This window comes from Phoca vitulina, unplaced genomic scaffold (genome assembly GCF_004348235.1).
Source record: "Phoca vitulina isolate PV1807 unplaced genomic scaffold, GSC_HSeal_1.0 scaffold8, whole genome shotgun sequence".
NCBI classification, from domain to species: domain Eukaryota; kingdom Metazoa; phylum Chordata; class Mammalia; order Carnivora; family Phocidae; genus Phoca; species Phoca vitulina.
In genome coordinates this window covers 35,484,910-35,556,998 of record NW_022589711.1, presented here as the reverse complement: position 1 = coordinate 35,556,998, position 72,089 = coordinate 35,484,910, and the positions used below count along the sequence as shown (strand labels likewise).

At 37.7% G+C, this 72,089-nt stretch overlaps 1 protein-coding gene across 2 annotated transcripts; it reads left to right on the top strand.

The window, feature by feature from the left end:
- The first annotated feature begins 24,521 nt into the window (after window positions 1–24,521).
- Window positions 24,522–56,041, top strand: BTLA (B and T lymphocyte associated). 2 transcript variants are annotated; one of them, XM_032406533.1, is made up of 6 exons: window positions 24,522–24,834; window positions 40,531–40,854; window positions 48,324–48,359; window positions 49,532–49,672; window positions 51,194–51,237; window positions 53,810–56,041. In XM_032406533.1, the coding sequence occupies exons 1-6, from the start codon at window positions 24,747–24,749 to the stop codon at window positions 54,083–54,085; spliced, it is 909 nt and encodes a 302-aa protein (XP_032262424.1). In that variant the 5' UTR covers window positions 24,522–24,746; the 3' UTR covers window positions 54,086–56,041. The 2 variants fall into 2 exon arrangements, with proteins under 2 accessions (XP_032262424.1, XP_032262423.1); XM_032406532.1 differs by having other exon boundaries at window positions 51,191–51,237.
- Window positions 56,042–72,089: the final 16,048 nt, after the last annotated feature.

The window sequence follows — 72,089 nt, the reverse complement described above, 5'->3', positions numbered from 1 at the left end:
AAATATGGATTGCTTTTGGTAGTCTGGACATTTTAACAGTATTCTTTCAATCCATAAACATAGAATATCTTTCCATTTATTAGTGTCATCTCCAATTTCTTTCAACAATATTTTATAGTTTTTGTGGGTACAGATCTTTTATCCCCTTGGTTAAATTTATTCCTAAATACTTTATTGGTTTTGATGTTATTATAAGTGGGATTGTTTTATTAATTTCTGTTTTGGATAGTACACTGTTAGTGTATAGAAGCACAACTAGTTTTTGTATATTAATTTTGTATCCAGAAACTTTACTAAATTTCTTTATTAGTCTAATAGTTTTCTGGCAGAGTCTAGGGTTTTCTATATATAATATTATATCTTCAGACAGAGGAAATTTTACTTCTTCCTTTACTATTTCCATGCCTTTTTTCTTTTTCTTGCCTAATTACTTTGGCCAGGACTTCCACTACTATGTTGAATAGAAGTGGCGTGAGTGGGGATTCTTGACTTGTTCCTGCTCTTAAAGGAAAAACTTTCAGCTTTTCACCATTGAGTATGATGTTAGCTGTGGGTTTGTCATAGATGGCCTTTATTATGTTGAGATGCAGTCCATCTACACCCAATTTGTTGAGAGTTTTTATCATAAAAGGATGTTGAATTCGTCCAATACTTTTTCTTCATACATTGGGGTGTTCATATTATTTTTATCTTTCATTGTGTTAATGGGTTGTAACATATTTGTTGATTAGCATTTGTTGAACCATTCAGGAATAAATCTCACTTGATCATGGTGTATGATTCCTTTAATGTACTATTAAATTTGGCTTGTTAATATTTTATTGAGGATTTTTGGATTTATGGTCATCAGAGATATTGACCTGTAATTTTCTTCTAGTGTCCTTGTTTGGCTTTGATATCAGGATATTGTTGGTCTTGGTAAATGAGTTTGGAAGTGTTCCCTCTTTTTTTTTATTTTTTGGAAGAATGTGAGAAGGATTGGTATTAATTCTTCAAATGTTTAATGGAATTTACCAGTGAAACCAGATAGTTCCTGAACTTTTCTTTATTAGGAGATATTTGGTTACTGATTCAATTTCCTTATTCATTGTTGGTCTGTTCACATTTTCTATTTATTCATGATTCAGTCCTGGTAAATTATATGTTTCCAGTAGTTTATTCATTTTTTCTAGTTTATCTAATTTGTTGACACATAATTGTTCATAGTAGTCTCCTATGATCCTTAGTATTTCTGTGTTATGAGTTGTAACGTTTTCTTTCATTTGTGATTTTGAGTCTTCCCTGTTTTTTTCTTAGTGTAGCTAAAGATTTTTCTATTTTGTTTATCCTCTTGGTTTCATTGATCTTTATAATTGTCTTTCTAGTCTCTATTTCATTTTTTTTCCTTCTCTGACCTTCATTTTGCCTTCCTTCTGCCAACATTGAGCCTAGTTTATTCTTTTTCTAGTTCTTTGAGGTATAAAGTTATTATCTATTTGTGATATTCCTTCTTTTTTAATCCAGCCATTTATTACTATAAATGTCCTTCTTATTACTGCTTTTCCTGCATCCCATAGGTTTTGCTATGTTTTGTTTTCATTTTTGTCTGTATTGAGATGTTTTTAAATTTTCTTCTGATTTCCTTTTTGACTCAATAGTTCAAGAGTTGTTTAATTTTCATGTATTTGTGAATATTCCTGTTTTCTTGCTGTTACTGACCTAGTTTCATTCCATCATCTGATGCATACATGAGAGAAATCAGGGAAGGGCATTGTATTAGTCTGCTTGGGCTGCCATGACAAAACATCACAGACTGGATGGCTTAAGCAACAAAATTTAGTTTCTTGCAGTTCATGATCAAGATACTGACAAGTTCTGTTTCATGAGGAGTCTTTTATTGGTTTACAGATAGCTGTCTTCTCACTATATCTTCATATGGCCTTTCCTCTGTGGTGTGCAGGGAAAGTGAGAGAGAGAGATTGAGAAATGTCTTCCTCTTCTTTTAAGGGTGCCAGTCCTATCAAATTAAGGCCTCATTGTTATTACTTTTCTTACCCTTTAGTAAAAAAAACCCTATAGGTCCTATCTTCAAATACAGTCACATTGGGAGTTAGGGCTTTAACATACGAATTTGGAGAAGGAGGAGGGACACAGTTCAGTCCAAATAGGCATTTTTTAGAGATGTGAATCACAATTCCTTTAGCAAATGCAGGAAACAGGTAATTTCTTCACAGAATAAATGCTGGGGGACACTGAATAAAGAAAAAGTTAGTGTCAGCCTGGGGTGTGGAAGGCTTTTGAAGGATGTGAGGCATTCACATTCGTTCGTTTACTTGGGAAAGAGTTGTTGAGCGTCTACTGTATGCCTGGCACTATGTTTGGCATTAGCATATAAGATGAACAGGATATGGTAAACGCCACTGACCATCTCAAGTTGACTGGGGCATGTGGAAGTGCACACACTGTAGCCTGGAATCCTGAGCTGGTGAATCATGGATCCTGTTATGTAAACTGGGCCTGTGGTTCAGATGAAGGTTTTTGTTTTAGATTTCCTGTAGGTTTTGATGTGGCATGATTAGAAACAACTACAGATTAGCTCAGAATAGTTTTGCAGAAAATCTGGCTCCTTGAAGTCCTTCTTCCTGACCAGCCTTCCAGCCTCAAAACACAGTAATACACTTCAAAACATAAGGAGGGGGGGAGGCTCCCAGGAATAGAAAATAGTTCTTTCTCACTTAGGCATGAAAAGTGAGTATGGGCAGAATGATAATTTAGGCCATTTCAGTGTCAACTAACATTTAAACACATACAATCTAGACTTTGTGGGACAAATGTAATTGTCTTACTTTACAAACAAGGGAATATAAGCCCAGAGAAGTTAAGAGGCTTGCATATAGTCACAGTGCTAATAACAGAACTGGAAATAGCATCCTGTCTTGGTGGCAGTTCCTCTTCGCACTCCTTGGATACATTGGTATTTATACTTACCACAATCTAAGTACAGAAATTGAAAGTAAGCTTTCAGAAAATTTCACAGCAGGCTGACATTGGCAAAACATCCAAGCTCTTGATCATTTGTTTTTTTCGTGATTGACTCATACTGATTTTACAGAAGTATTGGTTCCAACAAATCGGAAAGAAAAAACTTGTCTTTCATCACAGGTTGTGAAGCACTGCTGTGCAGTGTGCCATCTCTCAAGTAGTGTCTGGTGGTCTGGTGGAAAGGGTAGGTTGATATAATCTATACTGTGGGACAGCCTAAGCCCTGGGAGATGCTGGCATATGACAGAGAGTTTGCACCAGGTCCCTGCCCTACTCTCCGTTGATTCCTCTTGCCCTCGCCAGATGTCAGCCTCTCCCAAGGGCCTGTCTTCGATTCCCTTCTTTTCTTCCTCTGCACACCCCTTGAACTCTCATTTATCCCCCCCACCCCCGAGTTGCATTATGAGCCTGTCTCGCAAAACTGTTTCCTGCCCAGCCCCTCACTGTTTCCAGTTTCTCATTTTGTCCTGCTCCTCCTAGTCAACATACTTCAAGTTTAGGAAGCACAAAATTCTCTCTTCTCCAATCATAGTTCTCTCCAATCACGTAGATTCAGTTATCCTTACCTGCTTCAAGTTTCTCAACTCCTTAGCTAATCATTTATCCAAAATCTATTTTGAGTTTTCATTCAAAATATTTCTGGCACCTCCTTCCTTTCCATTCCCACTGCCACCATGGCAGCTCAGTTCTTCAATGACTGCGATGGCCTCCTCACTGGTCTCTTTGCTTCTGCATGCTCTTTCTTGGAATATCTTTCATGTACCCTAAAATGCTCTTTAGTTGGTAGAACTTTATCCCACTTGAAAAACTTTCAGTGACTCTCTCTTAATAAGATAAATTCCAAAGCTTCACACTGATGATGAAGGCCTGTCCAGTTGCTTGGTTCCAATCCATCTGCCCAGGCTTGTCTCTCACTCCTCCATCACATACGTTCCTCTCCAGACAACTGGAATTTCCTATTGTGATTTAAGACAGTCCCTGTACTTTCCTATACTGCATTTCTGTTCCAGCTATTTCTCAGGCTAGCATGATCTCCCTCTCATCTCTGCCCACCACATGCCACTCATTCTTTAAAGACCAGCTCAGATCTTACTCTTCTCTCTCACCATTGTCAGACGTGATATTTCTGTCTACCGAACTATAGAATTTTGATTGTGTCTCCATTGTGGCACTTAATTTCTTACCATTTTACATTATAGTTATTTGTATACATGTAAAATCTTTCCTAGATTATCCACTCCATGGGAGCAGGGTTCAATTTTATGCATGTAACTGGTACGTTGAATAGACAAGTCACATGGATTATAATCAAAACTTCACTTTATTTTTATCCTTCATCATTCCTTCCATTCCTTCAAACTTTATTTAGTAGCAATAAGCCTGCCCTGACTGGGTAAAGGCTTCAGCAGGCTCATGGCTGTTCTGATCTTTCCTGAGTAATAGATTGTCCTAGAATCATGTTTGCAAACACAGTCATGATTCAGTATCGTTATGCTTGATCCACTGTAGAAAACTAAACCCTCAAATTGATATGAAGTTTTCTCTCTTTGTCTTGCTAGAATGGGCGCCCTGCTTTCTATTCTCTCCCTGCTCACTTCTTTCCTCACGCTTGAGAGATTTTAATAAATTGCAGTTATCTATTTAAATGCTCAATTGTCCCACTGTTGGCCATTAGGAGCCTCTTCAAGTTTGCTCCAGATCTTTCTGATATAACCTAGTAATCTTTCATAGCTTCCTTGCTCTCTTTCTGACAAGATGTTCTAGATTTATTTTGTACATTTCCTGTTTCAGACCCTGAATTAACTGTTTCTCCAACAGGCCCTGGTTTTGCGTTGTTGTTTTTGTTTGCTTTGTTTTGTTTTTAATTGGGAAATTGTATGTCAAGACCACAATTCCGGTAGTAGAGATGCTCATTGCTACAGGGTTGGTCACAGTTTTTAGGCTTATTGGGTGGATAGAGCTTGGAAAGATCTCCCTCCTTTGTTCTCTCCCTTCTGTCTTTTTTTCCTCTCCCCACCCTCCTTTCTTTCCTTTTTTTCTTTTCCTATCCAACTATCTCCTAGCTCTGTGCTTATATATATATATATATATATATATATATATATATACATACTTTAGGATAAAATATTTAATACCTCCATCCAAAATTTAGGAATGCTACAGAGTCTTTGACCTCCACATTACATCTGTATCTCCCTTCTTTCACGGAGACTCATGATTCCCAGAGACATAGGAATTGGTAGAATTAGATTATCCTATAAATACATATTTACTTTATCCTACATTACACACATAATAGTCTTAGATGACAATATTTTGTCCATTTCAGGTAAACTGTTTATGTTTTTAAGTATTTTTTCTCTTGCTTTGTTTTTTCTTCATGAAGGATTTATATTAATCCCATATTAGATCTTTTTTTTGTTGTTTTGGGTTTTTTTATTTTAATTTTTTTATTTTATTTTAATTCCAGTGTAGCTAACATACAGTGTTATATTAGTTTCAGATGTGCAGTATGATGATTCAACAATTCTATACATTACTCAGTGTTCATCATGGTAAGTGTGCTCTAAATGTCCTTCACCTATTTCACCCATCCCCCTACCCACCTTCTCTCTGGTAACCATCAGTTTGTTCTCTGTAATTAAGAATCTGGTTTTGGTTTGTTTCTTTTTTTCCTTTTGTTTCTTTTCTTTTTAAATTCCACATATGAGTGAAACCATATGGTATTTGTCTTTCTCTGACTGACTTATTTTGCTTAGCATTATACTCTCTAGATCCATCCAGGTTGTTGCAAATGGCAAGATTTCATTCATGGCTGAATAATATTCATATATATATATATATATATATATATGCCACATATTCATATATATATATACCACATCTTCTTTATGCATTCATTTGTTGGATACTTAGGCTGCTTCCATAATTTGGCTATTGTAAATAATGCTACAATAAACATAGAGGTGTGTATGTCCTTTCAAATTAGTGTTCTCATATTCTTTGGGTAAATACCCAATAGTGTGATTATTAGATCACATGGTAGTTCTATTTTTAAATTTTTAAGGAACCTCCATACTGTTTTCCACAGTTGCTGCACTGGTTTGCATTCCCACCAGCAGTGCACAAGGATTCCTTTTTCTCCACATCCTCGCCAATACTTATTGTTTCTTGTGGTTTTGACTTTAGCCATTCTGACAGGTGTGAGATGGTATCTCGTTGTGGTCTTGATTTGTATTTCCCTGATGGTGATTGATGTTGAACATCTTTTCATGTGTCTGTTGGCCATTTGTATGTCTTCTTTGGAGAAATGTCTGGGTTTTTTGGTGTTAACATTATATCAGTTCTTTATATGTTTTGTATACTAACCCTTTATCAATGTATCATTTACAAATATCTTCTCCCATTCAGTAGGTTGTCTTTTAGTTTTGTTGATTGTTTTCTTTGCTGTGCAGAAGCTTTTTATTTTGATGCAGTCCCGAAAGTTTATTTTTGCTTTTGTTTCCATTGCCTCTGGAGACATATCTAGAAAAAAGTTGTTATGGCCAATGTCAGGGAAATTACTGCCTGTGCTATCTTCTAGGATTTTTATCATTTTAGGTCTCATATTTAGGTCCTTAATCCATTTCGAGTTTATTTTTGTGTATGATGTAAGAAAGTCCAGTTTCATTCTTTTACATATTGCTGGCCAGTTTTCCCAACACCATTTGCTGAGGAGACTGTCTTTTTCCCATTGCATGTTCTTGTCTTCTTTGTCAAAGATTAATTGACCATATAATTGCAGGTTTATTCCTGGATTTTCTATTTTGTTCTATTGATTTATGTTTATTTTTGTGCCAGTACCATACTGTTTTGATTACTACAGCTTTATAATATAATGTGAAATGGAATCATGATACCTACATCTTTGTTTTTCTCTTTCAAGACTGCTTTGGCTATTCAGGGTCTTTTGTGGTTCCATACAAATTTTAGGATTGTTTGTTCTAAACCAAAAATGCTGTTGGTATTTTGATAGGGATTACATTAAATCTGTAGATTATTTTGGGTAGTATGGACACTTCTAACAATATTTGTTCTTCCAAGCCATGAACATGGAACATTGTAATTTCTTTCATCAATGTTTTATAGTTTTCAGAGTACAGATCTTTCACCTCCTTGGTTAAGTTTATTCCTAGGTATTTTATTATTTTTGGTGCAATTGGAAATGGGATTGCTTTCTTAATTTCTTTCTGCTGCTTCATTATTAGTATATAAAATGCAATGGATTTCTGTACATCGATTTTGTATCCTGAGACCTTACTGAATTCATTTATCAGTTCTAGTAGTTTTTTGGTGGAGTCTTTAGGGTTTCCTAAGTATAGTATCATGTCAAAGAGTGAAAGTTTTACTTCTTCCTCATCCAATTTGGATGAGTTTTATTTCTTTTTCTTGTCTGATTGCTGTGGGTAGGGCTTGCAGTACTATATTGAATAAAAGTGGTGAGAGTGGACATCCTTGTCTTGTTCCTGACTTTAGGGGAACAGCTCTCAGTTTTTCACCATTGAGTATGATGGTAGCTCTGGGTTTTTCACAGATGGCCTTTATTATGTTGAGGTATGTTCCCTCTAAACCTACTTTGTTGAGGGTTTTTATCATGAATGGATGTTGTACTTTGTCAAATGCTTTTCCTGCATCTATTGGAATGATCATATAGTGCTCATCCTTTCTCTTATTGATGTGATGTGTCACATTGATTTGCAAATATTGAACCACCCTTGCATCCCAGGAATAAATCCCAATTGATCATGGTGAATGATTTTTTTAAATGTATTGTTGGATTCCGTTTGCTAATATTTTGTCAAGGATTTTTGCATGTTTGTTCAGCAGAGATATTGGCCGGTAGTCCTCTTTTTTTGTAGTGTCTTTATCTGGTTTTGGTATCAGAGTAATGCTGGCCTCATAGAATGAATTTGGAAGCTTTCCTTCCTCTTCTACTTTTTGAAATATTTTAAGAAGAATAGGTATTAACTCTTCTTTAAATGTTTGGTTGAATTCACCTGTGGAGCTGTCTGGTCCTGGAGTTTTGTTTGTTGGGAGTTTTTTGATTGCTGGTTTAAATGTTTGGTTGAATTCACCTGTGGAGCTGTCTGGTCCTGGAGTTTGATTGTTGGGAGTTTTTTGATTTCATTGCTGGTGTTCAATTTTCTTTCTTTTTTTTAAAGATGATATATTGTGGTGGGGGGGCATGAGCGGGAGGGGAAGAGGGAGAAAGAATCTCAAGCACACTCTGCAACGAGCACAGAGCCTGACTCAGGACTTGATCTCGGGACCCTGAGATCATGACCTGAACTGAGACCAAGTCAGACGCTTAACCAGCTGTGCCACCCAGGTGCCCCAGTCTGTGCAAATTTTCTATTTCTTCCTGGTTGAGTTTTAGAAGTTATCTGTTTCTAAGAATTTATCCATTTCTTCTAGGTTGTCCACTTTGTTGGCATATAATTTTTTATAATATTCTCTTACAATCGTTTGTATTTCTGTAGTGTCAGTTATTTCTCCTCTTTTCATTTCTGATTTTGTTTATTTGAATGCTTTCTTCTCTCTCTTTCTCTTTCTCTCTCTTTATGGGTCTAGCTAAAGTTTTATCAATTCTGTGGATCTTTTCGGAGAACCAGTTCCTAGTTTCTTTGACCTGTTCTATTGTTCATTTAGTTTCTCTTTTGTTTATTTCTGCTCTAATCTTTATTATTTTCTTCCTTCTACTGGTTTGGACTTTTGTTTATTCTTTTTCTAGCTCCTTTAGGTGTAAGATTAGGTTGTTTGAGATTTTTCTTGCTTCTTGAGGTAGGCCATACTGCTATAAGCTTCCCTCTTAGAACCACTTTGGCTGCATCCCAAAGATTTTGGACCAATGTGTTTTCATTTTCATTTTCATTTGTCTCCATGTTTTTTTTTATTTCCTTTTTGATTTCTTGGTTGATCCATTCATTGTTTGGTAGCATGTTATTTAACCTCCATGTATTTGTGTTCTTTCTAGATTTTTTTCTTATGGTTGATTTCTAGTTTCATAGTGTGTGGTCAGAAAAGATGTGTGGTATGACTTCAATTTATTGAATTTGTTGAGACTTGTTTTATGGCCTAATATGTGGTCTATTCTGGAGAATGTTCCATGTGTACTTGAAAAGAATGTGCATTCTGCTGTTTCAGGATGGAATGTTCTGAATATATGTGTTAAATCCACCTGGTCCAATGTGTCATTCAAAGCCACTGTTTCCTTGTTGATTTTCTGCTTGGATCATCTGTCCGTCTTGTCCCCTACTATTACTGTATTACTATCAATTACTTCTTTTATGTTTGTTATTAACTGTTTTATGTATTTGGGTGCTCCCATTTGGGTGCATAAATATTTATGATTATTATATCTTCTTGTTAGATTGTCCCCTTTATGATTATATACTGTCCTTTGTCTCTTGCTGTAATCTTTGTCTTAGAGTCTATTTTGGGGGTGCCTGTGTGGCTCAGGTGGTTAAGCATCCACCTCTTGGTCTCAGCTCAGGTCTTGATCTCAGGGTTGTGAGTTCAAGCCCTGCATTGGAGCCCAACTTAAAATAAATAAGGGAATGAATGAATGAATAAAGTCTATTTTGTCTGATATAAGTATTGTTACCTCTGGCTTTCTTTTCACACTCATTTGCATGAGAAATGTTTCTTTATCCCTTCACTTTCAATCTGCAGGTCTTTAGATCTGAAATGAGTCTCTTGTAGGTAGCATATGGATGGGCCTTGTTTTTTTATATATTCTGTCACCTTATGTCTTTTGATTGGAGCATTTAGTCCATTTACATTGAAAGTAATTATTGATAGATGTGTATTTGTTGCCATTTTGTTACTTGTTTTATGGTTGTATTTGTAGTTCTTCCCTGTTACATATTGGATCTTCTTTGCCTACTTTCAATTGTGTTACTTTCTCACAAATCCTTTTTACCTATTAATTTCTTTTGAATTTAAAAACTTGTCTCAGATTCACCTTCTATTTCATTAAGGCATTCTGTTGTGCTAATTCCCTCTTGTGTTCTTTCTTGTTAGGTCTTTGTTTTTGAAATACATTTTGTTATTTTATTTCTAATTATTTTTTGAATTGTCACTTCATTTGAGTTTTTCTGATCTAAATTATGTTGTTCTTTCATGTCTTATGTTATATAATTTCTTTTAGCTCTTTTTGAATCTCTTCTGCAAACATATCTTTCGGTTATGCAATGCTTTCATTGTTTGTGGTGAAGTTATTCTGTTTTTTATTCTCTTATAATTTTGTATGGGATTTGACCTCAATACTTTTTTCTTGTTTTTAATTAGTTTTTCCAAATTTTTAAAAGGAAGAATGATTCAGTATAGCTTTTCTAACTTCAGAATGCTCTATTTTCTTTCTCTTTTTTATAAAAGTCAAAAATATTGTGGCTTGTTTTTTGAACTCTATTTCCCTTCCCCACCTTTACATGAACTTTTTTCTCTTCATCCTCATCATCTCTGTCCTCTTCTGCTCTGATGTCACTCCTAATAGCTACTACTCAGCAGAGGGCCCTGTTGTGGGAAGGAGCATGGGCCCTGTTTTGAAAGTTCATGGGGACTTGACTTCTCTAGCCCTCTAACAACTGGGCTCCTGTGGTTACCTGCTGATGGAGTGGACACAGCCATCCCAGTTTCAGCTGCTGTTTTCTATTTGGCCTGCTGCATGCTCCAATGATTTAGTTCTGTTAGCTATGTGGGGATTCTCTTATTCTCATATCTGAGAGATGCCTATTGCATCCCTCTTATTCTTCCAGTACAGAGTTGATACCATGTAGATTTATGCCTGTTGGTAGTTTGTCTTCCTCAGTGGCCTGTGGATCAGTTTGTTATCTAAGATTTTTGTTTATTTGGGGTGTGTGTGTGTGTGTGTTTGTGTATGCGTGTGCATGTGTGCATGTGTTTTGGTAACTATTATTTATGAGTTTTGGTTTTGCTGTATAATTGCTCTATTTGTTTGTTTTTTTTTTTTAAAGATTTTATTTATTTGACAGAGAGAGCACAAGCAGAGGGAGAGAGAGAGAGAAGCAGGCTCCCCGCTGAGAAAGGAGCCCGATGTGGGACTCGATCCCAGGACCCTGGGATCATGACCCGGGCCGAAGGCAGCCGCTTAACCGACTGAGCCACCCAGGTGTCCCTAATTGCTCTATTTGTTTTGGTGTGGGGATTTGGAAGGATTCAAAAACGCACTGCTGCCACCCTCAACTTCCCAAAATGAACTATGAACTCCTGAATCATGTTAAGAACATAACATTTTCCAAAATTTATTCTGTTTCTCTTAATAAATCTCATTCAAAAGGAGGAGGCTCCTTTGATTTTTCAGAATTATCTCCTTTTTTAAAATGATGTTAAAAAAATGGTGGCTTGCTTTTTGAATTCTGTGTCTTTCTTCCACCTTTATGTGAATATTTTCTTGTGTGTAAACATTATCTTTACATAGATATCCTATGGTTTTTATCCTCTCTTCCTCCATTTCTGCATTCTTTTCTTTCCCTCTTAAAACAAAAACTAATAAAAGGATTGTGCTTTCTAATTATTGACATATCCAAGAAGAATTGCAGCAGATGGTGTCTGAGCCCTACCTATATCCCTCACCCTCACTGCTTTGGTGAATACTGCCCAACTTCCAATTGCTGGCACCTATATTTCTTTGCTTACAGGCTTTCCCTGGCCATCAGAATCTGCTTGGTTTACCTGAGCAGCAGGCTAGAAATGCCAATGCCCCTCTTGGGAGCAGTCTTCAACTAATGACTTATGAGAGCACATGGATATAATAGAAAAATGGCCCACTCAAAGATGTCCATATCCTAATCCCCTAAATCTACAAATATGTTACCTTACCTGGCAAAAGTTATTCTGTAGGTGTGACTAAGTTCATGATCTTTAGAAGGAAGACTATCTTGGATTATCCATGCAGGCCCAGTCTTATGACATGAGTCCTTAAAACTGAAAGAAGGAAGTTACAGTCAGAGAGCAATTTGAAAATGCTATGCTGCCGAGTTTAACGATGGAGGAAGGGGACACCAGCCAAGGGATGCAGGTGGTATCTACAAGCTGAAGTGGTTCTCCTTTAGACCCTCCAGATCCAGCCCTGCTGTCACCCTGATTTTGGCCTAGTATGACCCATTTTGGACTTCTGACTTTCAGAACTGTAAAATAATAAATTTGTGTTATTTTAAGTCACCAGGTTTATTATAGGAGCAATAGAAAACTAATAAAATGGTTAAATGCCCCAGCTTCTTCAGTCCTTGAGTGGGATGACTCTGAGGCATTTTTCAATTTTGGCTCTCAGGTGTTCCCAGAGGAGAGGATTAAGGGCCTTATTCACAGCAATAACTTGCTAGAAAACAAACCACTGATTAGTTTCCTTCTCTTTCCTGTCTTCTTTACTCCCCTACTATGTTGGGAACAAATCCAAATAAACTGTGCTTGAGTCCTCAAATTGGGTTTTGCTTCAGGGGGAACCCAATCTAAAATGGAACTTGAGATGGCTTTGGTGAGAGACTGGTATAGGTACTTGTTCAAATTCTTCAAGTTTGAATCAAAGAAGAGAGTTTTATACTTATCATAAATTTTCATCATTTCTAAGATGCAGTAATGCAGGTTCCTTGGGAAGTGGGGTGGAAGCCTGAAACTCAGGTGGTCACAAAGCATAGTCCCTATCTTTGTTACAGAGCCCCCCCCCCCTTTTTTTAAGACATGATCATTGTGTGGTTCTTCAGTACTTAGTGTAAGACCCTGCATTCTGAGTCTCCAGAAAGGATTTCTAGGTCCTCCACTGTCCCCAGGGAATATGAATCTAAGGAGGAAGTTTGAGGCAGATACTGCAGATTGGTTCCTTTTGCACCAGAGTTTCTCAACCTTGGCAGTAATGACATTTTGGGCTGGATAATCCTTTGTTGTGAGTTCTGTCCTGTGCATTGTAGGATGTTGAGCAGCATCTCTGGCCTCTATCTACTAGATGCTACTATTATGCCTACCCCAGTTGTGACAACCAAAAATGTATCCAGACATTGTCAAATATCCCTAAGAGAAAAAATTACTCCTTGGTGAGAACCATTCCTCTATACAAATGCAACTGCTTTGTATCCTGCCTTCCAGTACTCTGGAGACAAGCAAGCTGAGGACCACATTCCCCAGACCCTCTTGTAGTTAGGATTCTGTGGGTCACACTTGGCACGTGGAAGTGAACATCATGAGGCAGCAGCCATGTGACTTTTCTGACAAACACCATCATGGAGGTATTTGTTTTGTTTTGTTTCTAGAACAGCAGTGGGGAAGGTCTAGTCTCTGGCTTCACAGATACTGAGTAGTGGCAGCAATGTGATTCTGTCATAACAACCCTATTGGATAACTACATATGGTTTTTGGTATTTCTTCTCACTCTGTAGCCCCTAAGTTGGTTTTCTGGTGCTTCAAGAAATTTGAAATGAGTCCTTTTTTGATTAAACTAGCTATAAACAATTCTGTTATCTAAAATACAGTCATTCCTCTCAGGACAGTGCACAGAAAGTATCACAACCCTAAACTGTAGCTTTGGCTATAAAAAGGAAGTAGGGAGAAGGATTCTAAGGATTTAGATTTTATAGACTGGAAAACTTGTGAACCAAGTTATATGTCAAACAATCCTTGAATGGCAGAACCCATGCTAGCTATGCCTGTAACATTAACCAAAATGTTAGGAAAAATTCAAAATATTAGTGTAAGTGTGCTGATTCCTGCCGCTTTTAGCAAAATTCTGCAAGATACAGATCAACTCAAGGTGGCGATGGAAGGAAATAGCATTTGGCTAAGAGAGGCCATGGGCTTGTGGCCTGCAATCTAAGTAGACTAAACCTTCAGTAATTTGGAATCTTGCAGAGTTAAAAAAAAATCCACCTGTGGCATTTACCCAAAGGAGTTAAAAACTTATGTTCACACAAAAATCTGCACAAAGATATTTATAGCAGCTTAATTCATAATTGTGAAAATTTGGAAGTAGCCAAGATGCCCCTCAGTAGGTGCTTGGATAAACAAATAGGTACATCCAGATAATGAAATATTATTTGGCAGTAAAAAAGAAATGAGCTATCATTTCCATTTTCATGGAAAAACATAGAGGAATCTTAAATGCATATTAAGTGAAAGAAGCCAATCTGAAAAGGCTACACACTGTATGATTCCAACTACATGACATTATGGAAAAAGCAAAGCTATGGCCATGGTAGTTACAAGGGGGTAGAGAGGAGAGAGGCCGGGATGAGTAGGCAGAGCACAGTGATTTTTTAAGGCAATGAAATTAGTCTCCATGATACTATGATGTCATTATACATGTGTCAAAACCCATAGAAAGTACAACACTGAGTGAATCCTAAAGTTAACTATGGGCTTTGGTGATAATGATGTGTATTGTAACAAAAGTGCTGCTCTGGTACAGGATGTTGATGGTAGGGGAGGCCGTACTTGTGTGGGGGAAGGGAGTATATGGGAACTCTCTGTACTTTCTACTCAAATGGAAAAAGGACCAATTGGTGGAGGCTATGATGCACTTCCAGATTCCCTTCAGAACCGAAGCACTAATTTCTCCAGCTGCTGAGAGTGTTCCTAGCTGAGAGTCCTCAGCTGTCAGTCTTGTCTTGGAATTTGCTAAAGAGAAGTACTTCACCAAAGGACCTTTCCTAGAGACAGCTTATATCCAATGATTGGTCAATGCAGGTACATAAAGTCCGTGTCTTCTTAACCAAACTACTCTTAAGGGGCTGAACCAGTGTCAGACCTCCCTTGGGTGGCTGAGGACTTTGCTGAGACTGCATCACAGTCTGGGGGCTCCCTCTTCTTAGTCCTACTCTCTTCTCAGGCCCTGCACTCACTGATCCCTGGAGCACTCTCCAATAAATTTCCTGTACCCTAAACTCTGCCTCAGAGTCTGCTTCCCAGGGAACTTAATCTTCAGGGACTAGGAAGAAACTGCAGAGGACAGAGGCTGGGGCACCAGATGCACTAAACAAGGAATTTGTCCACTGTTGTAGCAGGGGACACTCACTCTTGACCTTCCTTTTCTTTATAAATTTTTCTGTGTGTGTGTCTGTGTGTGTCTTTTTCCTAAAAACTGAAAAGAAATCATACTGATGCTTTTGCCCTTGGCTTCAAGTAGCCTCTACATAATATGGAGCACTGATGCACCATGGCCTAGAAAAAAGATGCAGAAACATGTTATTTTTATCAAACTGGACCAAATATTATTCAATTAGAATTGATGACTACCATAGAGTAATTTAAGCTTTGAATACTATATTCTTTCCTCATTTTGGCAGAGTAGTTTTAAAGTGGGACTCCCTTATGTCTTATTATTACAAGTAACACTTCACTCAACAATCAAAAAATTGCATATGAAAAATTTTAAAAACACCATCATGGGAATGTTGGGAACATATAACTTGCCTTTCGGGTCATAGATCATGGAACCATGAGAAGCTACATACAAATCTGATGGGGAGAATATGTGTCTTCCAAATATCTTGACTTGAACAAGGTAGCAAGGTGAGATATTGGTATTGTCCCTTTTGGAGAAGAAAATGTGTTCTTCATAGATATTTAGGTGGCCAAAGTGGTGGATATGGTAGCAACAGCTTCAGCCCATCTTTCTCAGTAATGGAACCTAGAAATTTAGTTGGGCATTTTTCCTGCCTGGATAGATTCTATTTACAAGTCTTCCTTGCAGGAAGATGGGATCATATGATTAAGTCAGGGTTAGTGTGTTGTAGGTGAAAGGTTGGTATTGGATTTCCAGAAAAGGTCTCACTCATCCCCATGGGCTGCTTCTTTTGACCTTCTGCCTCCCTCTTTGAGCCCGCAAGTCAGAAATGATGACTGGAGCTGAGACCATCCAACTTGGACCATGGACTTGACCTTCTGCCTCCCTCTTGGAGCCCGCAAGTCAGATATGATGACTGGAGCTGAGACCATCCAACTTGGACCATGGACCCAGAAGACAGATGTCAAAGTTAAGAAGTGAAGAAAAAGACAGGAGACACGGTCACTGAAGGAGAAACCAAGATGTTAGCCCCATCCTGCTTACCTCTAAACCTCTTTTGCTTGTGAACAACAATCTTGTATTTTATTTAAGCTATCACAATTTTGGATTTTCCTACTATATACGCTGAACTTAATTCAAACTGATACAGAATTCAAGTGAGGTGATCCTAAAACAGCCTCTTGAACTGTCATCACTCTTCCAAGGGAAGTTGAGGGATGGGCTGCCTGGTGTCCTCAATAGTTATTGGGTACACTGAGATTCATAGGAGATAATTAGGCCCTAAAACATCATAGCTTCTTATAGTTCAGCCACATCATACTGTTTCTAAAAGAAATTCCATGAAGGTTCTATAGTGATTCAAGTTTTCTCTTGTATTAGTGTAGAATATTTGCTAGACATTAAACATTTTTATATTTACTGGGAATTTGTGTGATGGAGAGCAAAATAATGTCGCTCATTACTTTTCTATTACCATTGTAATAACCACAGATTCAGTGGCTTAAAACAACACAGATTTATTCTCTTACAGTTCCAGAGGTCAGAAGTCCAAAATGAGTCTTACAAGGTTAAAGTCAAGATATCAGCAAAGCTGATTCTTTCTGATGGCTCGGGGGGAGAATCCCTTCCTTGTCTCTTGCAGCTTCTAGAGACTGCTGACGTTTCTTGGTTTGTGGCCACATCTCAATCTCTGCTTCTGTTGTCACATTGCCTTCTCCTCCATCTCTGACTCCCATATCCCTCTAAGGATTACATCGGGCTCATGGGGATAACCCAGGATAATCTCTCCATCTCGAGGTCCTTAATCAAATCTGCAAAGTTACTTTAGCCATATAAGATAGCAGAGGGTCCCGGGTTCCAGGTTTTAGGATGTGGACACATTTGGGAGGTTGTTTTTCAGCCTACCACACTCACTTAGACATCTTGATTTAGAAATCATCCAGGAAAGGTTTTTTCTAATTTAAAGGCAACAGAAATTATTAGATATGTTTACTTTTAAAAAGGTAACTTCTATAAATCAAAAGCTATTATTAAAATGTTAAAAGGAAAAAAACAGACTATTTGCCTAAAATATAACAGGCAAGGTGACAAGAGTTTAATATAGTCAATATATGCATTATTTTATTTATTTATGTATGTATGTATGTGTGTATGTAGTGTTCCATGATTCATTCTTTGCATGTAACACCCAGTGCTCCATGCAATATGTGCCCTCCTTAATACCCATCACCGGGCTAACCCATCCCCCCAACCCCCTCTGCTCTAAAACCCTCAGTTTGTTTTTCAGAGTCCATAGTCTCTCATGGTTCGTCTCCGCCTCTGATTTCTCCCCCCTTCATTAGCGCTCACCATAGCACATACCCTCCCCAATGTCTATCACCCAGCCATCCCATCCCTCCCACCCCCCACCACTCCAGCAACCCTCAGTATGTTTCCTGAGATTAAGAATTCCTTATATCAGTGAGATAATATGATACTTGTCTTTCTCTGATTGACTTATTTCACTTAGCATAATACCGTCTAGTTCCATCTACGTCATTGCAAATGGCAAGATTTCATTTTTTGATGGCTGCATAATATTCCATTGTATATATATACCACTTCTTTATCCATTCATCTGTCGATGGACATCTGGGCTCATTCCATAGTTTGGCTATTGTGGACATTGCTGCTATAAACATTGGGGTGCAGATGCTCCTTCAGATCACTGCATTTGTATCTTTGGGGTAAATACCCAGTAGTGCAATTGCTAGGTCTATTTTCAACTTTTTGAGGAAACTTCATACTGTTTTTCCAGAATGGCTGCACTAGCTTGCATTCCCACCAACAGTGTAAGAGGGTTCCCCTTTTCTCTGCATCCTCACCAACATCTGTCATTTCTTGACTTGTTAATTTTAGCCATCCTGACTGTTGTGAGTGGTATCTCATTGTGGTTTTGATTTGTATTTCCCCACTTACATGTGGGTTTTTTTTCAATAAATATATTGGAAAATGTTTTGGGAGATTTGGGACAATTTGAAAAAACTCGCAGATGAACCCCATACCCTAGAACTATCAAAAAAATTAAGAAAATGGTATGTCATGAATGCAGAGGTGCTAGTCTAGTTTATTATTTACTACTATAAGATATACACAAATCTATTATATAAAGTTAAAATTTATCAAAACTCACAAACATTTAACAGGCTGGACATAGCACCATGCACAATTGAGAGAAATGTAAACAAACATAAAGACATAGTATTAAATTGTAACTGAATAAAATATACTGTAGTACATTCTGCAGTGCTGTAATAATTTCCTAACGACCTTCTGTTGCTATTGCAATGAGCCTGAGTGTTGAGAGTAGCCACTTAAAATGCCCTGTGAGGCTAGTCATCTCTGTGTGAACAGTTCCTCTCTCCAGCAAATTGTACATTGCAGTAAAGAGTGGTGTCTCCTGGCTCTCACTATTAATATTTAAGTTTTGGGAGTGTCAAAAGTTATATTCAGATTTTCGACTGTGTGGGAGGCTGAAACCCCTAACCCCTATGTTATTCAAGGATCAACTATATAGTTATTTGGGTTTATTAACACCAACTCTAATCAATACTAAAGGGATAAATGACCAAAAGGTAGTCAGTTACCATTGGCACAGCTCTATCAGAGGTTAAAATATGAATACTGCACTTTTGGACCAGTTGGTGAATGGCACCTAGTTTGCTGCCCTGAGTCCTCAAGTACTCCCTGCTTCTTCCCTGACTTCCTGCAACCCCTCCTTGGGACCTCTCATTTTGGATCTCCTAATTATTGAACAACTAAAATGACTGCCCCAGCTGGGGCCTCCAGAAAGCTGTTCCAGCTCTGTAGCCAGCATTTGATCTAACTGGTACCATACTGGTTATGAAGTGTGTGTATATATATATATATATATATATATATATATATATACACACATATATATATTTCATTTCAGGACAAACTTCTCCCAAATTTATTTCTTCGAACTTACTCCAAAATAAAGCTAACTCCATTGTGTTTTGCTTTAAATTACTGCTTACTTCATCTGCATGGTTTTTTTTTTTTTTCCCCTCAAAAAGCCACATAAATAAGGAGAGGACTCTGCCGCTAAGATAAACGTGAATGAGTATATGCAGTGCAGTGCTGAAAAAGCTTTTTACTTTTTTTGGTTCCGATTTCCACAATGCTCTTAGCTACTTTCACTGTTATAGTTAAAAGAATGTGAATTTTCCACATTTCTGCCTCTTTTGCCTGTGTTTTCAATATTTTCTCCATTGATTGGCTGATCTTTACAGTTTCTCCCAAATTGACTAACTTAATCCTGCTATTTTTACTAACTAGCTTTCATGCCTTCCTACCTTCTACAGAATAGATCCCCCCTATGAAGAATACTACCCCCTGAACAAGGGGTAAAGGGAAGCAAAATAAGAAACATATTCCATATTATCATAACTATGCAAAATTAATGTGTTAGACTGGGTTCTCCAAATGCAGGCTCCAAAATAGGATGGAAATTGTAAGGATTAGATTAAGAGAGATGCCTGTGAGAAAAAATGGGGAGGTATGAGAGAAAAATGGAGGGGATGGAAAAAAGACCACAAAGTAAGCTTGATCCCTAGTGATGGGGAGAGGGAAGTAGTTTGGGTGGAAGCATCCTAGACTACTGTGTACTCTAAGGAAGGTTTGGCAAGGCTATACGGGAGTCCTTAAGCCATAGTTTGTCATTAGAGGAGTCTTGTTTCTCAGAAATGAACCTGCCTTGGTATTTCCATTGTCTTCGATCACTGGCTGAAAGTCTTGGCCTCATGGCACAAATGGGGTGATGGATTTTGGCATGCAGACCCTGGGGCTCCTGTTCTATTACGCTCCTTGTAGTTGGAAATCTACAAGGTATGCCACCCTTCTTTTCCAGGTAGCCCCCCCAATTCCTCCTGGAAGAACAAGTTAATGGCTTCAGACTCTAATATTTGGCTGAGATCTGAAGCTGCAGGCACATCAAAGCATACACACATCCACAAAAATAAAAGATAAAACAATTTGCAAAGCTATGATGCATCCCCAAGTTGGTTTCATGAGGAAGCAATGAGATAAACATACACAATAGCAAAAAAATATTGTACAAGTAAGTACTACAAGCACATACAAATATAGTACACACAGGTGCATAGGATATAAAGGAAGTCAACTTTCTCTCTCTGTCCAGGCTGCAAAGATACCAATAAACCAGACATAGGAACAATATAGTTTTCTGTCTGAGTGGGAGGAAAGAAAGGAAAATGCATTTGTCAGGATCTTAGTTTTGTGCCAGGCACTGTGGTATGTGGTTTCATGTATGCTAACTTCAAATATATAGTACTATTTAAGTCCCTTATTGAATACTCATAACAACCTTTCACATAGCTGTTATTATTCCTGCTTTACAGACTAACAGGATTCAAGGAAATATTAGATTCAAAGTTGAATAACTTGTCTAAGATCACGCATCTAGTAAATGAGAGATCCAGAATACATTCCAAGTCTGTCAATAGGAAAGTCAAGGGGAGAAGGTCATTCTTGGGCATTCTCTGTACATACATTTTTATTTATTTTCCCCCAAATCATCTTCAGTCTTCTAAGTTTTGCAGCTGAGGGTATTTTATATTGTGTTTTGGGTGAACCTTATCCACCTCACAGTGCAGGACAATCCTCTCACCAAAGGGACACTTTAAGGAGTAAAGGGGAAAGGTTCAATACCAAGTTGGTCTCTTTGCCTGTCTCGGGGTGTGGGGCCAATGACTGATCCTTTTCTGTATTCCAGTTTCAGGGAATGGGCCCTGCCTTGGTTACCTGTCCAGCCCTCTAGTCCTGCTGTGACAGCACCACTGTTTTGACCGCTTCCAGTCTTTTGGATGTTTAGAGCGCTTTCCCAATGTGGGCCCTTCTTTATATCTCCTGCTCTTCTTTACATCTTCTGCCCTTCTAAAACTTCTAAATCTTTCTGCCCTTTACTTCAGAGGCCTCCCTGCATGGCTGATCCATCCTTGTGAATTTAGGGGGAATTAAGACCATCTTTAATCTGCTACATTTCTTCGCTAATCAAAGCTTTGTTACCACACTTATTCAGAGTCTCAATCTCCATGAAACAATGACTCCCATTAGCAAATAAACATATTCAAATTGTTCCACCATCATTATTTCTTGGCTTATGAACATAGGGCTTCCTGGTATCCATCTTGTCCAAATTAAAGCCCATCTTTGGTTTAGGAATAATTATAGATGTAATTTGCTGATCACTTTGCATACATTATCTCAGTTCACCAACATAACAGATCGATGTTATTACCATATGTGTTCTAGAGAACAGGAAATTGAGATGTGGAATAGATTTAGTTCTCTGGAAGCAGACATTGAGATAGATTAGTGATGAGGACCTTTGAAAGTAAGGGGGCAGAAGCACGACTGGGCAGAGGAACAAGTCAAACTGTGATATAGGCATGACATAACCTTGGCTGACAACCTGGAGCTCTGGGTCAAGTATTGCCCATCAGCATCCCATGGGAGCCCCAAATGGCCAGCCATTTTTACATTTTCCTTTCTCCATCACTGGATGCAGGCTGTCGTGGAAAAGCATGACCTTGGACAAGGTGAGTCTCAACTTGGCAGTCACTAACGAAGTTTATACCTGGAAGCTGTCTGCCAACCGCATTCCCCACAGCCAAGAGCAAATCTGTCCTTGAAGGGGCACCCAAGTTGTACATCTCTGTGTCTAGAATAAACTCTAAGAATCCAGGAATTTATTAAAGGTTCTACAGCTAATAAGTAGCAAAGATTTGGTACCAAGTCTTTTGTGACTCAAAATCCGTGTCTCCCACCAATTCATTCTTGGTTTCCAAATATCCATTCAAATCAGCTATCAGAATCACTTTGGGGGATTTCTTTAAAATAGGGATATGTGGCCTCAATCCTGTGAGATTCTCATTCAGTGGACATAGATGGGATCCGGGAATCCCACCCAGTGTATAAAAAGTGCCCAGACTGATTCTAAAGTACAAGCATATTTGGAAACCATTGCTATCAAGAATATTGATGAGGAGACGACACCAAGCAGAAGAATGGAAAAAGTTTTAAATGCTGGACTACATATGTGGCAGAAGCTATGCAATGTTTTTTGGGGTGCTAAAATTTTTAAAACCAAGATTCATCCCTCTAGGCTGATGTTGTCTAATGTCAGTGGAAAGCTCTCTCTAGGGTCCTGCATCTGTCTTGTGTTTGCTGTTTCTCTGACCCTCCTGACATAAAAATATTGGAGAAAGTACAGCTACTTCATGATTCATGAAAGCAACTGAATCTGTAAGTGAACTGAAGAATTTGCTCTGTATGGAGCTCCTAAAATGTTCGGAAATGAATTTTAAGAAGCCCAATTCTACTTTGCTTTTTGTCTTTCACAATAAAATTGGAGATAGATTGATGCTTTTAAAACTGATCCTAAAACACAATGCAATCACTTTTTTAAATGTAGTAAATTCCTCAAAAATGTAGTAAATTCTTTAAATTTGCACATTTAAATAAAAAGTACAATTTTTTAATCAAACAGTACTTAATTATAATGGGACAAGGGTCAGAATAGAAATGTAATTGCTAGATGAAGTAGAAATTTAAAGCAAAATTGACTTGTAACTGAGCTAACAAACTTTGGAGCCAGGATTCTTTCATTTTTTTTTTTTTTTTTTAATTATTAGAATGAAGACAGGAGTCAGATTCTGAGGGAGAGTTCTGTCTTCAGCGGGACTCTCAGGACTCCAGCTGTGGAGGAATAAAGAGCCAGTCATGGTGATAAAAGTAACAAAATAGATATCTTTAAAAATACACTAGATGTTACATAAGGTTTTTTTTTTTTTCCAAATTTTGTCTCATTAGCATGGGCTTTTTCAATATGAAAAAAATCCTTAAAATAGTAGATCAAAAAGGTTTTATGCTGAGATAAACAAAGTATATATAACTTGTCTCTGGTTTGGGACAATATCTTGGGATCCTTGGCTATATGACTTTTGACTTCTGGGACCATTTTAAATGGATAATGAGCCTTGCCTCAGCTGACACAGGAAGTTTGCATTCCACCTTGAGCACGGGAAAGAAAGTTGTGTAAATGCTGGGTAAATATTTCACAGGATGTTTACTCAGTAAGTAATGGATGTCCTAAGGTACAGTTGCTCTGTGTTAAACTGTGGTGGTTGAAATACATGAATATTTCAGTTCCAACACTAAAGACAGATACAAGGAGATTATAGTACTGGTTCACTGAGCTCTTTAAAATCATTCATCTTGGGGCCTCCAACCATCACACAATGTCTGTTTGAATCAATAAATACAATGATAACTTTTTTTAAAACTTATGTACTTAGAACCATTGAAGTTTGGCCTTGGAAGAAAATCACCAGCCTCCAGGAGAAAGACTTACAAAATCAGCTTCTGTCAATGACCACAGATATCACAAATCTAGATTTCTCATTTGGAATCTCAAATGGGTGAATTTAATTAGCTCCTATAATTAGAAGCACAGGGGTGCCTGGGTGGCTCAGTTGGTTAAGCGTCTGCCTTCGGCTCAGGTCATGATCCTGGAGTCCCGGAATTGAACCCCAGGTCCAGCTTCCTGCTTGGTGAGGAGTCTGCTTCTCCCTCTGCCCCTCACCGACTCATGCTCTCTCTCTCTCACTCTCAAATAAAAAAATAAAATCTTAAATATATATATATACATATATATATATATAAATATATAAAATTAGAAACACAGCTAATTATTACAAGTGGCCTTGGAGAAAACAGTCTACCTTGACCCTGAGCTATCTGATCTTGAACTTTTCCATTTCTTCTTTTTATTGCTTCTCTTCTATTTCATCCAGACAATACCCACATGAAAAATGTTGAAAATGAAAGTTTCCTTTAACGATATTCAAGATGTCATTTAGCTCGGAACTTTATTATTTAGAGAGAGAACATGTAGCTAATATTAACGATGATCTTGTTCCATTGATATTTATCTACAGATTAAAGACACCTGCCCTTCCCTCATCTGTTGAGGAAGTGCTTCCTGTCACTCATATTCTCCATAACCTCAGATAAATCACTGGTATAATCACAATAAGAATTCTAATCTTGCCATGACATGATGTTTAGGAAGAAAAATCTAAAACCTTTTACATAAAAGAAGTTTCATAATCTCAAGCTATGAAAAGGGGGAAAAGGCATACTTACCATAGGTACTTTTTACCATGAATTCCCTGACCTTAATTTGATTAAAATCTCAACCTAAAGATTGCAACAATATAGATTTCTTTAGAGTTTGATTTTTCATGTCACTCAACTTTGAATGAGAAAAACCTCAATGTGGGGCAGAAAGGGTGGTAAAGCGGAAGGAGAAGTTAAGGACGGAGCCGCTTTGCAGATCAGTGTTTGAAAGTGAACAGCCGATTTGACAAGCAGCAAAAACCACAGAACATAGTACCACATCGTCTTTCTGTTCACTTCGTTTCACAAACGATTCAGGCTCTTCCTACTGTCTTCTGCCACCTCCTTGCTCTTCTCTACTTATTTCACTGATGTCACTGAGGTAGGTAACCTGGTCCAATCCTGAAGAATTCAAGGGAGGAAGAGAAGTCTACCTGTGAAGTTTTTCTGTCCCTGATATGCACAGGAAATGAAGACATTGCCTGGCATGCTTGGAATTGGGAAATTGTGTTGGGTGTTCTTCCTAATCCCACATCTGGGCATCTGGAGTATCAACGGTAAGGCACCTATGTAGATAATCTCTTGTTTTTTTTCCCAGGGGGTGGTGGAGGGAATGTTTCGCTTGCGATGTCAAGTGGATAATGGTGGATGAAACATGTAGTGAGATTTGCTCACTGAGCACGTTCTAGGATATCAACCAAACAAGAACATGGTTTTCAAGTCATAGCTTGGCTGATTTTCTTAAAAAACATGTTCCGATGGTAAGGAAAGAGAATTGGGCAGATGTTATAAATAAGGTACAAATTTATCACTACTTCTAGCAAAAATGCTCTGGATGCCATCCTGATGATTGAATAGCTTGTCTTTTCGAGACGGAGGCAAACAGAGTGCTGTAGTGTTCAGCTGGATGGGTGTTGGATAACTGGGGTTGTACCTGACTCTGTGGTTACCCTTGAGTAATGTCACTAAATAGAGTTGCCGTATTTGCCTCAGTGGGGTGTGTGCCTGGAGAATACCGAATGAGAAAATGCTCAGAAATCGAGGATCAGAGCATTCTGTCATTGTTTCTATTAGGCTCAAAGAGAATGGTTCCTACTAGGGTGTCATGTGGCATAGAAAACAGCTTGAGGTCTGCATAGATGATGTGTGGCCACCTCTGCAAAGATTTTATGAGGGCAAAAAAGCAATTTCTTCCTTCTAGTGAGTTCATTTTCTCCCTTACATGGACACAGGGGCCCATATATTGAAAGACTGTTAACAGCTAGCAGAAGTTTCTGATTTTCTCAGGTCTGATTTCAAATCTTCTGCCTGGTTATTCCCACAAACACACATACTCTTATCAGTTTGTGTGCTGTGGTTTTAAGCTGGAAAATATGGTGACTGAAATCCTCTAGAATGTCATCTTAAATTCTGGAACTGCTTGGTTTGGAATTTGTCTCCGTGGATGTTAGGATGACACACGACCAGGTGCAGAATAAAAATTCCCAGGCACCTAAGCATTGTTATGTGTGTGAGTAATTTACATTAATGAGGTTCTTAGATGGCTGGCTGGGTTTTTAATTTTCCATCAGATGCCTAAAATCACACAGCTGTAACTGGAGTCATATATTAAATAGAATTCTTACCAATTTGAAGAGCACATAAACTATCCTCTGTGAAATGGAGGAAAATAATGTTCAGTGCTGGGGCGCCTGGATGGCTCAGTCAGTTAAGTGTCTGCCTTCGGCTCAGGTCATGATCCCAGGGTCCTGGGATTGAGTCCTGCATCGGGCTCCCTGCTCAGCAGGAAGTCTGCTTCTCCCTGTCCCTCTGCCCCTTCCTCTGCTTGTGTTCTCTCTCTGTCAAATGAATAAATAAAATCTTTAAAAAAAGAACGTTCAGTGCTGTATCACACTGGGAGTGGGGTACAATTTCTATTCCCCTCCCAATGTGTTTACAAAGCTAGACTGGGGCCAGGGAGGTTAGGACTGAGTTTGTTTACTGGTTCTGCCACTTACTGTGTGACCTTGGTGAAGTTTCTTATCCTCTCTTAGCCTTAGTCTCCTCATTTGTAAGATAGAGATAATAATTATACCTAAAATATGGGCCTATTGTGAAGACTATAAATGCAATAATATGGGAGAAGTGCCTGGTATAATAAGTGCACATAATAAAAGCTGGTAAATGTTAATGGTGTTTTGCTGATATTATTTTCACCAAGCACCCCCCACAAAATTCAGTTAAATGGGAAATAAGTGTTAATGTTATCGTTTTAAATAGTTGAGCTTTTAAAGCTTTAAAAAAAAAAGTGAATAAATAAAATACACTGCACAATATATTTGACCCCAACTATAGAGAATCAAATTATTTGGAAAATGAAATGGAAAGCCTCAAAGTGCCAACCAGGTTTACTGTAAAGCAGTTGATAGATTGAAGCATTACTTGCATTAAATTTAAGATATAGGTTGAGATAAATGTTTAGTGAGAATTGTTCTCCCAGACAGAGCTGATGGCTCCATTCCTTAAAACCACATTAATTTTAACCTATTTATCTTGGGAATTTTCTGTGATTTACTAAATTACTGAGTTCTTTACACTGGCATGGTTTCAAAATGCCTAAATATTTTTTTAATTTTTAATTTAATTTTTCTTTAATTTTTATGGATTTCTTTCCCTCCACTTAAAAGCAATATGAGATCTGTGTGCCTCTTCTCAGGAATGAGGCTGCATCTACCATAAGGTTGGAAAAAAATGTTATATTCTCTATAAACTTCTTGTTTAAGGTCCTTCTTTATAATAAAATTACGCTTGCTTGCTTTTTGTGTTTCTCAAAAAAAAAAAAAAAAAAAAAAATAGAGGGAACTCTGCCCCTTAGTATCTGGCTATGATTTCGATCTCTGTCTTGATGAAAGGAATAAAGGCGTCCACACCTTCCTTTCATGCACAGATGGGCAGATTATACTGGGAAGAACGAGGCTGCAAGTGGAGATGCATCACCAGGGAGCAGCTCGCAGCTGCAAGGCTTTGGACCACTTGTTCAGTTGAGGATCAACCAAGGATTCCGTCTTCAAGCAGGCCGGAGTCCTGCAGTTAATGTCTGGGTACCACTTGGCACTATATATGGCCTGAAGTGAAGACAGTAGGAAATCTTTGACTGACCGCTGCTTATTGTGATAAAAAAAAAAATAAATCTAATCTGATCTAGTACCGGTGGCCACTTATGGTTTGGCTCCATCAGGAACACATTAGTTAGGTCTGAGTCTCCATTTGGCACTTGTCTATGTCCTCTTTCTCCTTCACTATGATAGTTGAGTATGGTCCATGGATCCATACCCCACATTCCACTCAGATTGTCCCTTCACTGGGAACTGGCCATATCCTTGGGTCAGAGCAAAAACAGGGCAGAAAGTGCTCCGCACCTATCATTTTTTGAAGTTCCTTTTTGATAACACAGTGTCTTTATCAGGCTTATTGCCATGGCTCTAGCTATTTGTTCCTATTGAAATGTGTACCTGGTGTGCTGGAGGTAGAACTCATTCTTCTGCCAAATGCTTGTGTATTGTTATTACCAAAAGGCCTGCCACAAAATATGATTACCTTTTACGTAAATGTCTAGGAAAATATTCTGCAGCTAAAGGACTTCCTGGATTAAGGCATGAAAAGATTAACCCGTGTGCTGATAAGAGCCTTGAATAGACTTTCCTAACCCTGAGAAGTTCTTTAATTAATTGTTGCTTCCTCTGTCCCACTATCAAAATTTCCTCTGTTGTAGTGTTGAAGTCAAATGCTGCTTATCTTGCTCTCCTGGGGCTTTCCTACTTAATTTTCATTATTTGTGAGTTTCATCTTTACTTACGAGTTCCAAATTGTTGAAGGAAAAATGTTCAAAGGTGTTCATAATCAGGTCGCCAAATTAAATCAATCTTTTGCTGTGTTTCTTGGAAAGGCAGTGGCAGAGTAGTTAGGATCAGGGACTAGAGCCAGACCGCCTGGATTACTGTCCCCTCTCTGCCATTTACTGTGACTGTAACCTCTCTGGTTCTGTTTCCTCATCTCAGCAACGGGGACAATATTGACACTGATCTTCTAGGGTTGCTGCAGTAAGTGAATTAATTCTATACAACACTTAGAACACATTAATTTTAACCTTTATATCTTGAGGATTTCCTATGATTTACTTGACGCATCATTAAGTGCCACTTTAGCTAATAATGTCACTTTAGCTAATAATGTTCTTTTAGTCCAAAATTTAGCTTGATAATTCCCTTCAAGTAGGCTTAGGAGGCCATCTCTTGTTTGGGGTTGAGAAAAGTTGTCTATAAATAACTCTTGATATCATTATCTACAATCATCCACAGTTACCAAGCAATAACAAAGCTTTGGTGGTCATGTGACTCCAGTGACATTGCCTTTGTGAGCTGTTCTATCGTATGCACTTTGCTTCTCTTTTCTAATAGTCTCCATTCCCTTACCTCAAAATAGGCTCAGTCTTACCCACCTATCCTTTCATGGTCATGGCCTCTGATTTACATGCTTGTCTCTATGGAAGCAATTACAGTGTGCTTGTGCCCGCATGTGCAGGGGTATCATTCTCAAATGCTCAGAATCTAAACTTGTCTAATTTGAGGCTCACTTTAAACAGAGTCCAGGAGAGTGTTGGAGCAGCCATCTGGGCCAGTCATAGGGAAACCCCAAGTTTAGCTGGTAGAGCTAACTTCTCCTTTTCTCCTTCCTGTTAGCCATATTTATCTTGTGAACACAACCTGTAACTCACGAATGTCATTAGCAGCTCATTGTCCAGAAGTGGTTATAAGGCAGGCTGGGGCACTTAGGTTCTAGCTGGGAGGTTGTGGCCTTATTTAATTTTCTTCTACAATTTAGAAGAGGAGAATTAATATTGGGGGACAGTTGGCAGTTTCTGCTCACATGGATATTGTTAATTATCTTCTAGGGCTTTGAAAATGCCAGTGAATCTCAGTGTGATCTCTGTGGTAGAGTGCATTAGGAAGGGGAGGAAGTACCTGGGAGAGAAGTAGAGGCAGACGTTCCCTGTGTCTTTACAGCAACACAGAACCCATGCTTACCCTGAGCATCCCAAGTAACCACATTATCACTGAAGGCAATATTTAGAAATACTTATGTTGATTTCTGATGCAATGACAAAGTCTCTCTTTGATGCTACTGGCCACAGCTTCTAAGGTATGCTGTAAGTTTTTCTGTGCTGCTTTTCTTCCAGAAGGCACTGTGATCAAGGTAGAGGGCCTAGCATTTCTGAAGGACAGGGCCTCCCAGGAGCAGGCGGTCAAAGTCTTCTGGAACTATTGTCTAAATTGTCAATATGAATCATTATTCTTTAGGGCTCACTAAACTGGCTAAAAACGTTTGCTACTCCACAGAGAGAATTGCAGAATTGGCCAACCAACACTCTACTAGATACTCATTCTTGTCAAATGGGGTGGGCAGAACTCTGCAGAAATGGAACACGTGTGAATCCTTTGGCTGTGGTCAGTGACCAGTAGGGTAGAACCACAGGGGGACATTTGTCATTTGGTAGAGATGTAATGGAAAAGTTACTGAAAGAAAGCTTGGAAAAGTATATAAAGACAAAGGTATTTTTACTTCCCACTTTTGACCAAGGCCAGCCTTGCTGGTTAGAGTAATTCTTTTTTATTTTTTATTTTTATTATTTTTTAGAGGGGGGAGGGGCACAGAGAGAGAGAGAGAGAGAATCATAAGCAGGCTCCATGCCCAGTGTGAACCCCGACATGGGGCTCGATCTCATGACCCTGAGATCATGACCTGAGCCAAAGTCAAGAGTCAGACACAACTGACTGAGCTACCCAGGCGCCCCTGGTTAGTATAATTTTGTAGGATTTCATCTATCATACAAAAGGACATTTTTCTCTGGGATATACTGCCTTTTCTATGTCTATTATATTTGTTTGCCCAATGCATATGCCAGTCATTATGCATGACTGCTGATCCTTGACTCAGCTGCTCAGAGCAGAGGTACTTGGGGCAGACCTTCTGGTTTCCATCTTGTCTCTGCCACCTGCAGGCTTTGCTCAACTACTGTGTCACTTCCCTAAATCCATCCTAAGGAATAATAATACCCGGTATTTTTTTGTTGTCTATTACGAGCCAAGCACAATGCTAAGAACTCTTGCTATGTGTTCTCATTTACTTCTACAACTACCGGCAGATAAGAGCTTTTGCTTTGGAGTTAGCCAGGTCTGGGCTCAAGTCCTGCTCTTGGCTCGGACTCCCATCAGCTGGCTGTCTTCAGCAAGCAGCTTTGCTTCTCTAATACTTCGTTTTTCCAGCTTAAAAATTAAGATAACAACTCTAAGTGCCTGATAAGATTTTAAGGATCAAATGAAACGATATATGTATGGTACCTAAGAGTGAAAATCACATTATAAGAACTCAAAAATATTAGTTACGTCCTTATCTTCCCCCCCATCAGGAGGCTCTAGGGTGGGTCTGCAGCACTTTGATAACGTGAGGTGCTGTGTGCCTGTGAGCAAGTGACAATGAATGTGAAGCAGTGATTCTGGAGGTGATCCCCCAAATGTGACTTATGCCGCTATCCATGTGCTGTGTGACTTGAGGACGGCTAATGCTCTCTGTGGGTCCTGTCTTTTAATATCTCAAGGAGAGGAAATGACACAGGTACTTTGTGAGCTTTGCTGACTGTTAGACAAAGCTATGGCAAATACTAAAATGACTATTTCAAGACAAAACAATTTTAGACTTATCCCAAACTAGATAAAACCAAGAAATGGCTTAAAGTCTTATACTGCTCAATAAAAGGAGATTGAAAAGATAGTCTTCAAATTTTCCCCCAAATAGTCATATCACAGAATGAGAAATTCTAGCCCTAAAAGAAATTGCTTCAAAGTGTGCTAAATAAATACCACATGAAAGCAAACTTAAAGTTTTCACATACCAGTACAATGAGACTTTTAAGGAGGAAATGGTAATAGAGATGATTGTGAAAATTCTCTCAATTTTCTCATTTCTTGTCCTTTGTTTTTTAAGCAATGGGAATGAATTTGGATTCATACTATGTGCATTCTTGTTGTGAAGTTAATTCTTTAATTCTTTCCAGTTCCATTTTACTAAAGGAACTTTACGTTAATGTGAGTCTCTCTCTCTCTTTCTCTCTATGTGCGCATGTTTGCATGTGTGTTTTTAGACAGGGAAGAGATGCCTATCCCCTTCTAAAGACCAATACCACCAAGAAACCACTGACTTTTGTTTGTGTGTCTGTGTGTCAAGTATTCAATTTGGCCTTTTAAAGTTCTTTGGTTTTTTGAGTAAGATTGTAAGCACTGAGATTACTAGCAATTAAGAGGTCCACTATTCAACAAAGCTTCTCTTCCTGTAAAAAAATAAAAAAATAAAGACCAATATCAGACAATATCCACAGAGAAGAAGAAAAACCTGAACTATTATTTCATACTATATCTATGTCTTGGATCCATATTACATGGCATGTTGTTTGTCAGGTAGATGTATGTGAATATCTCTCATCCATGGTAGGGACTGAGGCTCTCAGTTTTCATTGTACCCCTGAGATCATGACACAGGGTTTGGCTTAGATTACCAATGGTCACTCTTTACAATAGAAGCTCTGTTTTAACCTTGCATGCATACATCAAGTTTCCCAGGTGTTCCTAGCACTTCTGGGGATATCTGACTTATGTAGGAGGTTTGTTTACCAGAGTTAAAGTGGTAAGCTTAATGCACACTGCAGAATACATGAAATCAGTGATGTCTGCATGTCAACACTTCATCTCATGTCACCTCATGATTTGCGGAGTCTATGCCGGCTAGCTTATGGTGAGGAGTGTGCCACATGGGCTTTCTGATGCAGTGCATGTGATTCCTTAAGGTGTCCAGGAACCTTCCAGAACCTCTGCTGTGTGATTCCATGGCTGCCGTTGCTGTGCATGAGTAGGTCTTGACTTTGTTCAACCTACTGCCCCAGGGGACCCCTGAACCTATACCAATTTGCAGGGGAACAGGCACTTGCTTCCCTTCCCTGGGGGTCATCAGATCTCCCCAGCTGTCCACCACTCTGGCCCTCGAAAGTAAGGCAGAATGTACCACCGGGAAAGTCTGTTTTCCTCCTCGGGAGACTTGTTTTCCTCCTAAGTCTGAAGACTTCCCTCCTTCTGTAGCCTCCTCACCATGTACCTAAATTTTGGAGCTTTTTCTGTGTTTGTCCATCATGGTATCTTCTGACAGAAGCTGAAATCCTGCTTCACACCACAGAAAATTATTGATGTATTACATCTTTCATGATCATTGGGGTTTTCAAAAATTATTTATTGACACTTTTTTAATTTAATTTAATCTTATTATGTTATGTTACTCACCATACATTACATCATTAGTTTTTGATGTAGTGATCCATGATTCATTGTTTGCGTATAACACCCAGTGCTCCATGCAGTACGTGCCCTCCTTAATACCCATCACCAGGCTCACCCATCCTCCCACCCCCCTCCCCTCTAGAACCCTCAGTTTGTTTCTCAGAGTCCATAGTCTCTCATGGTTCATCTCCCCCTCCGATTTCCCCCCTTCATTTTTCCCTTCCTTCTCCTAATGTCCTCCATGCTATTCCTTATGTTCCACAAATAAGTGAAACCATATGATAATTGACTTTCTCTGCTTGACTTATTTCACTTAGCATAATTTCCTCCAGTCCCATCCATGTTGATGTAAAAGTTCGGTATTCATCCTTTCTGATGGCTGAGTAATATTCCATTGTATATATGGACCACATCTTCTATTGACACTTTTATGTTTAACTCTGTCATAGCTCAAATCGAGGCAGTCTGCACTCATTACAGTCATTCATTTCTTTCAGTAAATATAATCGTTTTGAACTTTCCATGCATGTGTAAGAATTTTTCAATGCAGCAAGAGTGAATCTCAGTTGGGGTTTTCCTCGTGGTAACAGTTATAATCAAGGTGCATGGTCTTTAAAAATTAGAAATAATTGTACTTCACATATGATTCATAATCATGAAGCTATTTTTTTTATGAGCTAATAGGTTTCACAAATTACCTACCCTCCCTGGCTCCTGATGGTATTTACACCTGCAGCTACACTTGCTCAACTGGAAGGTACTGGCCCGTGGGGTTATTTGTGGCTGGCATATCTTTCTGATTGGCTGATCCAGGTATCTGGATGACCACAGAGTATCACTTGTTAAATATTTTGAATATCACCCCTCAGTGGACATAAATCAGGCCTTCCCACACTGTATACTTGCAAGGTCTAGTTTTTCTTTAGTGGTTATAGCTTAACCACTATGGGGTATGTTGAGATGCATACATTCTTCACCTCAGTGCCCTGTAGGCCACCTTTGTAATAGCTCAGATGTGTCTGCTCTGCTTCCTTAGTGCATAGACAGCATTAGTCAGAGTTGTGAACACAAAATTTTTCTCTTCCTGAGCTCTCTTTGTTCAGTCTCAGGCTACTTCAGGCCTTCTTCCTTTCTTTTTTTTTTTTTTTTTTTTTTTTTTTTTAAGATTTTATTTATTCATTTGAGAGAGAGAATGGGGGAGAGAGCACGAGAGGGGGGAGGGTCAGAGGGAGAAGCAGACTCCCTGCTGAGCAGGGAGCCCGATGCGGGACTCGATCCTGGGACTCCAGGATCATGACCTGAGCCGAAGGCAGTCGCTTAACCAACTGAGCCACCCAGGCGCCCAGGCCTTCTTCCTTTCATACTAAGCCCACCTCGTCCTGCAGAGACAGGTACTATCTCATCAAGAAAGTCATGGACCTGATAGGAGGACAGATGCATAAACACATATTTAATTATAAAGGAATGCTGCATGTCACATAGAACAGCATGGGACACTCACAGAGTGGGGGGATGTCCAGTGGACTTGGGTTGCTGAAGGATGGGGGTGGGGTGAGTTTGCAAAAGCAAGTAGGGGTTAAATTTTATTTGATGGAATCTGGACATTTCCTGCAGGCATTGAAGAGTCTCTGAAGGGTTTAAGGCACAAAATCCTTCTATTGGATTTTCATTTTGAGAATGAAAACTGTGACAGTGATGTGGAGAATAAATGGGGTGGGGGGAGGGGAACAAGGCCAAGTTGGAATGTAGAAGACTAGTTGGTGGGCTGTGACAATAATCCACATGAAAGGAAATAAGACCCAAATTAAGGCAGTTTTATGGAAGCAAATTGGCAAGACATTTTAGATGCTGAATCAATTTAACTTGATGACTGCTAGAATGGGACAGGAAAGAGGAAAGAAACCAAGAGGGCTCCCAGGTTCTGGCCATGTCACAAATAGAGCTACTTTTAATTATCACCACATACCAGCAATTCTGAATAATATCAGCGATAAAATACTCCTCCCCTCAAAAATATCTTTGGTCTAAATTCTAAATAATTACTATAGTTATTCCTGGGTTTCAATGATATGTATGTAAGTTTCAAATTAGCACATTTTTAGTACTTCCCCTTTGATAAACATTGCATTCTACACGAAAGCTAAGTCAGAGAATTTCCCAGTTACAGAGTTGGCTCTGGACACACATACAGATTCGTGTGTTCATTTCATGAGTAAATTTATAATGTCCAGAATCACCTGAGCTTGCTCAGGTGTTGTGTCTCTGATCCCTGAGCCCCTACATATTTCTTCATTTTAACAGTAGATTTTAAATAAATAACAACACCACAGTGACTATGGAGCCAAAGAAACAGAATGTGAGCCATTTCATTGCTTTCATTCTATGCAACCACTTTGAATATTTATTTCTTTAAAATCTAAGAGTGAAACAGGACAAACTGCGTGGTGTAATTTGTTTTCAGGTATGAACTGTAGTTTTGAAGTTTAAAACTTCATGTTTTACTGAATAATATCTATACAACTGAAATGTGTTCTCCTCAAAGTGTTGTTTTAAAATTAAAGAATGAATCAAAATAAAACTTCACATTTGTGGTACAATTTAGTAATTGCCTAAATTGTATCTTTTATAGAATTTCAGTTTTAATAAAATTCATTTATTAGCTACTGGAAAATTATTTATATGGACTACTGTATCAGACTGTAACTAAAGGATGAAAGTTCATACTGTTTAAGTAGTTACAAAACTATTAAATAATTTGGTGCATTTTTCCCTTTTTGATTTTAATATTTTAAACATTTTTTATCTTCCATGGTTTTATGTATGAAGTTCAATGAAAGGAAATATTCACTGTCTTTATTTCTTTTCTGGCCATTTTATTGTTCGTTTCAACTCATGATCTCTGAAAACATTTTTCCAGATAGAGGAGGGGGGTTGCTAGAAATGGTGCACTCTGGGCATCAAATATGCTAGGTATACCCTAGTCATGGAATATGCATGCTATAATACACAGTCATGGCTTTCATAAAGATTTATAAAATGTAAGTCTTCCAGGGCACCTGGGTGGCTCAGTCAGTTAAGCGTCTGCTTTCGTCTCAGGTTATGATCCTGGAGTCCCGGGATTGAGCCCTGCATCGGGCTCCCTGCTCAGCGGGAGTCTGCTTCTCCCTTCACCCCTCACCCCGCTGGAGATCTCTCTCTCCCTCTCGAATAAATAAATACAATCTTAAAAAAAAAAACTATAAGTCTTCTGAAACCTCTAGTGACTTAAAAAGAGATACTTCATCATACAAAAGCCAGAGGATGGTAGAGGTTTCATCCTTTTACTGAATATGTTTATTTGAATTATTTTTGACATTGAAAATTCCCCACCATTAGCTATGAATGTTTGAGAATAACAGCAGGAACAACTAACGTTGGCGGATACATCCCATCCAAAAGCAACTGTGTTCCTCACCTCTGTTTAGAAAATGCTTTTTTTACAAGACAAACCCCCCGGGGCCAGCTTTTGATTTCCTGAATGTCATGAAACAGCCATGCGTGATTCAGGACGAGCGAAGTGTCAACATGGATGTCTGATAGAGAATTCAAATTGTGCCACTTAGTTCTGTGTAGCTTTCCTGAGCTACAAACATCCGTTTGAGTCTCAAGGGGATGGGAAGTGTTAATACGCTCTTTGAACAAAGAGCGAGTCCTCTTGATGACTTTTAATGCCTGTTGGCAAGACTGCATTAATCTATTCATTCCCCCATTCAAGAAAAATCCCTGTCCAGCCAATGTGGTAGCCAGTGATCCTCACCCTGCTGATAAGAATATGCAGGAACCCCAGTGATGTTTCCACAATGCCACTGGGAGTCAGTGATGTGGTCAGGACCATCAGCTGGCTCTCCTCCTCTCCTACCCCTGCTCTGTGCACTCCCCCCATGCACATAGCCACATAGGCTGGGACTAGAAGAGATGTTCACTTGTGCTACTAGCATTGGGTGACAGCCTGATGGCTAAATGGAAAGGCAACATAGACTTAGAGCTGGTTTTATTGTGTCAGTCACACACTGAGGGAGGTGAAGTTGTGGATGAGTTTGTGTAGGGGAGGATGGTGGGTAAGGATTTTCCTGTTTTCATCCTGTTTTACAGAGATTGAGGTCCAGGGAGACTGGGTGGCTTTCTCAACATCACACAATATGTTAGTATTTTAGAGTATTTGAGCAACCATGTCTGAACGGTTATTCTAGTTTTTAGGTATTTACATGACTTTTATAAATAACCCAGAAAAATCAGACTCTGTATTTTCTCATGGTGAATAAGTGGAGTTTAAACATGGCCCATTTAATGCTTACTGCATTTATTCTGAAACAACCTGTGGTCTCCATGTCACTATGTGAGAAACCCATGATCCGAGTGTGTATCAATTCCCTGAATCTGCCATGAGATTCCTCCTTCTCTGCCTTTGCCCTTCCATGTGCTCAGTCTTAAAATACCTCCCCTGTACCTTTCACTGCTCTGATTATCGAAGGGTTACTCGTTCCCTACTGTTCAGCTCAAATATAACTTTTCCATTAAGCCTTGTCCCAATAGTCCCAGCTGAGGTTAATCCTCTGCACACCCAAACAAAGTCTGCACCTCTTTAGAGTGTTATTTCATTCTCCCATCTGTCAAGCATTTTTATTTCCCATTGGAAAGCAAGCCCCTTGAAGGAAGATACCTTGTCTTATTTATTTCTATACCCCCCCCAACAACAAACATACAAGGACTTCCAGGGTCCCTCTGAGCCCTGTTTTCAGCTCAGATGAATTTGAAGATAAAAAGAGTGGTAAGGTAGATAGTAAATTTATTCTGGGACAGTGGCTATGTTAGTGACTCTCATCTCATCAATTAAATGCTAAGCTCCTTGAGGGCAGGAAGGCCTTTTCTACAACCATCTTGTTGTTTTCCACAATGTTGGCACTGAGTTAGTTCTAGGCTCCATAAACTCTGACTGACTTATCTAGATCCAGGTATATGAAAAGCAAAGTTAGGAGGCTGAGGTAGTTTATTAACTTCAGGGGGAGGAATGGAGTTCTGGAAATGTGAGTTTCACTTGGCTTTTCAGCCTCTGGCCTCTTCGCTTTCTTGTTGCAAGCCTAACCACATCCAGGTGTTATATTGTTAGGCACTTCCTTTTGGTAAATTATCTTACCCTTTCTCTTCAAGTTTTTGAAAACTTCATCCTTATAAATTGGCTTTTAGTTTGCTTTCATTTTTATTTTGAATTTTTGGAAGCAACTGAATTAGTAAGTCTTAAAGTGAACTTGTTTGAGGTTTCAATGCATTTATAAATATAAAAATATTCACAAGTTTCTGAAAGTTCTCCACAGTTCTCAATCTGGTTCCTGGAAACTCAATCAGGTTTCTGAACAGAGGTTGATGAGATGTGAGCAGAAATTATACTGAGAGGTTTTTTGGAGGTTAGGAAATAGCTTAAAATGAGAATGGTTATGCTGGCAAGGGTGTAGAAATAAAGTGGAACATTCAGCTAAGTAGAGCAGCGTGTGCAAGGCAGGGCCAAAAGCTGTCTTTCACCTCAACATCCGAGTTGCCCTTAGCCTGCTTTGTCCTTAAAAGCTAGTTTAGGCTATCACCTCAGTTATGCTGATGTAAGACATACATCTGTTCAGAAGAATGCTTGGAGATGAGTGAAAGAAATTAATGAAGGGGATGTATTGGATATATTGCTGAGAGGGTAGTTCAAAAGGGGGAAAGACAGCCAAGAAAACAAACAAACAAACATAAGGATGTAGGGAAAGGAACTTAAAGAGAAAACACTCTCAAGACCTTAGCTCTAATGGAAAAACAAAAAGGTATGAACCACTATAGCATTCTTAACTAAAAGGAATCTGGCTGATTGTAGTTATTGTTTTACCAGCACAGGCAGTCAATTCAGTAGTAGAATATTCTATGATTTATGTACACTCATGATGTAACTGATACAAAAAAATTAAGGGGTTGTCATAAATTGGTGCCATTTTTCTTGCTCATGTGCATGAGTCTCCAAAGGGACAATATAATCCAACAAATATCAAAGAATGAATACTTCCACATAAATATACATTCTAAGTAATTGAAGTTTGCCCCTTTTGAGCCAAAATGTTTTTTGACATGACCATTTCTGATGAAATTCTTTGTAAAATGGATTGAGCTCTTCTTTGTTTCAAAAAATAGATATATTAAGCCTTATTGAAGGTTTTGTTTGTTGATTCAATCTTCTCATTATGAATATAGTTATTACTCTGTATTATATAACACAATTATGCCCTCTAAGCTAATTAGGAAATGATAATGGAATTATAAAGATTATATATAAAGTCAGATGAGTTTGGGTTCTTGCAATATCTATTTTGCTTGTTTAGGGAATAATTCTTCTTCGTGTATCTTGGTTCACAGTTACATCCTAGATGTTGAGGTTTCCAAGTAAATACTTTCATGGTAAGTTAAGGGTAACAGAACTTACTCAATAGTAATAGGTCATTTTAAAAGTTCTTTTTTCTTGGCTGCAGATTTTATATGCAACTGACAATTACTAACAGAAGGTTCATAGACGATAACAGAAAATCTGTTTCCAGGGAAAAGCTCTCCCCACCAAAACAAAAGGAGGCAACTTCCTGTATGTTAGGCCAAAAGACAGAACTTCCAAAAGAGGTGCATCGCTGTTCCTCCCCCTTTGAAGACAAAACATTCATGTTATGTCAGAACATCCTATCTTCCAACAATTATCTTGAGTTGCATGTGTCCTACATAGAAAAAGTCATGGAAAAAATTGCAAGGCAGCACTAAAGCCTTTGTGAAACAAGTAATGAATATTTCTAATGCCAAGTATCATAGGGAAATAATTGTCTACAAAAGTTCCTCTCTCCCACTTATTGGAATATATCAGAGCTAGTAATAGAAAATGTGATTATTACTCAAGAAACAATAACAGAGTAATGGTTAATGATTTACAGAGTAATGAACTCTAGTATGAGTGTGAGTCTTGATTCCCCTATTTATTAGCATATAACTCTAGGCAAATGTTTTACTACCTCTGTAAGATAGGTGTCATAATAATATATTTTTTTGTTGTGAAGATTAAATGGGTTAAAATATTTAAAGTGTTTTTTTTAAGATTTTATTTATTTGAGAGAGAGAGGGGGTGAGAGAAAGCATGAGTGGCGGGCAGGCTGGGGAGGGAGAAGCAGACTCCCTGCTGAGCAGGGAGCCTGATGTGGGGCTTGATCCCAGGACCCCAGGATCACGACCCAAGCTGAAGGCAGACGCTTAACTGACTGAGCTCCACCCAGGCATCTCTATTTAATGTGTTTTGAACAGCCCCTGGAATATAATAAATTATTGACCAAAAATTGTTATTATTATTTGCTACCATTGGAGTAGCTACAAAATAATAAAATAAAATAACATTTTATAATAATAAAAATGTCAGTAATATTTTGGAAATTGAGGAAATTATTCAACAATTGAGGAAATTATTTTTTTCAACAAATACTTATCGTGTGCCTACTATGTACCAGACACTCTGCTAGTAAGGGTTAATATACTGAAAAATGTTATCTGGGTGGGGGGGCACCTGGGTGGCTCAGTCGGTTAAGTATCTGCCTTCAGCTCAGGTCATAACCCCAGGGTCCTGAGATTGAACCCCATGTCGGGCTCCCTGCTTGGTGGGGAGCCTGCTTCTCCCTCTGCCTCTCCCCCTGCTTGTGAGCTCTCTCTCTCTCTGTCAAATAAATAAATAAAATCTTTTAAAAAAAATGTTATCTGGGAAAATTATAAAATCATACTTGAGAAATCTTTGGCAGAATCTGTTGAGTGGCAAATATCTGGTCTTTCTAGAGCATATTTGATTTTAATTTTGTTTTCATCTTTCAGGGGAAAAATCATGTAATGAACAACTGTATGTAAAGAGATACTCCATATACACTGTCTCAGCAGGGAATTCATTTGATCTGAAATGCCCTGTGAAATACTGTACTAACAGACCTAATGTGATCTGGTGCAAGCTCAAAGGAAAAAGCTGTTTATCTCTTGGGTATAAACTTCAGGGATACACAAGCTGGAATGAAAATGAGAATATTTCAGTTTTTATTCTGCATTTTAATCACATGCTGCCTGGTGACACTGGGTCATACCGCTGTTCTGCAAATTTTTCATCTGGACTTGTTGAAAGCCACTCAGTAACCATTAATGTGACAGGTGAGTTCTACACCAAGACTATCTCATATTTTCTCATCATGTTTTAAGGAAAAGGAGGACCCAGATTCTCAAGCATTTATGTTACACACTGAAGTCATGTAAATCGGAAAGTTGCCACACTCCTCAGATTGTGATCTGTGTGAGCAAGTGTGTGTGTAATTTTGGGGTGAGGTAGAGAAAAATAGAGAAAAAATATAATAAAAGTTATTGTTCTTGCCTTTAAAGGGTATAGCATTTATTTGATAAATCCAATACTAGGCCACTGAAATACGGAAAAAATTACCAAGTGAATACCAATAGTAGTAGACAGCTCTCTATTCTTTGTCCTCTTTTCCTTTTATTTTTTCTTCTACTTACCAATCCTTAACTTTTATTGATAATAAATCCTTGAAATTATATTTGTGGTGCTCAGACAATTATACACTTGTTAATAATTCATAGATTGCACAGAGAACAAACTGCACACAAATAAACCGGACTCCCTGATGAATTTTGAGGATGTTCATAGCTTTAGCTGCCTCCCCAGTCTCTCCCAGAGGCCCTCAATAGGCTCAAACATCAGGAGAACAGGTTGAGGTTAAGTTGGGCCAAACCAAACTGAATAAAACAAACAGAGAAAGCAAACAGAGAAGAGTAGAGGAAAATAAATGAATATGTTTAATTTATGAAACTCCCACATCATACTCCATGGTAAAGAGTGAAAGCTTTTCCTCTCAGAACAGGAAGAAGAGGAGCCTGGGTGGCTCAGTTGATTAAGCGTCTGCATTTGTCTCTGGTCATGGTCTCAGGGTCCTGGGATTGAGCCCCACATCCAAACCCCCATCCAGCCCCACATTGGGCTCCCTGCACAGCCTGATTCTCCCTCTCCTTCTGCCCCTCCCCCTGTTCATGCTGGCTCTCTCTCTCTCTCTATCTCTATCTCAAATAAATAAAGAAAAAAATCTTAAAAAAAAAAAAAGAACAGGAAGAAGAGGCTGTCTGCTTTTGCCACTTTTATTCAACACTGAACTAGAGGTTCTAGCCAGAACACTTAGGCAAGAAAAAAGAAATAAAAGGCATCCAAATTGGAAAGGAAAAAGAGATAGTTTCACTTCTAAAATCCACAAAAGCTAGTAGAGTTAATAGATGAAATCAACAAGGTTGTATGATCAGCTAAAAAAAAATCAATGGTATTTCTATACAATAGCAATGAACAATCTGAAAAGGAAATTAAAAAAACAATTCTATTTATAGTAGCCTCAAAAAGAATAAAATAAATTTACCTGGGCGGTTTAAGACTTACACACTAAACAAAACATGGCTGAAAGAGATTAAAGAAGATAAAAATAAATGGAAAGACATGCCATTCACATTGGAAGACTTAAAATTGTTAAGATGGCAGTATTTCCCAGGGTGATCTACAGGTTCAATATAATTCCCATCAAAATCCCAACAATCTTTTTTTTTTTTTTGCATAGATGAAAAAGCTGATCCTAAAATTCACATACAGTTGCAATGACCCAAATAGCCAAAAAAAAAAAAAAAAAAACTTGCAAAAGAAAAGCAAAGTTGGAGGATTCACACTCCTTCATTTAAAAATTTGCTATAAAACTACAATAATCAAAACAGTGTGGTACTGGCAAAAGATATATATACAGATCAATAGAATAAAATTAAGAGCCAGAATAAATCCATACATCTTTGGCCAATTGACATTTTTTTTTTCTTCCAAGATTTTATTTAAGTTCAAGGTAGTTACCATATAGTGTAGTATTAGTTTCAGGAGTAGAATTTAGTGATTTATCACTTTCATATAACACCTAGTGCTTATCACAACAAGTGTCCTCCTTAATGTACATCATCCATTTAACCCATCCCCCCCACTTCCACTCCAGTAACCCTCAGCCTGTTCTCTGTAGTCAAGAGTCTCTAATGGTTTGCCTCCCTATTTTTACCTTATTTTATTTTTTCTTCCCTTCCCTGATGTTCATCTGTTTTGTTTCTTAAATTCCACATATGAATGAAATCATATGGTATTTGTCTTTCTCTGACTGACTTTTCACTCTAGTTCCATCCACATCATTGCAAATGGAAAGATTTCGTTCTTTTTGATGGCTGAGTAATATTCCATTATATATATACCACATCTTCTTTAACCATTCATCAGTCAGTGGACACCCTTTGATCAGAATTTTTGTATCCTTTGGATAAATACCTAGTAGTGTGATTGCTGGGATGTAGGGTAGTTCTATTTTTAACTTTTTGAGGAACCTCTATACTGTTTTCCAGAGTGGCTGCACCAGTTTGCATTCCCACCAACAGTGTAGGAGGGTTCCTCTTTCTTTGCATCCTCACCAACATCTGTTGTTTCCTGAGTTTTTAATTTTAGCCATTCTGACAGGTGTGAGGTAGTTTAAGATAAAATGCTTCTGTACAACAAAAGAAACTCAACAAAACTAAAAGGCACCCTAGGAATTGGGAGAAGACATTTGCAAGTGACATATCTGATAAAGGGTTAGTATCCAAAATCTATAAAGAACTTACCAACTCAACACCCAAAAAATTAATAATCCAGTTAAGAAATGGGCAGAAGACATGAATAGACATTTCTCTAAAGAAGACATACAAATGGCTAACAGACACATGAAAAAATGCTCAACATCACTCATCATCAGGGAAATATAAATCAAAACCACAATGAGATGACCAGTTGACTTTTAACAAGGCTGCTGGGACCATTAAAATGGGAAAAGGATAGTTTCTTCATTAAATGGTGCTGAGACAATTGGATAGCCATTGCCAAAGAATGAATTTGGACCTCTACTTCACACAACATACAAAAATAAGTAAAAATGGATCAAATATTTAATATAAGAATGAAAACAATAAAATATATGCTTGCATAAAATTTTAATACTATGTTTCCCTAAGGAAAACATAGAAGTAGATCTTCATGATCTTGGATTTGTCAATTTTTTGTGACATCAAAAGCATAAATACATAAATAAATAAATTGTATTTCATAAAAATTAAAAACTTTTATACATCAAAGGACACTATGGAAAGAATGAAAAGACAACCTATGGAATGTAAGAAAATATTTGCAAATCATATATCTGATAAGGGACTAGTACCCATAATATATAAAGAAGTCTTACAACTCAACAACAAACAGACAAGCAACCAAATTAAAATGGGCAAAAGACTGAATAGACATTTCTTCAAAGAAAATATATAAATGGCCAATAAGCACATGAAGGAATGCTCAATGTCATTAGTCATTAGGGGAATGCAAATCAAAATCGCAATGAGACACCACATTACACCCACTAGGATTCCTAGAATTTTACTTTAAATGGAAAATTACAAGTGTTGGCAAAGATGTGGACAAATTGAAACCCTTATACCAGCACTGGTGGGAATGTAAAATGATTAAGCTGCTTTGGAAAAGGTCTGGCAACCTTTCTTAAAAAGGTTAAACATAGTTGCCACAAGACCCAGTAATATCCAAGTGAAATGAAAGTATATGTCCACATTAAAACTTGTACTTGAATACTTATAGCAGCACTATTCACAAAAACCAAGAAGTGGAAACAATCCAAGTGTTCATCAACTGATAAATAGGTAAAGAAAGTGTGTTATATCCATACAATGGAATATTATTCAGACATAAAAAGGAATGAGGTACTGATATATGTTACAAAATAGATGAACTTCAAAAACATAGTGCTAATTAAAAGAAGTCAGACACAGGGGCGCCTGGGTGGCTCAATTGGTTAAGCGACTGCCTTCAGCTCAGGTCATGATTCTGGAGTCCCGGGATCGAGTCCCGCATCGGGCTCCCTGCTCAGCGGGGGGTCTGCTTCTCCCTCTGACCCTCTTCCCGCTCGTGCTCTCTGTCTCTCATTCTCTCTCTCTCAAATAAATAAATAAAATCTTTAAAAAAAAATAAAAAAAAAAAATAAAAGAAGTCAGACACAAAAAGATTACTACTGTATGACAGTTTATATGAAATACCCAGAATAGAAAAAATCCATAGAGAAAGAAAGTAATTAATGGTTGCCAGGAACTGGTAGAAAGGGGTAATGGGGAGTAACTACTTAATGTGTAAGGAATTTCCTTTGGGGATGACGAAAATGTTCTGAAACTAGATAGTGGTGATGGTTGCACAACTGTGAATATCTTAAATACCACTGAACTGTATGCTCTCGGTGATTAAAATAATAATAGTAATGTTAATATGTATTTCACCAAGATAAAAAAATACTTGGATCAAAGAAGAGCACGCTTTTAATTAAAAGAAATGAGATGGAGCTTGTTTTGTGGCCCATAAACTGACCTTGAAGATTATTACAAAAGAGAAATTTCAAAGAGCTTTGGTGCACTGCAGCATGTCTGAAATCTACATGCAGACTTAGGCAGTTACTTCTTCTGTGGACACCATTCACTTGAATGCATACACTGTGTTTTTAAAAAATTAATTTATTACTTTATATGCACACTTTGGAGTCAGTCTTTTAACTCCCTTAAAGTAGCCCAATGAAGGAATCCATTTAAATCCCTTTAATATCTTTTAAATAACTTTAAGACCTCTGAAAGCAGCCTAGTAAGGGAATGCACAGTACTCTAGAGCTAGCTGCAACCCTCTATTATGAAGCATAGAAGTGTAGAAGGGATTTATGGCAGAGTTAGAGACTCTGCTTTTGCAAATGTGGGGTCAAAGACAATGCTAATTGCCAGCGAATATCCATGCAATGGCTTATAAACCTCTTTGGAAAGGAAGCTGTATCTTAAACATCTTTGCTTCTCTACAAATAGAAGGCATAGTGTATAGCACATGGTAGGCACTCAATAAATATTTCTTTATAATTCTTAAATGAATTAAATGACATAATCTATGCAAAGTGAAACAATTGCCTTTAATAATCTGGAGAAGCTTATACTGAAGATTATGGAAAGAATGCTTTCTGGAGAAAATTGCACTATTAATTCACATAATGAGATATTGAATTTTTAAAGAAGCATTAATTTTTTAACTGGCAAAACAAATGATAAAAATAAGCCAAACTTGCAAAACATTACTCCCAGGATATTAATTACATGATGAAATATACAATAATTGAATGCTATTAGATTATTTATATAATGTACGTTAATATAATGTATAATAAAATTAAATGCAGTGGCATTGAGATCACATTCCTTGGAAAAGCTGCCTTCTTGTGTAATTCTCTTTTCCTTCATGGGAACCAATACCCTTCTGTACAAGAGAGAGGAATTCAACCAGTGTCAGGGGCAAGCCAATAAATACTTCTGACATGGAAGTGTCCCAGGGGTATTACTGTGTCTCCTCTGTCCCATATTGGGGTCATTCCATGGCCACTACAGATGGTTGCACAGTTTGTAAAGTGGTAAATGTGCCTGTTCTAGGAATCAAGTTGGGGCTAAAATTAGGATCGACAATCTGTCTCCCTTGGGGAGGAGAGGGCTGAAGAGAAGAAAAGCAAGAGGGGCAGCTTCTCCCTCCATCCCTGTGATCCCTGTGTCCTGGGGGGATGCGCTTGTTAGGATCATACTGGAGAGGAGAGGTGAAGATGGAGTGGTGAGAGGGAAAACTACATAGGAGACATGAAGGGCCTTTTAAGTTTTCCTTTGGAGATTTCTATTCGCCTAATCTCGTACTCTCCTACCTTTCTTATCACTTTGTGAGCTAATGCTCCTGACCAAGGGGATTCCCCAGGACTTTTCTTTGGCCTTCTACTCTTGTCTGTCAGCAACCTTCAGTCTGGGATTGCCTCCCTGCTCTAGCTTCGTGAGCATCTCAAACCGTCATTATCTTCCTTCTAAATATTCCAATCAGCCGTATGGACTCTGTGGCTTTAGTGTTTCCTATTTTGGTCCATTTCAGCCAAATATCTTCCGAATACACTTAATTTGCCTAATAAATTTCTTCCATCATGCCACTCCTCTATTGAGTCTTTGGCAGAGCATCCTCAGGGTTTCCAATGTTGGGCTCGCATTTAACCAGTATTCAAGGCCTCCCACAGTCCATGCCCACCTGCCTTTCTGGATTGTTTCTAGACTCCACTTTGAGTCTCTGCTCCAGCCCAACAGCCCTACCTGCCATTGCATGTCTTCACCATGTCCTCTCACCTTTCATAGGGAACCCATTCATCTGCCTCCACCCACCACAATTCTGCCCTTCCTGTCAAGCCCAGCTCATTTCCCAGTTCTTAATGAAGCCTTCCAGGGTTCACCCTAAGCGAAGTGATTTTTCTTTTCTAGCATATTTCATGTCATTTAAGCTCTGTGCCTCTTGTTTATCAGACAATTCCTTGTACTGTAGTAATGTGTGGAAATGTTCTTTATCTCATGAAGAATTATAATGTCCTGGGAAGCAGAAACTGTGTCATATTTTTCTGGGTCATCCTTGCTTCCAAATGAATTATTTCAGAATTGGCTTTGAACTGGGCACGTATTTTCCTTTCATGAAGTGATGAAAACAAACATAATAGGGAAAAAGTCAAAGAAAAATCCCTTTTCCTTCTGTACCTGGGAATACTCCGTGAATTGAGTACTGAAGGAGAAAAATATAATCTGAAATTATATTTAAGGATGATGCTTTTCATAAAAACAACATCAAAGTATGATAAAAAATATTTCATTTTCTCCCCTTGAAGTATCTCTTTTAGGGGCTATTGGGAATTTTCCTGTTTTCGTATCTGACTCTCCTTTTCTTTTTATGGTCAAGTTAAGAATTGGCCCATGTAAAAAAAAAAAAAAAGAAAAAAAGAGTTGGTCCATGTAAGAACAGGGCCGTGGCAGAGTCAGGGCTTGGATGCTATTGGGAAAGCAATATTCTCCCAGAATGAAGAAAAAACGCTTTGCAAAGCAAAGCTCCAGGAGAAAAGTTGACAGCTGGGAAACAGTCACTGGAATGTACATTGACCTGCAGCTCCATCCTCCCCAACTTGCCCTTGGTCAGTCCCCCATTAGGAAATTCACAAGGGCAGGTTGTCATCCTCTCAGCAGAAAAGTGGGGGTAGAATGAGTGGGCAGGAAGTGGGAGGCACCATCTGTTTCAGAATGATACTCAGCATGTCATCAGAAGCATCCTTTCCTTGTGGCTCTCCACACTCACTTGGAGCACCTGCTGAATGAATATCTTGTTTTTCCAAGCTGGAAGGTGTCACACAGGCTGTATTCTATCTTTATACTTAAGTAATGGGGAAGAGGGAATCAAACCAGACAAAGTTTGTCTTGTATGTACAGTCTTTCTTCAAGCCTCAAAATAAACCCAGAGACTTATTTTGTGTCCGTGATCCTCAGGTGATGATTTGCCAATTGTGCAAATTCCCGTGAGCTGGGTTACTGGGTTCTGTTGGTGTGTAAATGCGGGCATCCCTTCAGATATTAGCTCTGACTCTGGACACACCTGAGTATTGTTTTTACAACCAATTTCACTTCTTTATCTTGATTTTCTATTTCAGAATGGACTAGAAATAATTCAGAATACCCTCTGATAAGTAAGTATCAAACTAGTCGGATAAAATTAAGGAAACTAGATTATTTGGTGGTCGGAGAAATAATAAAAGTTGGATTTTCCTAACTGAGTGGATTTGTTCGTATTTGGTTATCTCTGTGGGAACTTTTGTCCCTATTTCTATTCATAGCCTTCCCCCAGACAGCTGTGTCTGTCATCATTGGTAATGACTTGGCGGCTGTCCTTGCCCAGGCAGCAGCTGCAGCATAAACAATGCAGGGTTTCTTACCAGTCTGAATTACATAACCACTGTTTGCCCAGCCTCAGTATCTCCTGACCACCTTTACAAGCCAAGCACGTGTGGAAGCAAATGGATAATGATGTTAATATATTTAGAAATAAAAATTTCCTGCATAAAAAATTTAACATATATACAAAATTAATGATGTGTGATGCATTCTGTTAGTTTTCTCTTCTGCTGCAATTCATGTTTCTAATTTTTTTGTGCTCTATTAAATTGTTTCATGACTCGTCGGTGAGTTGCAACCTAGCACGGACAAACAGAACCTTAATGCATGTTAACATTGATCGTTAACAACGAGCACTGGCTGTATGCCCAGCAAAGCGTATTTGGTGATAACAAAGGTATCTTGAGATAAGAAAAATACTTAGTATTTGGAGATCCCGGGGAGTTATGAGACGACAAAAAGCCTTTGTGTTAAAGGAACTGGAATTTAGTATCAGAAACATGTTGGCTTAAGTCCCAACAGCAACTCACTAGCTATCTGACCTTGGGCAAGTCTTGGAACAATAACACTTTTATCAAGGCATGAAACTGGATAAAAATAATGGCTTCCTTACTTTCCTTTAGGAATGAATATGAGAGTTAAGTAAGACGATGTCAATGAAAGAGCTTGGTGAAGTGCTTGCTGAGAGCTGTTTTGGGTATTGTTTTAGAGGGGATTAACCCTAGCAGAATAAAAAATTCTTACAAAAGATGAATTATAACCCAGAGCCACCCACATATGCTCATCAATAAAGCAAGAGGTGGGTGAGAACACTGAGGCCCAGGGTTCTTGGGGAAGGCTTCTGGAAGAGAAAGAGAAGCATCAGCTGGAAATCTCCTTCATTTAAGTTGTGACGGTGCAGAAGGTATTACCGATCCTATTATATCTCCAATTTCCTAACTGTCTTTAGCATTAACTCACATTTCAGATACAACCAGTGCCTCAGGACCACCCTCCACAGAAATGACGGATGATAGACAATGGATGCTTTATAGTTTGCTTCCTTTGGGGGCATTGCTTCTGCTCATTACCTGTTTCTACCTATTCTGCTGCCTTAGAAGGCACCAAGGTGGGTTCCATCTTCCATCTGTTGCTATGTGCCACACATTTGGGGTTCAGTTACTAGAGCTGATTAATTTTTAGTTGGTTCCTGTTGTTTTCTTTCCCAATATTCTGTGAGGAACCACGGATAATGATTTCCTCGGGGACAACTCATCCTTCCACCAAAAAGACAGATGGATTAATTCAGGTCCCTTCCAGTCATGGTGAGACACGGCCCCCACAGCACCGTGCTCTAGGCAGGGGTTGTGATGAGGAGGGCACATGGCTGGGACTTACCCATTCTACTTGTGTCAATCTTAAGTTAATGGGACAAGCAGCTCTTCTAAACTTTAAGGGTATTGAAAGGGAGGTTTAAAATAATCTCTCAGGTCAACATGTCTAATTTGAATTAGTCTCATTCTCTTTTTCACAGCCACACCACATCATGCCAATCATACACACCCTTGTCTAAACGAAGACCAAATGTCCCCAAAGGAAATTCCTATGTCTGTACTTTCTGATGCCATCATAAACACGCGCCTGAACTGAACCATCACCCAAAATTAATGCACTTGAAAAATGTGGGTTTGGCTAGGATGGGAGAGGTGTGACATCTTAGAAGCAATTCCTTTCTGCTTTTCTACGAATTCCTTCAGAGTCATGAGCAGACACTTAATCAGAGTAAGAGAGAGATGTGTGGAGAATGCTGATGTCGCTCTAATCCAAAACACCCCAGCTCTCTCTCTGTCTTTACTGTTCCCTCTGCCATCTCCTCCCACCATTTGCCACACTGGAAGCTGCAGTGTAGCTATAGAAATGAAGCTAGACAGAGCATCCTTTATTTCTGCCACAAGAGAAAGCTTTGTCTGGGCAAAAGTACTTCTGGTGTTTTGTGGTAAGGACTTCCGGAGCCCAGAACCTTCTCAGAATACTGAGGGAATCCTCTGTAACCCTAACTTCACATCTGCAACTCCAAGACTCTTGCCATGGTCCTTCCCCAGCTTTCACCATCTTTATTGAGGCTGCTTCAGAAAACTGTAGAAAAAGAGGCAGGGATAAATCCTTTGACCTACCACATCTGGAGTGAACTGGGCCGGAGGAGATCCTGGCCTCTGTAGGTGAGGGGATAGCAGTGTGTCTGCATCGAGTATAGCGTATCCCCAGCACAAGGATCTCCAGTGTGTTTAAAGTGATGTACTAGATCCTGCCCCTTCCTCTTGGATATGCTGTAGGGCTCTCTGGAGTAAGAAGTAAAGAACCAGTGAACAAAAGGAGCAGCATGAATGCACACAAACTGAGGCGTATGTGCCTTGCTGGTCACAGCAAATAAACAAGCCAAAACTAGTAATAACACTGCCATGCCATGCAAGTGGATGGACATGGGTGGGGAGGCATCCCACCTCTGCTCTAGACACTGAATTTCAACCTAGCAATCAGATTCCAGAACCCATATTCTTACCACAACCTCAACTTACAGGGAATTGGGGAAGAATTTTGTGTTGTTCTTCACTCTTCTTGGTTTCTTATTTTTCTTTTTCAATCCCAGCAGAACAAAAGAAGCCTTCTGATACAGCAGGAAGGGAAATTAACCTGGTATGTTCTATGTATTTGTTAAAACAAATGCAATCTATGTTATACCATGTTCATCTTAATATATTATTTTAAATTTAATAAGGCTATGTAACACTCACCCTGTGCCAGGAACTGTCCAAATGCTCTCCGTATATCGACTTGCTTTAAAAAAATGTGTTTATTTTACATTTACCTCCATCTGCAGCAAAGATTCTTCAGGATTAACAAGACTCATAATAAGTGGCCTTTTGGAAAGGCATGAGTGGCAGTGCAGACCAGAAGTAGAAAAGTCAGAGTGGATTATATAAACCTTGGCTCTGCTCTTGGCCTGTTATGTAACCTCAGGCTATTCATTTATTCTCACAAAAAATACCTTAAAGTCTTTCTGGAAAAGAGTTGAGAGTTAATGAAAGAATGAACCATAAATTATCTCATAAAATAATGTGTGATTTCTTCCTAGATCACCAGCAGATAAAGAAGCCTGACCGGAAAAAGTTGTTATGCAAAAGTCTTTCATAATGTGTGTGGGCTCATCAAGGAAGAGACCTCCCAGGCAAAGCCTAGGGCATTTTGGAGGCAGGGCCAAGTTTTCCTACAAGTTCTTGGAATATAAAATTAGGCTTTTTCTTTTGGGTTCAATGTTGTGTAAATATTGGAACTCAAAAAAAAAAAAAAAAGCAAGCTGAGGCAATACATTTCTGAAAACATTTTATGAAGTTCTTTAGTTAAAAGCAAATAGTCATAATTAAGGTACTGTAAAGGAGCTTTGTGTGTGAGTGCATGTTTCAGGGTTGAAGGGTAGAGATAAAGATGTAGTAACCTTCTCAAAAGTTCCAGAAGTGCCAAAGGCAGATATCACCAATAATTTTACATATAATATTAAGTGACACTCAGCATCCCCACCAGGTTGCCCACTTTTAAATCAAACCAAATGCATTCAACTTTGAACTCATATTAAGTTTTTAGTAAGCGGCAATAGGCAACATTGTGTTGGGTGCTAAGGTTTTGTTTCTTCAAGCAGGAAAATTTTCTTAAATGTTGTTTTCTTACTTCCTGTAGTGAACACCAATGAACTACATTCTGTTACCATCAGGACTGAGATCTATGAAACCATTTAAAATGATAATCTAAATAGTTCCTTGTTAAATTAAGCCCAGGTTGGTTAAAATGTAGTCATAGTTCTTCCTGTGTAGGCTGGACAAATTATTTATGATCTGAAGTTGAATTCAAGAGGGATTCTGTGTGTGTGTAATTATTCGGGAATTTTGTTTTAAGATGTCTGTGTCTTTCACAGGAACTCAGAGCTTTGTGCCATTTGAGTTGGCCAACATTTCAGAAAATAAAGTGGTGTAATATTAAATCTTTGAGACTAAAGCTTTCTTAGGAAGGGACTTGCACTGGAACCGGTGGAATAGAAATCCAAAGGAGAGAAAGGAACTGGTAAAAACATGGCAGGTACATATAAAAGCCAAGGTTCTCGTCTTATTCCACAATGGTCCCTGGAGGGTATACTAAAAAACACTGAGCTGTGTATTTTTTTAAAGTGCTTTGTAAACTGCAAAATGCCATACAAATATAGAGTAGGATAGCTGCTTTGGTGTTTGTCATCTCTATCAACCACAGTGTGGCACACCAGCTCGTGGCATCTACCCACTTGGCTGAGGTGCCACGGGATACAGTCAGCCACAGAGCACCATGTTTTCTTTAACCTCATTCATTTTAATTAAGGTTTCCATGGAAACCAGCCATCTTTTGGGAAGGGAGACAGAGTTGACAGGGACAAGGGAGTTGACAGACATATATATTGTAAAAGTACAACAAGGATCTTGTTGATATATTGAGGATTTATGGCTACTTATTAGGTCATGTGACAGTTTTATTCTTCAGCGCTTCTCTGGAGACTTTAACCAGGCTCCTTCGAGTGGAGGTTGGGCACTTTTCAGCTGAGTCAAGAGACTGGGGAGGGTAAAGCGATTCCTGCTTCGTTCAATCATTCAGCCTTAGTGTTATTTTCTGGGCAGCCACCTCATCAGAGGGAAGCAGGATACTCAGCAGCTAATGCTTAGCTTCTCGGGATAGGGCCAGACAATAACTTGTGGTAGAATTCTGCCAAGGAGGGGTAGGAGATGTACTACTTCACATACAAAATGAGGACGACAAAGAACCTGACAAGGCATGTAGACTGTCAAAGACAGTGGACTTCATGCCTTCAAGGAGTTAGGCCAAACTTCAAGAACATAAATTGACTGACAAAACTGGTATTTAAAAATTGAAATAACACCTCTTAGCATTAAAATGGTATCTTCATTTTTACCAGGTAAGGTTCTTGTAGAGCTAGAAATGTTCTGTGACTTCAAAAGTGACTAGTAAGAGCACAAAATAACTACTTGGGAGGAACACAGTGGTTCTAAGCCTTTCATCTTTCAACAAGTGAGAATCTGCTACAGTTGTAGGTGTCAGCAGCAAAAGTGAGGAAGAGTAAATTATCTCTGTTGGTGTATTAACTCAATTTAGCATCTACTTATAGTTTGCTAATTGTATGCACTATCACATCCTTAGGTGGTAGTTAAAACAATCTTTTTTTCTCTTATAGGTTGATATTCCCCAGCCCTTTAGGAGTGAGCAAACTGAAGTGGGAGCCAGGCAAAATCCCCAAACCCTGCCATCAGAAACTTGTACTTATGATAATGACCCCTGGTTCAAGGTCCAGGAAGAGTCTGAAGTTTATTCTAACCCATGTCTGGAGGAAAACAAACAGAGCATTGTTTATGCCTCCCTGAACCATTCTGTCACTGGAATAAACCCAAGACAAGCAAGGAATGTGAAAGAAGCACCTACAGAATATGCAGCCATATGTGTGAGGAATTAAATTCAATCTTGATCTCCAACAGTGATCACTGAATGATCAGCATGTCAACACCATTATCTGAGCCCAACAAAATGTCCAATAATATTCCTTGACCTGAGAAGTTTCACTTCAAGGAGGTTCATGTTGGTGCTTGGGTCTTAAGGGTCCATAGGACAAGTGACTAAAATTTCTCCCAAAATACTGCAAGGGAACTTTTTTATATTATAGCCTTGAACAACACAAAAACCCTTCTCTCCAAAACTGACTGGTATTATGAGTAGCAGGGTAGTAGAACATTTAAACTTAGCTACATTTTACCCAATGTACAAAGTTAGTATATTTTTTGGAGGATAAGAGACACATGTAGGCAAGAGAGATTTGTGTTATCTGGATTAGTTCACTACACTCTCTTGACAAAGAAAGAATGTCCCAATTTGACTAACTAACCATCAACAAAGTAACGATGGTATGCTTATTTCTGGTCATTCTTCCATGATGAGAAATTTTCCTCTGTCCATCTCATACTGGGGTTTCTTAAATGTAAAGAAGAAATCATTTTAGACTTGATATAAGAAAAGAATGGGAAGGATAAATGGTGCAATTAAGATGTGGAATACACCAACTAATGTAGAGTAGATGTTGCCCATCCCTGACAAATGGTTTTATCTACCCTGTTACACTGCTAAGCAAACATAGGTAGTGATGGAGCTATTGATGTGTGGTGCGTTTATAAACAAAGTTGTGACTCAGTGTTTGGGTCACATGGACTAATGTATATAAATGTGATGTAATGCTGCTAAACTAATATACTTGGGGTTGTCTAAATAAATATAAAAATTAGTGAAAATAAGTATCATCCAGCAAGTGCAGACTGATAGCTTAAACTGCGTCATGGCTAACCTGATAGCAAATGAAAAGCACAGTTAATGGAATAGCGAAAAGTCTGGAATATTTAGTTGGCCAAAACAGGTCGCCATACTTTCATTAAGCACTTCTGTATCTTGCTGCTCTTCTTACTAAGGAATCAGGGCAAATCATACATAGCAAAGTGGTACGGCTTCATAACAATTCATTTTAAAATACTGTAGTTGCAGCCACTTGAGTCCAGCAAGAGGAGATGGTTTCAAAGTTTCTGAATTTCCAGAGTACTTGAGTCTAATTATTTCAAAAATAGCCTACAACTTTATTCAACACCTTGAGGCTATTAGGATTCTCAGGTGCTGCTACTAAATAAGGCAGTACACCTCATACAAAGTGGACAGCAAAGGTTGGGATCCATTTGAACAAATAGGTGAGCTGCTGCACAAATGAATGTGGTGTGTGTGTGTGTGTGTGTGTGTGTGTGTGTGTGTGTGTGTGTATAGAAGGAAAACTAAGTGACTTACAGAAATGGTAAAAAGAGAAACTGACAAAATTGTTTCAGTTTCCTAAAAAGTTCAGAATACTAGAAAAAATGGATCATTACAGAAAATGTATGAAAATAGTGTTTGAAATTATGGCGATGGGAGTATGATATCCCATAAAGTTTTTTATCCCATAAAGATAAAACTGGGAGTTTGTGGTGGAGCTTTTCTTCTGGAACAACACTGGCATTAAGATTTTGCTCCTTAGATTGGGATTGTGGGTATTGCTTTAGACTCACTGTTATCAAGCCAGTATGATAGTGCCATACCTGGAATTTTGAGCAACTGGTTCTAGGTAGGCTCTTTCAACCAAGCTGCATTTATAAGCAACTACGTACAAAAGATATATTAGAATAACTGTTTGCGGTATTCTTAAATATAGAAACAGGAAGTATGGGGAGGATACATTTAGCTGCCCTGATCAGATAAACACACAGCTGAACAGTTCCTTCATAATTTTCTTAAATTTAAGCAACAAAATATTTTTGTCTATTGTTTAGGATATTCTTAGTTTGTCTTATAGTAAAGATAATGTTGATAATGATTTTACCTCTACAATGATTTATTCTTACATTTGTACCATGCTGCCAAAATTCCAAACCATGTTTTTATTGCTTCTTAATAAAATGTCAGAATTATATATGTATTTCCCAAATAAATCTATTTCAGTATTATTTGCGTAGCTTATTTCACTAATAATAAGGTAATGAATAATAAAGTTATTACAACTTATTTGGAATCAATTTGGTATTGGCTTTTGTACTAAAAAAAATGCGTGGACATGAAGTAGAAAAGTGATTCTCAAGCCTAATGGTACTTAAAAACAGCCTCCAGAACTTGATAAACTTCAGATTACCAACTCCTAGCACTAAGAAATTCTCATTCAGAAGATCCAGAATATAGGCTCTACAATTTTCACCATTGAAAAACACCCCAGATCATTTAAATCAGGTTTCCCAGTATAGAGGCCAGTTCGGTATATGTGGTTTATTTGATCAGTTTTGAGCAAATACCAAGGAACATGATTGCTGGGTCATATGGTAAGAGTATGTTTAGTTTTGTAAGAAACTGTCAAAATGTTTTCCAAAGTGGCTGTACCATTCTGCATTCCCATTAGCAATGAATAAGAGTTCCTGTCCCTCCACATCCTCATCAGCATTTGGTATTGTCAGTGTTCTGGATTTTGTCCATTTTAATAGGTGTATAGTAATATCTGTTTTTCTTAGTTTGCAATTTCCTATTAACATATGATGTTGATCATCTTTTTATATTCTTATTTGCTATCCATGTATCTTCTTGGTGAGGTATCTATTCAGGTCTTTTGCCCATTTTTTTAATTGGGTTGCTTGTCTGTTTATTGTTGAGTTTTAAGAGTTATTTGTATAGTTTGGATAAAAATCTTTTATCAAATATGGCTTGTGCAACTATTTTCTGTGGCTTGTGTTTTCATTCTCTAAATGGACATCATTTATAGCATTTATTTGTATGTTTGCTGCCATATTAGACTCTGGGCTTCTTATGAGTCAGGATTAGGTTACGTTTCTCTTTAGTATCTTATCCCAGTGTTTGGCACATAGTAGAATTAAATAATGTTTAAAGAATGGATGATATTGTTTGTGAAGCGGGTCATCTAACCCCTTGCTACTTACAGGATGGCCCTCAAATTGGTAGAATGGGCATCCTTGGAGAGTTGTTAGAAATGTAGAATTTCAGTCTTCACCTACTAAATAAAAACCTGCCTTTTTTCACAAGAAACTCAGATGATTTGTGAAGCTTAGCCTTGATGAACCCACATGTCCCCACCAGGAGTCAGGTGTGGCAGGAAGCTAAGTCATTCATGACAGACTCATTTGGAAAGTTCTATTTTAAGCAGGAACAGGAAGAGCTTCACCACCCAGCCCAGAAAGTAAAAATGGCATGTGAGAAAGAAAACATTACTACTTTATAGAATGTTTGCCCTGAATTTGAGAACACAGGAACTGAAAATCCTGTGTTAGAAATCAAGTTACAGGTTCAAAAGCAAGTTCTGGGGATTGATCTTTAAGATCAGGCTCTATTCTGAAGTTAGTCAGGGTAAACGTTCCATGGGAATCGCTTTATCTGCAAACAATCTATCACCACATATTAGGCACCTACGAGTTTGTTAGGTTCTGAAGTGACATGGTTGAGAAAGATTCCATTACTGCTCATCACTGCTTATAGCATAGATGAATGAGGTAGAAACTGAACAAAAAATATAATCTGATAGCTGAATTGTTCTTAGTCCTCTGTCTCTACAGGTCCTTGACCAATTGAAACATAAAGAAGTCAGATTGGGGAAAAGATTAACATTAATGGTAATGGTAAATTGGTGAGCATGGCTTGGGTCCAACGACAGCATAAGTTTCCTACCACTTCCTCCACTTAAATCCTGCTTGACTCTGGACTTATTTATAGGAAGAGTTAGGTCTAAAAAGAGATACCCAACCAGCCATGTGGGAGATGTCAGTCTCCCTCAAACTTCCCTAATTGCAAATGAATGAGAGCCAGGGATGTGATGACAACCTTCTTTGCCTTGAATGCAAGGGCTCCTTTCCAAGGTTATCGTGGTTAAAAGAGTGAGAGGTTCTGTCCAACTCTCCAGTCAGTTAAATGGATCCTCATTCTGTAAGAAGTCTGCAAGAGGGTAGATCACCTATTTCAGAAGATAAAGTAAGAATGGGAGGCAAGAAAAAGAATGACTTTTTCCTAATTTTGGGTAAGTACTTGATGGGTGTTAAGTTACTAGAGGAGTGACAGGATATGAGCCAAATTTTAGCTGTCATTGTCACCTAAATAGCATATAGGTAGTTTCAAAGTGCTTTCCTGTATATTATACAAAGCATTTTATGCACTGTGAGAGCTCAATTGCAACTATATTCTCTTTATGCTTCTTGGTTGATCAAGATGTGTGTAACTAACATGCTGATATGGCCATACACTTTATTTTTATTTTAGACAATATCATTATAAACTTATTCAAGTCTTAATCAAAGTTTGACAATTGATAAATAATTTTATTTGAGGTTAAAAAAAAAAGGAGGGTCAGGATTGCCTAGAATTTCATCAGGTTAGAAACCTCCAACTTTCTCATGCTACCTTAAAATGGCTAAAAATGATAATAACTCCAAACTGGACAACCACAGGTGGAATTGTTTTTCAAACTTCTGGGAATTTGTGTTTTCTTTGAGTGATACTCTATGTAGAGATTGGAAAAGAAGTTGCTGTGACCAATATCAAATTTTATTTGAGTGATATTAATATTTGGTATGTCTCTCAAGTTAAGAAGTGCAAATTAAATAATATTACCATGAATCTCTTCCAAGGAAGTCATCCAAGTAGAGTTGGATCCATAGTGGTGCTATAGCCTATAGGTTGGTTGCTATATTACATTGAGTCTTGTGCTCCAGGGCTTTTTATGGTCCATAATCAAGCATTAATAAGCACTAGATAATATTTTGCCTTTTATGATTCTTTTTTTAAGTTCTTTTTTAAATTTTTTTTAAATTTTATTTTATTTTATTATATTATGTTAGTCATCATACAATACATCATTAGTTTTTGATGTAGTGATCCACGATTCATTGTTTGCATATAACACCCAGTGCTCCATGCAATATGTGCCCTCCTTAATACCCATCACTGGGCTAACCCATCCCCCTACCCCCCTCGCCTCTAAAACCCTCTGTTTGTTTCTCAGAGTCCATAGTCTCTCATGATTCATCTCCCCCTCCGATTCCCCCCCCTTCATTTTTCCATTCCTTCTCCTTATGTCCTCCATGCTATTCCTTATGTTCCACAAATAAGTGAAACCATATGATAATTGACTTTCTCTGCTTGACTTATTTCACTTAGCATAATCTCCTCCAGTCCCATCCGTGTTGATGTAAAAGTTGGGTATTCATCCTTTCTGATGGCTGAGTAATATTCCAGTGTATATATGGACCACATCTTCTTTATCCATTCATCTGTTGAAGGGCTTCTTGGCTCTTTCCACAGTTTAGCTATTGCGGACATTCCTGCTATGGCTCTTCTGTTCTTTTCACTACATCTGTGTCTTTGGGGTAAATACCGGGGAGTGCAATTGCTGGGTCATAGGGTAGCTCAATTTTTAATTTTTTGAGGCACCTCCACACTGTTTTCCAAAGTGGCTGTACCAAATTGCATTCCCACCAACAGTGTAAGAGGGTCCCCTTTCTCCACAACCTCTCCAACATTTGTTGTTTCTTGCCTTGTCAATTTTTGCCATTCTAACTGGTGTAGGGTGGTATCTCAATGTGGTTTTGATTTGAATTTCCCTGATGGCTAATGATGATGAACATTTTTCCATGTGTCTGTTAGCCATTTGTATGTCTTCTTTTGAAAAGAGTCTGTTCATGTCTTCTGCCCACTTTTTGACTTGATTATTTGTTTTTTGGATGTTGAGTTTGAGAAGTTCTTTATAGATCTTGGTTATCAGCCCTTTGTCTGTAGTGTCATTTGCAAATATCTTCTCCCATTCTGTGGGTTGCCTCTTTGTTTTGTTGACTGTTTCCTTTGCTGTGCAGAAGCTTTTTATCTTGATGAAGTCCCAAAAGTTCATTTTTGCTTTTGTTTCACTAGCCTTTGGAGATGTATCTTGAAAGAAGTTGCTGTGACCAATATCAAAGAGGTTACTGCCTATGTTCTCCTCTAGGATTTTGATGGATTCCTGTCTCACATTGAGGTCTTTCAACCACTTTGAGTTTATCTTTGTGTATGGTGTTAGAGAATGGTCGAGTTTCATTCTTCTGCATGTGGCTGTCCAATTTTCCCAGCACCATTTATTGAAGAGACTGTCTTTTTTTCATTGCATATTTTTTCCCTGCTTTGTCGAAAATTATTTGAACACAGAGTTGAGGGTCCATATCTGGGCTCTCTATTCTGTTCCATTGGTCCATATGCCTGTTTTTGTCCCAGTACCATGCTGTCTTGGTGATCACTGCTTTGTAATATAGCTTGAAATCAGGCAACGTGATGCCCCCAGCTTTGTTTTTCTTTTTCAACATTTCCTTGGTGATTCGGGGTCTTTTCTGATTCCATACAAATTTTAGGATTGTTTGTTCCAACACTTTGAAAAATGTCATTGGAACTTTGATCGGGATGATGTTGAAGGTATAGATTACTCTGGACAGCATAGACATTTTAACAATGTTTATTCTTCCAATCCATGAGCATGGAATGTTTTTCCATGTTTTTGTGTCTTCAATTTCTTTCATGAGTGTTCTGTAGTTCCTAGAGTATAGATCCTTTACCTCTTTGGTTAGGTTTATTCTGAGGTATCTTATGTTTTTTGGTGCTATTGTAAATGGAATCGTTTCTCTAATTTCTCTTTCTACAGTTGCATTGTTAGTGTATAAGAAAGCAACTGACTTCTGTGCACTGATTTTGTACCTTGCCACATTACTGAATTGCTGTTTGAGTTCTAGTAATTTGGGGGTGGAGTCTTTTGGATTTTCCACATAAAGTATCATGTCATCTGCAAAGAGAGAGAGTTTGACTTCTTCTTTGCCAATTTGAATACTTTTTATTTCTTTTTGTTGTCTGATTGCTATTGCTAGGACTTCTAGTACTATGCTGAACAATAGAGGCGAGAGTGGGCATCCTTGATGTCTTCCTGATCTTAAGGGAAAGGCTTTCATCTTTTCCCCATTGAGGATGATATTCACTGTGGGTTTTTCATAAATGGATTTTATGAACTTGAGGAATGTTCCCTCTATCCCTATACTCTGAAGAGTTTTAATTAGGAAAGGATGCCTCTTATGATTCTTGGTGATCTCTTGACAACAATAATGTTTATCCTAACGGACATGTATTATTTATTGAGAGCTTGAGCATCGTTCTAAGCCTTTTAAATGTATGACTTGCTCAACTCACATAATCATCTTATGGAGTAAGTAGTTGTCATGCTCATTCCACTGACCAGGAAACTGAGGCACATAATGGTCAAGTAACATGTCCACGTTTACAGGGCTAATAAGTGGTAGAATCTGAATTGCAACCTAGCAATCTGATTCCAGAGCCCATCTTACTACAGCATCAACTCAAGGAGCAATGGAGAAAGATTTGGGCTGTTCTGGACTCACTCTATGATACCTTAGATCTATCTGCTGAAGCTGACCCAGAAATGTTGGATTAATCCCTGTAATCCCTATGTTACCCTGCATAACGCGGTGATGCTTTCAGTTCCCAGTTATCAGTTCTGGGCCACTGAGAGAAGAAAGAAATTGTACCGGGCAAGGATCTCAAACTACATTGGAGAGAATTGTACACATGCTGATGTCAAGGACAGATCATAAAACGGTCATCAGGGTAAGTACATAAAGGAGGATACAAAAATGGACAGGTATAATGAGGATGTCAGTAATCCAAGTAACAGTGACCAGAGATTAGGCATGGGGTAGGAAACTAGCACAGGGCCTGGCAGCATTGCACCATTGCATTTGAATGCAGGAGTCTCTAACATTGGTCTTACTCAGGCCTGGTCCCAGATTGGGGTGGGCTTAAAACTGAAGATAAAGACAAGTGTGCAGACTTGTATGAAACTGAGGAATTAGAGAATCTGGAGGTTGCTGGCAATAGTGATGGGGGCAGAATCGGGGCTTGGGCAGACCTGACATTTCTCATCACAGCTCCATCTCCCCTCCCCTTGAGAAACATCAATGTGTTTGAAAAACCAATCAGACAAACATTGATGAAGCCAAGAAAAAAAAGGCCCAAATGCTCAGGAGTAAAATCATCAGACTCCAAAATTTCAGTTAAGGTAAGTCTCACCACTCATGAGTTATAAAAGCACCCTAGTGGCTTTGGGAAAATCAGAAGGTGTCCCATTTTCTAAAACTCACATATCACAAAATGTCTTAGTTTTAATCTCGTTTAGCTGGCAACTCTTTTTAAAATATGCTGACCTCATGGCATATGATTCTCCAGGAGGCCAGAACAACCTCTGAATTCAAACCATCTGTTGGGTTTTGTTGTGTGTAAAATGCACTGCCCTATTCTGCATTGCAAATATCTCTGATGTCTTACAACATCTCAGAAACCTCAAAAATGGTATTAATAGTGGATATAACATATCTACACACATAGGCACACATACATATACATATATACAGCCATATAAATATACATACATACGTAATTTTAGTTAAAAAATGAAAACAAAAAGTAATTAATTTTATCATTTATTAATTTAATTTATATGGCTATCCCTTGGTGGGGGAAAAAAACAGTGTAGAATAGTCAAGGATGGAAAAAAGACTTCAAGTGAATATACCTTGGTGTAGGGTTTTAGCTTGGAATCATGAAAATTAGTTGCATAGTAAAGTAGTAACAATACATAAAGAAAAAAATGGCCCCAAATTGAAAACAGACTGAATCAAGTTTATGCATCAGGTTGATAACCATGCATATAGAATAATTATGTTAAGTGACTTGATCAGTGTTTTAACTATACATCCCCGCAGAGATTATAAGAACAAAAAGAATCATATAGGTATTTTAATCCACATTTGGCATTTTTCATAGTTACATTGTTATTGTTGTTTTAAAGATAAATATGTGGGGCCACCTGGCTGGCTCAGTTGGTTAGGTGACCGGCTCTTGATCTCAGCTCAGATCTTGATCTCACAGTCATGAGTTCAAGCCCAGCACTGGGCTCCATACTGGGCATGGAGCCTACTTAAAATAAATAAATTAAATAAAATATAATTTTAAAAAAATATTTGGACAATATAGGATAAGGCAAATATATAACTATGCTAATATATTTAGAAATAAAGCTTTCCTGTACAACAAAATTTAACACAATAATAAAATTAAAGATGTTCAGAATCCTGAAATCTAAGTTTTGAGTTGGAAGTCTAAGAATAAGTTCATGATTTTTTCTATTAAAAACATTTCAAATCTGACTACTGAAACAAAACAACATGACAAATATGTGGATAAATATAAAACACATTTGAAATCCTATTTTTAATTTCTTTAAAAGATAATTGACTGTTTAAAGAAAAATAATGTGAATTTTATAGACTATGTAGAAGTAAAATATAGGGCAGTAACAGCCCAAAGAATAGGTAAGTGGCAAATGGACGTATAAAAATACAGTGTGATAGGGTGCCTGGGTGGCTCAGTCGGTTAAGCGTTGGCCTTTGGCTCAGGTCATGATATCAGAGTCCCAGGATCGAGTCCCATGGCGGGCTCTCCACTCCGTGGGAAGTCTGCTTCTCCCTCTGATCCTCCTTCCTCTCGTGCTTTCTCTCTCTCACTCTCTCTCTGTCAAATAAATAAATAAAATCTTTTAAAAATACAGTGTGATAAGTTAAGGATGCAAATTAAAATGTCTAGAGCAATCATTAAATATTATTATAATCACTAAATATTATTATTTAATAAATAATTCTAGCTAAAGAGCTAGTAAAGGAGATAAAAATAGAACATTAAATACTCAATAGAAATCAGAAAAGAAGGAAAAATGGACAGAAAACATATGGGGCAATAAATACAAACATTAAGATGGTAAACTTAAGCCCGATTCCATTAGTAGTCAGAAACTTTCAAATTGAAAAAAAAAAAAGCAAGACTTTACTATATGCAGTTTACATGAGATGCACTTTAAGTAAAACTACATAGGTTAAAAGTAAAAGGGTAGAAAAAGATATCACATGAAAACCAATCCCAATAAAGCTGAAAAGGCTGTATTCTCATTGAATGTACAACTCAAGACAAGGAATTTGTCAGAGATAAAGAACGCTTCATAGTAATGTAAGAGTCAGTCTCTCAAGTAAAAAGGACAGTTCTAAATGTATATGAATTTAATAGTTGAGCTTCAAAATACATGAAACAAAAACTGAGAGATTTAGGGCAGCAGTAGACAAATCCGCAATTTAAACCTCAGTTGAGAACCCCTGGAATCAACAATAGATCAATGGAATAGAAGAGAGAGCTCATAGAGAACAAATGAAGTCCTTATGTATGAAAATAAAGACTAAGATGTCATTGGACCTTCTATATCCCTAGCACTAGGAAGGGCATGGTGAGTCTGCTAGTCTATCAGGTTTGGAATATATTTAATAGACATTGGGGAAGCCATTGAATGGTTTGTGAATAAGGCATTTATGTCAACCTCTTTGAGAATTGCTATGGTCTGAATATTTGTGTCCCTTTCAAATTCATATATGAAAACCTTCAGCTACAGGTAATGATATTAATAGGTGGGGCTTTTGGAAGGCGATTAGGTCATGACGGTGGAGCCCTCCTGAATGAGAGCAATGCCTTATAAGAGAGACTTCAGAGAGATCTATAGCCCTTTCCACCATATGAGGATACAATGGGTAGTCTGCAACCTGAAGATAGCCCTCACCCAACCAGGCTGGCGCCCTGATCTTGGACTTCCAGCTTCCAGAACAGTGAGAAATCGTTGTTTATAAGCCACCCAGTTTATGGCATTTTGTTATAGCAGCTCGACTACACTAAAACAAGGATGTTTCAAACAAGATAAAATTCTTATCCCCATTTAAATGTACATTTTCAACAACAGGAAGTGTCAGATGTCTCTCTCTCGGTAAACCATTTAAACAGAGAAGTGAAAATGATTAATTCAAAGAGTTGTGTTTTGTAAGCCTGAATAGGAAATAAAATCAATCTGATTGACGTATTTGATGTAGGCTGCTCTAGGAGCCTGGTGAGAGCCTTCTTCTACTGGGCCCCTTCACATTAGTATCTATCAGCATGTTCAGCTGGGGATGGTAAAAGAAGGTGGCTTCGTGGATATAAACCGCCATCCACCTGCACCTTTAGTATTCCTGCTGGGACACATGGAAGGAAGGAAATGGATTCACCTAAATCTGATGGCTAAATATGTCAGAGGGATGTAAGTGAAGGATTGGACCTCAGATAAACCTAATGCCTGAACTTAAAGAATTGATCCTCAGAAATTGGTCTTGGTTTCACCTGATGGAATTGTCTTGGGGTTGCTTTATACCAGTTGTTTATATATGGTGAAGGGGTAGGAAGATAAGCGAGAAACTGCCAAGAAGTCAGGCAGGAGAGAGTACCAAGAGGGTCTTTAGTCTATTGCTGGCTCATAACTCCAACAACCGCAAAGATTCCGTCTCAATCTTTGTAGATTTCTCACTCAGAATGGGCAGAATCATCTACAGCTGTATGCCACTCTCAGGCAATTTACTGAGATGCAGGAAGACTACTATATTGTCCCATGTGTAATGTAACCATCTCTGAATAATTTATAAGCCTATTAAAACTATTCAGTGTTCTTTCAGTGGTTGTTTTCTCTTCTGCCCTATGTCTTCCTGGTTTTTGGACATCAATTTAGATTTATTTCTTGACAGCTGGAATATTTCTTCCAATATTTTTTTTTCCAGTAAGGTGAGTGGTATAGTTTTTTAATCCACTCACATCTGAGATTACATTTCTCTTGTCACATAGATAGATAATAACTTGGCATTCTCAGATAACTTTTTTTTTTTCAAAATGATGCCGCTACTGTTTCATTTGGTTCTGACATTGAACATTATAAAAACAGTCTGTTGTAAATAGTTTGAGGTTTTTTTTCCATTTTAGGTAACTTGTTTTTTTTTTCTTTTTCCTGACTAGACGATTACAGAAATTATTTTCTATCCTTGAAATTCTGAATTTCAAATAGCATATATCCCAACACGTGTCTTCTTTGTCTCTCCTCTATTTCTGAAATCTCAACTAAAAGCATGTTTTTCTTCTTGGATCTCTCCTCCATTTTCTTTATCTTTTGGCTAATAATATTCAGTTCATTTGCCTTTTTCTTTGAGTTGGGTTAATTAGTTCCACATGTTTTTTAATTCATTGATGTGGCAATCCTGGTCACTACCTCTTGCTTTTTTTTTTATTTTTAAGTTGAAATTTTATAGAAGTAAAACATTCATAGAAGGGGGGAAAGGGAATAAAAAAGTAAGTGCAAAGATTGTTGAATCTGAATTGAATAAGTTTATGTAATCAGGACCCTTTCGACCAGGAGACAGAACATGGCCCACACACCAGAAGCTCCCCTAATGCTTCCTCTAAGCATTGCCTCTGCTCCCCAAGGAAACTATTCTGACTTCTAACCCCGTATATTAGCTTTAATGCTTTTGAACTTGATATAAATAGAATCACATGGTATATATATTTTAGTTTAATGTCAAGAAATGTAAAAGCTCTGAGATTTTATCTTACTTGCAAGCTGACAAGTTAATCTGCTATAGGTTCATGGGTGCTGTGAGAAGACAAGAGATTCCTGGACCAGAGAACAGGATGTTCTCATTCATGGCACAGCAAACAACATGAGCAGCAGCATACTTGCCCCTCAAGTCCCACAAGGATGATGCACATGTGCCAGAGGGTGCCTGCACAAACAGTGCGTTACAGGACAGGAACTCCACACTTGAAGAACCGGATCTTCTTCCTGGGTAGTAAGCATGCCTGCCCTTTGCTCTGGAGGCAGATATTATCTCTCTTCCAAGGTTGTTTGCTATACAAATATCCTGGAATAAAGGACATTGAGAAAGAATTAGAAAAATCCACTTCTTTTTAGCAAAACTTGATTATCTCCCATGAGAGAAAAAGCTCTAGAAAGCTTCCCTTTGATGGCTCTGTTGACTGAGAAAAAGCTCAACGAACTAAGAAAAGAAAACGGTCACAACAAACAAAATCGGAGGAAGTGAGTTTAAAGTCTACCTTTTCCCAAGTGGCTTTTTTGGCTCTGCTGTTCTACAGCCACAGGCCCTAGAGCACCGGAAGGTCCCCTGGGTTTTGGGGTCCCAGAGGAATAGAAGGATTAGGCTGTGAGGTCTCAGGGATCCGGAGTCAATGCGGGTCTGATTCAGCTTTTAAAGCAACCAAACCTAACACCCCAAATCACAGTGGGACATTTGCAAGTTGTCTCTCTTTAAAAGTCTGATTTATCTTCTTTAAAAACTTAACTGCAGTTACTTAATTGATTCTACAGCTGCTCTTACTGAATTCTGATAGAATTATATTTCCTAAAATAGTGTTTTTGAATGTAGATAATTTAAATATAATTCTTGTGAATATGTTTCCTTTTCATCAGCTCTGCTAGCATTAAATAATATATGTATTATATTTTGATTGAATTAATGAGTCCACGGTTACTTAAATCATAATTAAAATGTGACATGGCCAGGTGGAGATATTTCAAACAGTAAAGACAATTCATCTAGGCTATGAGTTATTATAAGAAATCTGTAAAAGTAACTTAATATGTACTTCAACAAATTTTGATTGGCTTTAAAAATAACACACAAAAAAACTTAAAAAACAAAAATATCACCACTACTACCCCCAAACCTATTAGTATTTTTATTAGTTTATTAAATTACATTCACAGATTAATTTAGGAGAGTTGACATTTTACAGCAATTTCATTTCTTGTTTTGTAATTTCGGTTTAATCTATACTTTTATTTCTGATTTTCTTTACTGTTTAAAATGGTTTCTAGGGGCGCCTGAGTGGCTCAGTCTGTTAAGCGTCAGACCCTTGATTTTGGCTCAGATCATGATCTCAGGATTGTGAAATCAAGCAGGCTCTGAGCTCAGTAGGGAGCCTGCTTGGGATTTTTTTTCCCTCTACCTCTCTCTCTGCCCCCACCCCCTGCTTGCACGTATATGCTTTCTTTCCCCCTCTCTCTCTAAAATAAATAAAATAAATAAATAAATAAATAAATAAATAAAGATCTTTCAAAATAGAATAAAATAAAATGGTTTCTAAATTCTAGTAGTTAAATTTTTTTAACAACATAAGACTAAACCTTTAATTGTACATATCTTATACCATTATAAAGCCCTTATCATTATGCATATTATCTCCAGTGTAATTCTTTACTAACCAAGCTTCAAGAAACCAGCAACTCATTCACACAAGACCCTTCTCCGCAATCCTATACTGAAAAGTGGCATCTGGTTTTTTCTTCAGAAACTTCTCATTTAAAATTTCCCATTTTCTCTTAACTATGATGTAATCATGGGCTAATGACAGTCAGCTCACGATCACACTTAACTGTAGTGGCTTTCATTTGATATGTTTAAAATTAGGGTGGGCAAGGGCTGCCAAAGATCTTAACACAGTTAAACATCTATAGCAAGGCTTTAATTAAATATTTGTTATCAGCAGCATTTGTTGTAAGATGTTATTTAACTAATGCGTAATGGACACAAGAATTTTATGTATAAATTTTATCCAATAATACACATCACTCATACCATTATTCATGTTCATATACAATACACATTTACACTCAAATACACATGTAATACACATATACCCTCATAAATATATACATGCTCACATAATAAGAAGCATGTAGATAATTACAAATTGAAATATTAGTATACTTAAATATAAATTTATATTTATAAATTTGATTACCTTTAACTGGATTTTTTTCATGTTGTCAACTCTTTAAGGTCGCATTCACAAATTAAAAACAAAAGGCATAATAAAACATGTTTTCCTGACACTTTAATATTAAAATTTACATCCCAAATATGACAATTACTTGTAAGCACTTGATAATCTTAGGGACTTATATAAGTAATATAATAATATAATACCGGAGAAGAAGAAGAAGAAGGAGAAAAAGTAATACAAAACTTCTTTTCAATGGCAAGTATTCAAATTTCATCATTAAATTTTTTTTCTATTTCAGTAGTTTGGATTTTTTTTTCAAAAACACTTTTAAATGTATATAAACTAAGTTTTTTATTCTGTCAGTGTTGCCATAGCACTTAAACTCCTGACAGCCCTCATAAGAAGGATTTGCCATAATTTAAAAAAATGAGTTATATAGTTTAATCTGAATCTAAGTGCTGAAAATGCTATTTTATACCCATAAACATAGAAACCTGGTCTTGGCCCTTTTATCAGTAATGTTAAGACTTTTCAATGCCCATCATCTTTAAAAATACCCTTGAGTTTACAAAAGGTCAGATGGAGCTAGCCTCATGCCCTCTTTGAAGTGGTTTACCACACTATGCTCAACCACATCCCCATGGGGTACTATGGTGGTGAATTCTGGGCCAGCCACCAGAATCATATGATAAAGTTTAACTAATAGATTGGGTTTACTAATACTAAGAATGGCAACCAATATATTTATAATATATGAATAATGGAAAGACATTAATTCTTGCCATTGCTCTCCTAGAGTTTTGTTTAATATTGCTACAAATATATGAATATTCAAAACACCATTCCACCATTTCTAATGGTAGGTATGATTCAACATTTTTTGAAAGATGGGATTGTGACTTATATATAATAGGAACAACATTTCTAATATATCCTAAAACAATTAAGAATAATTAAATTATAACTAAATTAATATACTATAACATTTATCTGTATATATGAATATGTACATATATACCATTTTAGACAGGAAGCTGCCATTTAATATTGCCATTTTTAAGATTTCATTCACATCAATTTATTGTTAAGATTATATTCTTCTAGTTTAGTAGAGCTATGATGCTGTCATCGTTAATTTTGTGTCAATTTGACTGGACCACGGAGTACTTAGATATTTGGTCAAACATTATTCTGGGTGTTTCTGTGCGGCTAGTTTTAGATGTCATTAACACTTAAATTGGTAGACTGAGTAAAGCAGGTTGCCTTCCTTATATACAGTTTAGCTGTATATAAGGCGTGGGCCTCATCCAATCAGCTGAAGGCCTGATCCTCCCTTATGTAGGAGGGAATTCTGCCTGATGGCCTTCCGACTAGGACTGGCTTTTTTCCTACCTTCAGATTCAAACTGAAATACTGACTCTTCCTGCATCTCAAGGCTGCCAGCCTCCATACTACAACTACCCCTTTGGCTCTCCTGTTTCTTAGGCCCTCAGATTCAGACTGGTGCTGACCCATCAGGTCTCAAATCTCTAGCCTGCTCACTCAACTTGCAGAGCTAGGACTTACCAGCCTCTGTAATTATGTGAGCTAATTCTTTATAATAAATCTCTATCTATCTATCTAGATATATGTCTTACATAGATATATATATAGATATATGTAGATACATATAGTATCATATAGTGTATGTGTGTGTATATATATATATGTATAATCTTATTGGTTCTAGGTCTCTAGTTACAACAACCAACTTCCAATTAGTTATTGTCAGGATAATACAGAAGAATAAACTTACAAATAGCATCATTATTACTCATGAATTATTAGCTTTAGTATTAGTTATTGTTGTATTATGACTATGATAATTAAATGCATATACAGAAAAACCACTGTCTGAATATAGACTTGATTAGAATCTATAAACTTATTTCCAACAAAAATTTTTCTAGTAGCTGTTACCCCCCTGCCCTTTAACCCAGGAACTGTCTTTTTATTATCACTAATTTGAGTATTCTGAATATGTAATCTACAAATTATGCTTGCTCTGCCATTTGTTCTTGTAATATTAAGAGCTCGTTCTTCAACAGACTTGAATGAATAAAGTAGTGTAACAACAAGCAAATAATACCGACTCATTAGATTATGACTCACTCATACCATCACATCTAATGCACCCCCCCACATCATTTAAATGAACTTCTCACTAGTTTCATAGTACCTATAATGTGACTTTTCATCTACCAGTCCCAAATAATATCGTCACTATAAAATTTAGGACATATAAAATTAAAACATTACCTCAATATAGCTTTGCTTACCTTAAACAAATATTTAACATCATTGACTTTAATGCCATTCATTTTATTAGATTTTGTAGCTTGAAATTCCAGCGTAGGTTTTGCCTTCTTAGTAATAATATCAAATATATACAGTCTTATACGCCTCATCTACTAGTCTACTCCAATGTTAATGATTTTTATATCCACACTCATATTATTAACAATAAAATGATCTGTCAAAAAACTTAAGTTTCATATTAATTATAGTTTATATAGCCTCATAATTAAATAGCCTTTAATTATTTAAAAATTATTTGAAATAAGTCTACATTTCTCATAGATTTTGACAGTTTTTATCTTCAACCCCCTTGTCAATATTGATAACCCAGTTAGTATAACCTATCAAAAATTTGAAAATAAAATACTTTTATCTCAATGCTATTTATATTACAGATATTTCTAATCATAACCAACATAGCCATAAACTTATTTTGTATTAAATTCTTCTAGCAATTTAACTTTATAAGGATTAATTACGGTAGCATCCATAAAACCAGCTGAGGTTGGTCTCCATTCATGATTTCCTTTCTTCAGAGATGATCTAATTCCTGTTATAGCATTATTCCCTCCTAAGTATAATAGTAAGAGCAGTTTTTCTACCAATTGGATTTTTACCCTGTACCAGAAAACAATGTTACCATCCAAACCATGACATCATGCCTACTCCCATAGCAATACACTTTCCTGCTGTCTATTCTTTACCACAAATTGACATAAAAATTGTGACTTTCTCAACTTCCAGATATTTAGGACTATTGATAGTATAATAAGAATTAACCACTCATATCTAGCATTTTTATATATCTGCATTAAGGCATTCTTTTTTTTTCTTTTGTTTTTTTGTTTTTT

Coding starts and splice junctions, on each gene's coding strand:
- BTLA (XM_032406532.1), top strand. CDS start 24,747: ATGAAGACATTGCCTGGCATGCTTGGAATTGGGAAATTGTGTTGGGTG. Junction 40,855..48,323: donor AGTAACCATTAATGTGACAG/GTGAGTTCTACA, acceptor TTTCTATTTCAG/AATGGACTAGAAATAATTCA. Junction 51,238..53,809: donor CAGGAAGGGAAATTAACCTG/GTATGTTCTATG, acceptor TTTCTCTTATAG/GTTGATATTCCCCAGCCCTT.